Genomic DNA, 72,089 nt, shown 5'->3' with positions numbered 1-72,089 from the left:
GATGTGTTTCTTGACCAGCCTCTCAAAGCATTTCATGACTACCGAGGTGAGGGCCACCGGACGGTAGTCATTCAGACAAGCTGGGGAGGCATCTTTAGGTACAAGTACAATGACAGATCTTTTGAAGCAGGCAGGGACCATGGAGTTGGCCAGGGAGAGGTTTAATATTGTAGTGAGCACCGGAGCTAGCTGCGTAGCGCAAGACTTAAGTACTCACCCCGAGATGCCATCTGGGCCTACAGCTTTCTCGTGTTCACCCGTGTCAGTGCCCTCCTCACATCGTGCTCAGACAATGAGAATGTGAGCACATCCCCATCGATGGACCTATGTTTATATGTCTCATAAACAGAGGTTCAGCACATACACCTGTGGCACTCCACTGGTCATAGAGTTCCAGCCAAAATAATCCCCTTCCAGCACAACCCTCTGTCCTTAGTTCTGAATCCAAATGATCAAGTCACCTTGGATCCTATCATACTCTTCTGATTGAGGCTGTGCAGGGGGGGGGGGGGGGGGGGGGGGGGGGGTGGTGGGTGAGAACAAATGAGGATTCAAAATTACATTGGTACCAATGATATAGGTTGGGAGCTGGGAGCTGAACATCCAGGGATATTCAATATTCTGGAGGGATAGACAGAAAGGAAAAGGAGGTGGGGTAGCGTTGTTGGTTAGAGAGGAGATTAACGCAATAGAAAGAAAAGACGTTAGCTTGGAGGATGTGGAATCGATACGGGTAGAGCTGCGAAACACTGAGGTGCAGAAAATGCTAGTGGGAGTTGTGCACAGGCCACAGACATTGTTAATTCAGAAACAAGGGTTCTGAACCTAAAGAAAGGTAACTTTGAGGGTATGATATGTGAATTGGCCAAGATAGACTGGCAAAGGGTTTCCGGTGGATATGCAATGGAAGGCATTTAAAGACTGCATGGATGAACTACAACGGTTGTTCATCCCAATTTGGCAAAAGAATAAATCAAGGAAGGTAGTACATCCGTGGATAACAAGGGAAATCAGGGATATTATCAAAACAAAATATGAAGCATACAAGGTACACAAAATTGCTGGAGGAACTCAGCGGGTGCAGCAGCATCTATGGAGCGAAGGAAATAGGCGACGTTTCGGGCCGAAACCCTTCTTCAGACTGATGGGGGGTGGGGAAAGAAAGAAGGAAAAAGGGAAGAGGAGGAGCCCGAGGGCGGGCGGATGGGAGGGTGGGAGGAGACAGCTAGAGGGTGAAGGAAGGGGAGGGGACAGCACAGGCTAGCCAAATTGGGGGAATTCAATGTTGATGCCATAGGGGCGCAAGGACCCCAGACGGAATATGAGGTGCTGTTCCTCCAATTTCCGCTGTTGCTCACTCTGGCAATGGAGGAGACCCAGGACAGAGAGGTCGGATTGGGAATGGGAGGGGGAGTTGAAGTGCTGAGCCACCGGGAGGTCATGTAGGTTAAGGCGGACCGAGCGGAGGTGTTCGGCGAAACGGTCGCCCAACCTACGCTTGGTCTCACCGATGTAAATTAGCTGACATCTAGAGCAGCGGATGCAGTAGATGAGGTTGGAGGAGATACAGGTGAACCTTTGTCGCACCTGGAACGACTGCTTGGGACCTTGAATGGAGTCGAGGGGGGAGGTGAAGGGGCAGGTGTTGCATTTCTTGCGGTTGCAACGGAAAGTGCCCGGGGAGGGGGTGGTGCGGGAGGGAAGGGAAGAATTGACGAGGGAGTTGCGGAGGGAGCGGTCTTTGCGGAAGGCAGACATGGGGGGAGATGGGAAGATGTGGCGAGTGGTGGGGTCACGTTGGAGGTGGCGGAAATGGCGGAGGATTATGTGTTGTATTTGCCGGCTGGTGGGGTGAAAGGTGAGGACCAGAGGGACTCTGCCCTTGTTGCGTGTGCGGGGATGGGGAGAGAGAGCAGTGTTGCGGGGTATGGATGAGACCCTGGTGTGAGCCTCATCTATGGTGGCGGAGGGGAATCCCCGTTCCCTGAAGAACGAGGACATTTCCGATGCCCTGGTATGAAATGTCTCATCCTGGGAACAGATGCGGCGTAGGCGGAGGAATTGGGAGTAAGGGATGGAGTCTTTACAGGGGGCAGGGTGGGAAGACGTGTAGTCCAGATAGCCATGTGAGTCAGTGGGTTTATAATGTATGTCGGTCAGGAGTCTGTCCCCTGCGATGGAGATGGTGAGGTCAAGGAATGGTAGGGAAGTGTCGGAAATCGTCCAGGTGTATTGGAGTGCCGGATGGAAGTTGGTGGTGAAGTGGATGAAGTCAGTCAGTTGTGTGTGGGTGCAGGAGGTGGCACCAAAGCAGTCGTCAATGTAGCGGAGGTAGAGGTCGGGGATGGGGCCCTGGTACGCATTGAACAAGGATTGTTCAACGTACCCGACAAAGAGGCAGGCGTAGCTGGGGCCCATGCGTGTGCCCATAGCTACGCCTTGTGTTTGGAGGAAATGGGAGGAGTCAAATGTAAAGTTATTGAGGGTGAGGACCAACTCCGCTAAGCGGAGGAGAGTGTCAGTGGCTGGGTAAAGGTTGCTCCTCTGGTCGAGGAAGAACCGGAGGGCTTTGAGGCCATCCTGGTGGGGGATGGAGGTGTAGAGTGACCGGACATCCATGGTGAAGATGAGGGGGTGAGGGCCCAGAGAGTGGAATGCGTGGAGGCGGCGGAGAGTGTCTGAGGTGTCTAGAACATAGGTGGGGAGGGATTTGACCAAGGGGGATAGGATGGTGTCAAGGTATGTGGAGATGAGTTCGGTGGGGCACGAGCACGCAGAGACAATGGGTCTGCCGGGAGAGCCGGGTTTGTGGATTTTAGGGAGAAGGTAAAAACGGGCCGTGCGGGGCTGGGGAACGATGAGTTTGGAGGCTTGGTCAGGTAGGGCGTGGGAATTGATGAAGTCGGTGATGGTGCTAGAAATGGTGGCCTGGTGCTCGTCAGTGGGGTCATGGTCCAAGGGTAAGTAGGAGGAGGTGTCCGAGAGTTGGCGCGTGGCCTCAGCTTTGTAGAGATCGACGCGCCAGACTACCACGGCACCTCCCTTGTCGGCTGGTTTGATGACCCAGTCTGGGTTTTTGCGGAGAGATTCGATGGCAGTGCGTTCAGAGGGGGAAAGATTGGAGTGAGACAGGGGAGTGGAGAAGTTGAGGCGGTTGACGTCGCGGCGGCAGTTCTGAATGAAGAGTTCCAGAGCCGGGACTTTCTGAGGGGGGTTCCACGAGGAGGGGGTGCGTTGGAGACGGGAAAAGGGGTCATCATTAGGGGGCGAGGACTCCTTCCCATGGAAGTGCGCTGTGAGGCGGAGACGACGGTAGAAGCTCTCCAAGTCATGGTGGGCGCGGAACTCATTGAGATGGGGACGGAGGGGGACAAAGGTGAGACCTCTGCTGAGGACAGACCGTTGGGTGGGGGAGAGGGGGAGGTCGGGGGGGATGGTGAACACCCGGCAGGGGTGGGAGTTGGGGCCAGAGGAAGGCAGGTGGGTAGACTGGGTACGGGGTTGTGGGTGTTGGAGGGGTGGTGGGTGGTCAGGGGGTGGGGGGGAGAGAGGGCTGTGAGGTGGGTGGGGAAGAGCGGGTGTGACATGGTTGGGGGGGGATGGGGGAGGGTCAGTGGAGCAGCCACTGAGGTTAGCACGGCTGGGCAGACGGGCGCTAGGACCCGGTGGAATTAAATCGAGGAGAGTGGGAGTGAGCAGCGTGAGGGCTGCAGGCCCGGTGCAGAGTCCAGGCTCCAGGTAAGGCGACGGCTGTGGGTTGCTGGAGGGGGGTGGAGTGGCGCGGGTCAACGGACCCGATGGTCGGAGTCCAGCGGCGCGGGTCACCGGACCCGATGGTCGGAGTCCAGTGGTGGTTGAGTCGGGGTCCGCGGGCGATGCGAGGGTGGTCCCGGTGGGCGGATGGTCGGCGGGTCGGCGGCGAGATGAATCGGGTGCGTAGCGGCGGCCATGTTGAGATAGCCCCGGTCCGGTGGCGTTGTCGGGTAGTTGGGGTCGGGTGGCGATGTCGGAGGAATCGGCGAGGGGGAGCGAGTCCAAGTTACCGTAGAGGCTGCGAGGCTGGGCGTCATCGGTCGGCAGGTGAGGGTCGGTGGCGGCATCGATGTAGAGGTCGGTGAAGGCGGCGTCCCGGTCAGTGTGGAAGTCGCTCCTCGAGGCCAAGATGGCGTCGCGGGACTCAGGCAGGCGATGCGGGCCAGGGTTGGGGCCCGGAGTCTGCGGGCGGTCGAGTCGCGGAGTGTAGGCGTCGGGAGCGGCCTGGAGTCGGGATAATTTAAGGTCCTTGGTGGAGTTAAGGTAGGCCAGGAATTTTTTATTTAAGAGGTGGATCTTCCGGCGGATGAAATACAGCTGGGGTCCGTTGCAGGTCTGGGTTAGTGAGGCCTGAAGTCCAGGGAGTGTCGATGTGAGGTCCTGTTGGTGCCGGCGCATCGCGACCAGGGTGGATCTCAGTGCCCGGTTGGAGAATTGCTGGGTATGCCGGTGGATAGCCAGTCGGTACCGATGGTCCGGTTGGGGTCCGAACTGGGAGGTGGGGAACTGGAGCTGGAAGCCGTGGGGTATGAGATGATGGCGCAGACAGGACCCGAGGAAGCAGATGTGGCTGTGGTATCTGCCCTCCAACTGTATACTCCACTATGAAGCATACAAATTAGCCAGAAAAAGCAGCCTACCAGAGGACTGGTAGAAATTCAGTCCAGCAGAGGAGGACAAAGGACTTAATTAAGAAAGGGAAAATAGATTATGAAAGAAAACTGGCTTTTATAGATATGTGAAGAGAAAAAGATTAGTTAAAACAAATGTAGGTCCCTTGCAGTCAGAAACAGGTGAATTTATCATGGGGAACAAGGACATGGCAGACCAATTGAATAACTACTTTGGTTCTGACTTCACTAAGGAAGACATAAATAATCTGCCGGAAATAGCAGGGGACCGGGGGTCAAATGAGATGGAGGAACTGAGTGAAATCCAGGTTAGTAGGGAAGTGGTGTTAGGTAAATTGAATGGATTAAAGGCCGATAAATCCCCAGGGCCAGATAGGCTGCATCCCAGAGTGCTTAAGGAAGTAGCCCCAGAAATAGTGGATGCATTCGTGATAATTTTTCAAAACTCTTTAGATTCTGGAGTAGTTCCTGAGGATTGTAGGGTAGCTAATGTAACCCCACTTTTTAAAAAGGGAGGGAGAGAGAAAATGGGGAAATACAGACCAGTTAGTCTAACATCGGTAGTGGGGAAACTGCTAGAGTCAGTTATTAAAGATGGGATAGCAGCACATTTGGAAAGTGGTGAAATCATTGGACAAAGTCAGCATGGATTTATGATAGGTAAATCATGTCTGACAAATCTTATAGAATTTTTCGAGGATGTAACTAGTAGAGTGGATAAGGGAGAACCAGTGGATGTGTTATATCTGGACTTTCAGAAGGCTTTCGACAAGTTCCCACATAAGAGATTAGTATGCAAACTTAAAGCACATGGTATTGGGGGTTCAGTATTGATGTGGATAGAGAACTGGCTGGCAGACAGGAAGCAAAGAGTAGGAGTAAACGGGTCCTTTTCGCAATGGCAGGCAGTGACTAGTGGGGTGCCGCAAGGCTCAGTGCTGGGGCCCCAGCTATTTACAATATATATTAATGATTTGGACGAGGGAATTGAATGCAACATCTCCAAGTTTGCCGATGGCACGAAGCTGGGGGGCATTGTTAGCTGTGAGGAGGATGCTAGGAGGCTGCAAGGTGACTTGGATAGGTTGGGTGAGTGGGCAAATACATGGCAGATGCAGTATAATGTGGATAAATGTGAAGTTATCCACTTTGTAGGCAAGAACAGGAAAATTGACTATATGGTTATCTGAATGGTGGCCGATTCGGAAAAGGGGAGATGCAACGAGACCTGGGAGTCATGGTATACCAGACATTAAAAGTAGGCATGCAGGTGCAGCAGGCAGTGAAGATGTTAGCATTTATTGCAAAAGGATTTGAGTATAGAAGCAGGGGGCTTCTACTGCATTGGTACAGGGCTTTGGTGAGACCACATGTGGAGTATTGTGTACAGTTTTGGTCTCCTAATCTGAGGAAAGACATTATTGCCATAGAGGGAGTATATAGAAGGTTCACCAGGCTGATTTCTGGGATGGCAGGACTTTCATATGAAGAAAGACTGGATAGACTTGGCTTGTAGTCGCTGGAATTTAGAAGATTGAGGGGGGGATCTTATAGAAACTTACAAAATTCTTAAGGGGTTGGACAGGCTAGATGCAGGAAGATTGTTCCCAATGTTGGGGAAGTCCAGAACAAGGGGTCACAGTTTAAGGATAAGGGGGAAGGCTTTTAGGACCAAGATGAGAAAAAAAAATTCACACAGTGAGTGGTGAATCTGTGGAATTCTCTGCCACAGAAGGTAGTTGAGGCCAGTTCATTGGCTATATTTAAGAGGGAGTTAGATGTGCCCCTTGTGGCTAAAGGGATCAAGGGGTATGGAGAGAAGGCAGGTACAGGATACTGAGTTGGATGATCAGCCAGGATCATATTAAATGGCGGTGCAGGCTCGAAGGGCCGAATGGCCTACTCCTGCACCTATTTTCTATGTTTCTATGTTTCTATGTAACTTTGTCGGCACCTTATGTGAACCTTTCTGTAGTCTAAAATCACCACCTACACAACCACCTCAATGAATTGACTGCATTTCAAGATTCAGCTTCAGTCTACTGAAGCCAATAACTTGCAGCACATCAAATAATATCTATCGCATGGAAATTTTTTAAAGACACAGCATGAGCATATTATTAAACTATATTTGACACAGAGCCCCCAAGGAGAAGAAATGACTAAAGATTTAGCCAAGCAGGTAGCTTCTAAGAAATATCTTGAAGGAGAGTTGTCGAAATGAAGGGCACAAATTACAGAATTTGAAACCCAGGTTGAATTCTCCAAGATTAATCTGACAGTGGTTTCTGTGAGGATGATGTGAGAGCAAGAGGATGGCTGAAAATACGTGCATTTTAGGTAATAGGCCCCCACACTGTGCGGTATCTCTCAAGTGTACCTGGGGACTCAATCTCAGTTCAATATGAAAAGCATAACTATTCACGATGAAGCATAGATGAAGCAAGGACAGTTCACAGATGTAATGCAGTCTTGCTGCATTCAGGACCTTTACTCATCAACATGAGTACGTTCCAAGGCATTGCTGGAGATAGCTGAGGAAGTGCATGATAGGTGAGCATTTTTCCTTTGTGTCTGGCAGTGCATGAAGTGATTTAATGACCTAGGTCAGAAAAAGTGAACACCAATTCCTGATACAATTACACTGCATATTTTAAGAACCATCGCATCCCTTTCTTCTACTCAACTTTCAACAGTATGCACTTTGTCAACCTTTCATTTCTGAATCACAATTCAGTGCAATGTATCTTTTTTACACCACACCCATAGACGGCACAGTGGCGCAGCGGTAGAGTGGCTGCCTTTTAGTGCCAGAGACCCAGGTTCGATCCTGACTACAAGAGTTGTTACGTGGGTTTCCCCAGGATCTCCGGTTCCCTCCCACGCTCCAAAGATGTACAGGTTTGTAGGATAATTGGCTTGGTATAATTGAAAATTGTCCCTCGTGTGTCTAGGATAATGTTAGTGTGCGGGGATCGCTGGCCAGTGCGGACTCAGTTGGGCCGAGGGGCCTGTTTACACGCTGTATCTTTATTCACTGTTCACTCTCTGCTTGCGATTTTTTTTCTATGGCCTTTGTGTGTTGGAGTTTTTCTGGTCATGGAGAAAGGCAATTCCTCAGGCCACTTCACACTGTCACAAGATATCCAGGCTTGCACTGACATAAAAGTTCAACTCTCTCATGTCCATTCAGACCTCCATCTCATGACTCATGAATTACGACAATAAATGTGGAAAGTCTTCATGTGAGTATAATGATCATCGCGATCTAATCATTGGACACAGACACAGAAACCTCAGAATAACATTGGTAAGAAGAAGTATAGAGATGTTTCATTTAGAGGACAGATTATACAATTGTTGGTGGGATTCATAGAGTTCTTCGCACAGTGGGTTGTGTACATGTGGAACGAGTTGCCAACTGAAGTGGTAGAGGTAGGGACAACTATGATATTTAAAAGAGACACATAGATATGAAAGTATGGAGAAGTATTGGACAGGAACATATAAATGGGGCTCGCTCAATTAGGCAACTTGATTGGCATGGATGGGATGGGCCGAATGGCCTGTTTCTTTGCTGTGCAGCTTTGTGACTCATTATCAAGAACAGCTCATCAGCATCACAAATAACTGAGGTGTCCAAGTAAATTTGAAAACAGGAGCGTAAAACTGAATGCTGCAAAGCTAACAACAAATCCTTGAATTGGGAGCTGGATTTGGAGATTAGGAAATGTAATTAAAAGGTATTAGGTAAACAAATAATGATTAATTTGTAAAATATGAACACATGCTTTACAACTAATATATATATATATATATATATATATATATATATATATATATATATATATAAACTAAAAGTCTCATCTTGACTATTTCCTGTCTGCGCTGTATATTGATTTTAGAAAAAACGCTACCTTATATCGCTATGATTTTTGGCCATCTTACACTGCTGAGGCAGCCCTAAGGATTTTTATGATCGATGAAAAAGAAAAAAGTTATGAGTGTTTTAAAATTTTGGAGATCAGCTGATTGGTCCTCTCTCCTGTCAATCGCCATAACGCCCCTTCCGGGGGTCAGGAGTATTAAGCCCAAATGGTATGGAATTGCATTTGAATTTGGTGGCCTGCACTCTGCTTGAAATGGTATGAAATTGCATTTGAATTTGGTGGCCTGCACTCTGCTTGAAATGGTATGAAATTGCATTTGAATTTGGTGGCCTGCACTCTGCTTGAAATTGAATGAAATTGCATTTGAATTTGGTGGCCTGCACTCTGCTTGAAATGGTATGAAATAGCATTTGAATTTGGTGGACTGCACTCTGCTTGAAATGGTATGAAATTGCATTTCAATTTGATGGCCTACACTCTGCTTGAAATTGAATTTGGTGGCCTGCACTCTGCTTGAAATGGAATTTCAAGGAATAGCCGTGAGTGAAATGCCAGCCCACTAGTTCTGTTGCGCTAGTATGGGTGTTGCGGGATGAAGGTACTGGTTTCCAGAGGCTAGTATAGACATTGTGGGCTGAATGGATTATTGGGCTGGCAGCTCAGTCACTGAGGCCTGGCAGTACAGTCACTCGGACCTGGCAGGCCGGCAGCTGAGAAACTGCCAGAAATTCTGCCCAAAACAGGTGACAGACTGTGAGAGAGAAGGGGGAGAGGGTGGACTGAATGGATTTTTGGGCTGGCAGTTCAGTCACTTATGGCTGGTGAGCTGGCAGTTCACTTACTCACGGCTGGTGGGCTGGCAGTGTAGTCACTCACGCCTGGTATGCTGACAGTTCAATCAGTCACCCCTCCTCCCTTCACCCCCCACTCTGCTCCTTGTCATTCACACACACACACAGACTCATTCACACACACACACACACACACACACACACACACACACACACACACACACACACACACACACACACACACACACACACACACACACACACACACACACACACACACACACACACACTAATTCGCACACACACAGACTCATTCATACACACACACACACACACACACACACACACACACACACACACACACACTCACTCAAACACACACACACAGACTTACTCTCACACACAACAGACTCATTCACACACACACACACACACACAGACTCACTCAAACACACACACACCCACACAGACTCACTCTCACACACAACAGACTAATTCACACACAAACACACACACACTCATTTGCACACACACAGACTCATTCACACACACACACTCACTCAAACACACACACACAGACTCACTTTCACACACAACAGACTCATTCACACACATACACACACACAGACTCACTCTCACACACAACAGACTCATTCACACACACACACAGAGACTCATTCACACAGACACAGACACAGACACACACACACACACACACACACACACACACACACACACACACATTCACACATACACACACACACATTCACACATACACACACACAGACTAATTCACACACACAGACTCATTCACACACACACATACACACACACAGACTCATTCACACACACACAGACACACATACACACACACACACACACACACACACACACACACACACACACACACACACACAGACTCATTCACACACACACACACACACACACACACACACACACACACACACACACACACACACACAGACTCATTCACACACACGCACGCACGCACGCACGCACGCACGCACGCACACACACACACAGACAGACTCATTCACACACACACACACACACACACACACACACACACACACACACACACACACACACAGACTCATTCACACGCACGCACGCACGCACGCACGCACGCACGCACGCACGCACGCACGCACGCACACACACACACACACACACACACACACACACACACACACACACACACACACACTCATTCACTCACACACTCACCCAATACTAAAATGCCAAGTAACTTCAGAACGTGTTGAATATACAATGTGTAAAACGAATGTTTAAAGCCTCCTGTAGAGGATGCTGGTGCTGAAGCAAAAACGTGCTTTAAATAACATCCAACAAACACACTCACCATAGACAGAGCAGTCAGCTCTCTTGAATTATTCAATGGCGCCTGCACTCGGCGCCATCTTGACGTCACCCTCTCGCTTCTTGCCACGAACCGGAAATGGCACACTCAGCGCCAGCATGCTGCTAACCGGAAATGACGTCATCGGTGCCATCTTGCAACTAAGCAAAAATCACAGAATGAGCGCCAATTTTGAAATTAAACACAGTCCTGATCTAATAAAATGTTTATTCATGCTTTATCGATCCAAAAACTGTTGCAAGCAAGCCCTTTAAAAGCCAAGCCAATTGGAGAAAAACACTTTGCAAGCCAACAAAACACGTTTGCTGAAAGCCCTTTAAAAAGCAACCCAATTGGGCAAAAACACTTTGCAAGCCAACAAAACACATTTGCTGAAAGCCCTTTAAAAAGCCAAGCCAATTGGGCAAACACTTTGCAAACAACAAACACATTTGCTGAAAACCATGTCCCGGGGACTCACCGTGGAGTAGACGTGCGTTCAGTGTTATTCGCAACTCAGAGAGCCATGACCCTCTAGCTTCCTCCATCTGGCAGAGACTGAGTGAGCCATGACACTTCCGGGTTTTATAGTCCCTCCCCCCTGCCGCCAGCGGGGGCAGCAGAGAGAATGGCGAATGTTTTAAAAACATTAATATTTCTCTGATTTTTCATCGATGGGAGAAATCCTCCAGACCAGTCTGGCGGACGGGGGCTCTGAGCGAGGTGGCCAAAAATGACGGTCGTAAGTTGCGGCGTTCTCTCGGAAATCACATCAAAGTAAGTCAAAAGCGGTCAAGATCAGACTTTTAGTAATATATACGAGACCAAGTGCAGATCCGTTGGGTCTGTTTCCCCAATGCGCGTTTGCGGGGGGGGGGGGGGGGGGGGGGGGCTGCGGCATCACACTCACACTAACCACCCCCCAAACATACAGATGGGAGCGAGGGGGGATTGTGGTGAGGGTGGGGGAGGATGAGAGTGCGGAAGAGGGGCAGAGGGGTAGGGGGAGTGGTGGAAGAGGCAGAGATGGTAGGGAAGAGAGGTGGGGGGAGAGAGGGGTGGGGGGTGGCATGGGGGGGGAGGATGGGGTGAGGAGAGAGGGAGAGGGGAGAGAGGGGGGGAAGGGAGGAGGAGAGAGGGGTGGGGGAGGGCATGAGAGAGGGTGTGGGGAGGGGGGAAAGAGGGTGGTGGAGAGCGGAGAGAGGGGGAAGAGTGGGGAGGGAGAGGGAAGGGAGGAGGGGGGGGAGAGAGAGGGGGTGAGGGAGGGAGATGGGGAGGGGATGGGGGGTGGGGGGAGATAAGTGGAAGAATGGGGAGGGAGGAGGTGGTGTAGGGGGGAGTGGTGGAAGTGGGAGAGAGGGAGGGGGAGAGGGGTAGGTGGAGTGGTGGAAGAGGCAGAGGGGTAGGGGAAGGGGTGGGGGATAGAGGGGAGTGAGGGGGAAGGGAGAGGGAGAGAGAGGGGTGGGGAGGGGAAAGGGGAGAGAAGGGGAAGGGTGGGGAGGGAGAGGGGTAGAGGGGGTGGTGGAAGAGGAACAGGGGTAGGGGGCGGGGAGAGATAGAGGGGGGTGGAGGATAGAGAGGAGAAATAGTGGGGAGGGAGAGTGGAAGGGGGAGGGGTAGGGACAGTCCATCTGTTCCCCATACCCTATCACCCCCAATCCACTTTCTCTATTCCCACACACGTGATGACGCGCTTCGACACAGGCTGCGGGGGTGGGGGGGAGGGGCTGGGACTGGGGCTGCTGTGAAGGCATATGTAAATGGATCCATTCCGATTGGACATCTGTGAGCATTGGGCATTGTGACATCACACGATGGAACGTTCACCAACATTCTATGGCTGAGGGCTGTTTTTTAAAAAATTAAAGGTGTGGGGGGGGGGGGGGGGGGGGGAGAAGGATAGAAGGATTTTATAAAAAATGTGTACATAAACACGACGAAATTTAATCAGGAGTGGATACTTGGAATGAAAAGTGAAATCTCTACCAAAATTGAAAAAACTGGGTGTATCTGCGTCTGGTGTTGGCATGGCAACGAATCAAAGGCTGGCAACCACAAGTCAGGCAGAAACACAGCCGGCTGGCAGCCAGCCGGTCAGCCGGCCACAGAGTTTTATATTATAGATAGATAGATATAAATGTATATATATCCCTTTAACACTTGATTAAACCCAACAAGAACAATCATCCAGCAATGGCTATCAAGGGAAGTTAAAAATAACATTAAATCAAAGGAAAAGGTTTATAATATTGTCAAGAAAATCAGTAAGCCAGAGCATTGGAAATGTCAGATTTTTGCAAAGAAGAACCAAGTCATTGACGAGGAAAAGGAAATACCAGAGGAGCTGAGAAACATAATCAAAGAATGCAAGTCCATCTATCAATATATGTAAAAATAGAAAAATATTAGCAAATGTTAATATTGCAGATCAATACAGGATAAAATGTAACAGGTAAATACTAAAACGGGAGAGAAATGAGACAAATATTTAGTGCTTGTCTGCCAGAACTCCACACAATAAGCAGGTCAAGAGTCAAGACAATAACATTAGAATCAAAGGGAACATATTCCCAGGACAGGTTTCAAAAGAGTTAGTTCTGGATAGAATGGATGCAATTGATAACATCTTGCAATCTATATTACTAAAAGTCTGATCTTGACTGGATATTCTAGAAAAAACGCTGCCACTTACGGCTGTGCTTTTTGGCCATCTTACTCAGTCCCCATCCGCTGTGCAGGACAAGAGGATTTTTCCCATCGATGAAAAATAAAAGATTTATAATAGTCCCATCCCACGGTGCGAGTCCACCCACGAGTTATCCCGAGTTAAAGAAATAATCAAGCTCGTGATTTTTTACGAGATTCCAAGTTTATGTTCAACGAGTTCCCACGTGTATGTCTAAGTTTGCCGTTTACTTCTCATTTCTGCGATGTACCAAGTTCCTCTCCCGAGTTACTCTTGAGCCAACAACGACTACCGACGTGTGGAAAAATCATCACATGATAAAAATGATGTCATGCAGTTTTTTATTTCACTATAAAAAGCCTCCCATGTTTAAATTTCTTAGGGTTACGGAATCAAGGGATATGAGGAGAAAGCAGAAACGGGGTACTGATATTGGATGATCAGCCATGATAGTATTGAATGGCAATGCTGGCTCAAAGGGCTGAATGGCCTACTCCTGCACCTATTTGCTATGTGTTTATACCTTTTAAATGTTTTGACATGCGTTTCAGAATTCCAGCATCTGTCTTTTCCAATATCCCTTTCCCTGTATTTCTCTTGGGCTTTTCCTCTCTTTCCCCAACTCCTATCTCCTCCTTCTGCCAGTCCATCTGAGTGTAGATATGAAGTCCTTCTTGGCTGTCTATCTGTATGTGTGGACTTTCCATTAAAAGTCATCCATGATCATTATCTCACAATCCTTCAGGTGTTTTTGCCACTCATTTCTCATCAAGTCATGGATTCATACAACACAGAAACAATCTCCTCCGCCCACCATGTCCATTCCAACCATAGCCTTCCTGACCGTTATTCGAGTTCTGGCCCATATACTTTGTAAACCTGCCTCCGTCGTGTTCTCAGATTACGACTACAGACTGGGTTGAGAAAAAAATCATCAGATGCCCTCTATTCCGCCTGTTGCTCACGTTCAATCTATGCTCTTAGATGAGTTCAATTCATCTGGTTATTGTCTATCCTCATTCATTTCATTATACGTTCACTTGAGCAGCGTGTGTCACTGCTTCAGGGACCTGGGTTCGATTCTAACCTCCGGTACTTTTTTATGGAGTTTCCCCCAAGTGCTCCCTTTCGCTCCCCGCACGCTGCTTTGTTGCATGAATGCTCCCCGCAACACCTGCTGTGTTGTATGAACCCATGACTCAATGAGAAATGAATGGCAAAAACACCTGAAGGACTGTCACCTTCCCCCGATGTGTCGGTGAGTGGTCGAATGGGGCTCAGGTAGGAAATTGATGTGAATGCGGGCAGAAATTAGATTGAGGTAAATGAGTGTTTGACGGCTGGCTCAGTTGGCCGAAGAGCCTGTTTCCACCCAAACCTCTGAAGCAGTAATGTGAAAGACACATAAACAAGGGAAGTGACCTGCCCTTGGAAATGTGGAAATATTGCTTGTTGGTCGCTCTATTCCAAAGGCCAAGGTGAGATTCCCCCAGGTGTCTCCAGCATCAAGGGATCATTCCTGACAGGCAGACTTGGCCAACCTTTTTTTTCTCACCTTTTTTTTCTCTGTCCAGCTACCGAGTTAAGAGTACCCACGAGTTAATACGATAAACGCACGGGCTACTACGGTATTACAACGAGTTTAAAAGTATCCAAATTTTCCTTCAAGAGGATATTTGACGTGGAAATCTTTCAACATTTTCACGAGTTACCACGATTCCCGAGTACCTGCCATTAGTGTTACGAGTCGTTAAGTTACGTCCATGAGCTCCGACGTTCCCGCTACGTTCATTCTACGTGAGTACCACGAGTTTGATTTGTTTTTAACTCGGGATAACTTGTGGGTGGACTCGCACCGTGGGACAGGGGTTTTAGTGTTTACAAAATGTTGAGATTCTTTCTCCTGAAGGCTACGCCCCTTCCGGAGGGACTATAAAACCCGGAAGTGTTGAGTGCCTCAGTCAGTCTCTGCAAGATGGGGGAGCGAGAGGGTCACGTCTCTCAGTCTGAGCTGTGAATAACACTGAACACATGTCAACTAAACTGTGAGTATGGCTTTACTGACCATGAGTGCCCTTAATGTGGTTTAAAAATGAAAATGTGGTTGGTTTGAAATAAAGCACAGCAAATGGTTGATGGTGGTTGATTTGAAATAAAGCACAGCAAATGGTTGTTGGTGGTGGTTGGTTTGAAATATATCACAGCAAATTGTTGTTTGTTGTGGTTGGTTTGAGATTAAGCACAGCAAATGGTTATTGGTGGTGGTTAGTTTGAAATGGCATATGATTCAAAGGCATATGATCAGACCTGTTTCTTTACTCCCTCAATTCTCCAAAATACTAGAAAAAATGTTCAACAATAGACTAGACATATTTGTAGAAAAGCATAAACTAATCACTGAAAGTCAATATGGATTCAGATCAAACAGATCAACATCACTTGCAATAATGGAATCAATTGAAGATATCACAAACGCTATTGACAATAAACTATATGCAGCTGGGATATTTATTGATATAAAGAAAGCATTTGATACGATCAATCATGATATTTTATTAAAAAAATTAGAAAGGTATGGCATCAGAGGTCTAGTACTGGATTGGATAAAAAGCTATTTAAGTAACAGGCAACAGTTTGTGAAGCTGGGCAGCTACAGTTCTACATGTTTGGACATTGCTTGTGGTGTCCCCCAGGGGTCAGTGTTGGGTCCAAAACTATTCATCATGTATATAAACAACATTTGTAATGTGTCCAATGCTTTGAGGCTGGTCTTGTTTGCAGACGACACAAATGTTTTTTGTTCTGGGGAGAATTTAAAACAACTACTGGACAGAATAACAAAAGAAATGGGCAAACTGAAAACATGGTTTGACAGGAACAAAATATCATTAAACTTGAGCAAAACCAAAATAATGTTATTTGGTAATTGCAGAACAAATACACAAGCAAATATAAAGATAAATGGGGTTGAAATTGAACGAGTTCATGAAAATAAATTTCTTGGGGTTATAATGGATGATAGAATCAGCTGGAAATCACACATTAAACATGTACAATCCAAACTGTCAAAAAGCATTTCTGTATTACACAAAGTTAAGCAGGTTCTGGATCACAAATCACTCCGCATTCTCTACTGTTCACTAATCTTACCCTATTTAAATTACTGTGCAGAAGTCTGGGGCAATAACTATAAAAGTTTGCTACATTCATTAACTATTCTGCAAAAAAGAGCAATATGTATTATTCTCAATGTCAGGTATCTGGGTCACACTAATCCATTATTCTTACAGTCAAAATTATTAAAATTAGAAGATTTGGTTGCATTTAAAACAGCACAGATAATGTTTAGGGCCAAAAATAAAAACTTACCTGGAAATATACAAAAATTATTCAATGAGCGAGTGGGGGGTTATAATTTAAGAAGAATATTTAATTTTAGAAAAACTTTTTGTATTTCGGTCTGTGAAGTAGGATTGTGGAACAGTTTGAATGTGGAGTTAAAGCAATGTCCAAACATGAACCAGTTCAAAATGACATACAAAAAACTTTTTTTTACAAGGTTCAGGGATGAAGGGGATGGTTGACAAACAGGGGTTAATGTTTATTTATTATTTTATTTATTATTTATTTATGTTTTTTGGTTACTTCATACATATTATTTGTATGTGTATATCAGTTGTATGTATATATATATATGTCTGTATGCATCTCTAAAAATTGTCTGGGGTATTATTATTATTAATCAATTAATTATTAAATATGGAAGAAGGGTTTAGGGAGAAGGGGTGAGATTAAATAAGTTATTCTTCTTCTCACTCCTTTTCGAGCTTGTAAAGAAAAAGTGTTGGACATTTAAATTTTGCTTTATGCTTTTCATTGCTTTGCAAATATTGCCTGGAATGTCCAATTGTTTGACTATTTCGATTTTGTTGTTGTTATTTATTCCTATTTATGTCTTTACTTGTTTGGAACAAATAAACAAATCAAATCAAATCAAAGTCTAAACTTGACCACTTCCTGTTTGCACTGTATATTCATTTTAGAAAAAACGCTGCCACTTATGGCTGTGATTTTTAGCCACCTCCACTCATCAGGTGCAGAGGATTTTTCCCATCAATAAAAAAAATAAAAGAGTTATTAGTGTTTAAAAAATGTTGAGATTCTTTCTCCTGTCAATCACGCCATGAAGGGCACGCCCCTTCAGGTGGGAGGGGGGATTATAAAACCCGGAAATGTGGGTGTGGCTCAGTCTCTGCAAGATGGGGGAAGAGAGAGGTCACGACTGTCTGAGCTGTGAACCAACTGCACACACTGAATGTCTACTGAACTGTGAGTGTGTTTTTTATGTGGTGTTTTATGTGGTTTTGTAGTGGTTTCACTCTGCTTAAAGTGGTATGAAACTGCACTTGAATGTTGTGGCCTACTACCATACTTGAAACTGCACTTGAATTAGGTGGCCTTGCACCTTGCTTGAAGTGGTATGAAACTGCATTTGAATTTGGTGGCCTTGCACCCTGCTTGAAGTGGTAAGAAACTGCACTTGAATTTTGTGGCCTTGCACCCTGCTTGAAGTGGCATGAAACTGTACTTGAATTTGGTGGCCTTGCACCCTGCTTGAAATGGCATGAAACTGCACTTGTAATTGGTGGCGATGCACCCTGCTTGAAGTGGCATAAAACTGCATTTGAATTTGGTGACTTTGCACCCTGGTTGAAGTGTCATGAAACTGCACTTGTGTTTGGTGGCCTTGCAGTCTGCCTGAAGTGACATGAAACTGCACTTGAGTTTGGTGGCCTTGCATCCTGCTTGAAGTGGTAGGAAACTGCACGTGTTTGGTGGCCTTGCACCCGGTTTGAAATGGATATGAAACTGCATTTGAATTTGGTGGCCTTGCACCCTGCTTGAAGTGGCATGACATAGCACTTGAATTTAGTGGCCCTGCACCCTGCTTGAAGTGGTATGAAACTACACTTTAATTTGGTGGCCTTGCACCCTGCTTGAAGTGGTATGAAACTGCACTTGAATTTGGTGGCCTTGCACCCTGCTTGAAGTGGCATGAAACTGCACTTGAATTTGGTGGCCTTGCACCCTGCTTGAAGTGGCATGAAACTGCACTTGAATTTGGTGGCCTTGCACCCTGCTTGAAGTGGTACGAAACTGACTTGAATTTGGTGGCCTTTCATCCTGCTTGAAATGGTAAGAAATTGCATTTGAATTTGGTGGCCTTGCACCCTGTTTGAAATGGAATTTCCAGGAATATCCGTGAGTCAACTCCCAGCCCATCAGCCGTGAGTGAGCTGCCAGCACATCAGGGTTGAGTGACTGAGCTGGCACCCCAAGAATCCATTTGGCCCACAATGTCCATACTAGACCTCAGGAAACCAGTCACTTCAGCCCACAACAGCCATACTAGTGCTCTAGACCCCCCCCCCCCTCCCTCACTGGCCACCAATACTGGAATTGGTGGAGAGGTGAAATATTGCGTTGGGGGACCAGCCCTCCCTTGTGAACATGGGACCCAACGGGTCCCACTTAGTCTAGTATATTATAGATTCTAAAATAGTTCCTAGAGACTGGAAGGTAGTAAAAATGACAGCGCCATTTAAGAAAGTAATGAGAGGGAAGGCAGGTATCAATTTAAGAGAAACTGCTGGAATCTATGGTTTAGAAAGTTGTAATGAAGCACCTGGGAAATAATAAATAATAAGCACTGAGCAGAATTGTAAATGGATTATGAAAAGAAGAAAAGCCTATTGAAGTTTGCAGGGAGGATTCAGGGAATGTAAAGTAGCTGAGTAAATGGGCTGGGATCTGACATAGTGTGGAAAAATGTGAGATCTGTTAATGAGAGAAAAAAGTAGAAAAACAGAGTATTTTGGATTTTGAAGACACAGTGTTGCATCACCAGTACTTACGCAGATGCATAATATTGGCAAATTTAGCAAGTTCGTTCGCTCGTGTGTCAGACGACGTATAGCTCGCTTTTGGCTTCTGTCGTCATCCAACATGTTGACAGAATTGGTCGCCCGATGCGTCACAGAGTGCATTGTGTCGCCGTTTCGGGGATTGCCATGAGGAGGCTTCTGTCATGATCCCCATTTAGGAAGTGGCAAATAATGAATGGCACAGAGTGAATTTGCTCAACAGATGCATCCGCCTTGAACAACATAATACCTTTGAGATATTCTTTTCACAAAGCAGGAATTAACTAAATTTCACAAATGTATATCTTTACATGATTAGCATTTTTGTTTACCAAGAGCTCAATTTGTAAATGTGTGACAATATGCTCATATAAAGCTTTCACGCAACTACAACCTCCAAACTATTTGCAGTAGCATAAAACTTTTCCCATTGTGAGGAGTAAAGATACCCAAGTAATGAACATTTAAAGTGAAAACTTATTAATTATGTGAACACAAACTGAAATATTGGTGATACTGTAACACAGTGATTTTGTCAAAGGACTAGGTATCTGGAGAGTAAATATGAAAAATTGAAAAAGTTTAAATGTAATTAACTAAATAAATCTGAAGCATAGATATGTAACTTATATCACAAACAGTCCGCTGGGCTTATTAATATCCATCATTATAGGAGATTGTCAGCATTGCAAGGTTGGATTGAGAATCCGGATCCAGTCATAGCTGCCTTCCAAATTAACCTGGAAGGTAACTTAATTCTACCAAAAAACATAATGAAAATATACAAGAAAAATATAGGAAATTAGATAAAAAGGCTGGACCTCAAGGGTAGTGATCTCCGATTCTTCCAGGTGCCACATTCTAGCGAGTGTAGGAATAGGAAAATAGGACAGATTAATGCATAGCTGAGGAGTTGGTGCAGAGGACAAGGTTTCAGAATTTTAGATCATTGGTATCCCTGCTGAGGCGGAGGTGACGTACTAGAGGGTTAGGTTGCACCTCTACTGGCTGGAATTCCTCGCGTTCCTTATGGACAAATCTGAGCTTCACACTATGCATGTTTTCTATATCTATATATTTAACTAAATATAATGGCACGTAGTCTCTTTGTCATTTTAAGTGCAAACCCTTCAAAATGAGCAGAACAGTTCTAAACTCCACATCCTTTGCTGAAAATATGCTCCTTTTCCCTTGCTCTCTCCATCTTTTAATATAGTTTAACAAACAAGATCTTCCCCACAAATCTTAAGTGACATGCAACCTTCTTGAGGATATTTATTGCTTTCATGGAAAGCTGGCCAGACATTTCATTATTTTTCATTCCTCTGATAGACAATACATTTCCTTTTCCAGAAACTTTTCATCACGACTTCTGTGGTTTGCTTTCGCATTGATGAATATACATACACAGAGAATTGAGAGATATAAATAATGCACAGGCTGAAGAATTTAGTTTAATTTGGCATTATATAGATAGATAGATAAATCTTTATTGTCATTGTACAAGACAACGAAATTCTGTTTGGCACAGACATCGTGGGCTGAGGGGCCTGTTCCTGCTACATACTGTAATTTGCTTAGTGCTACAGTGTATGTTCTACCTGTAACTGATCCTCATGTACATGGCTGAAAATGTATTCTCCAAAATGCTCTTCTCCTGCCGAACAAGGAGGGCTACTTTAAGTTGCTACATTTATGACACTTCCAGGAATGCTCATCTTCGTTTCTGCTTCTCTGCTTTTGCACAAGATACGCTGGATCTGCTCCACTCATTTGCTACAGACAGGAACTCAATAATCCACCAAGGGTCCTTCAGGTACATTAGGGATGTAATGTCAGGCCCTGTGCGCACACATTGTCAGTTTATTTATCATTGCAGCAGCAGGTCAAGGTACACTGTAGAAATATCATGTAAGCTTGACACTTTTATAGAATTGAATTGGAGGTAAGTTGAAAACTTGAATCCCTACAGCATCAAAACTATATGGTACATTTTTCCAAGCCTATAATTGGAAGAATTGCCAATGAAGCTGCTGTTACTATTTCACTCTGATTTTGGCTGTAAGATTGTGCACGCAGCAGATAATTCTGGTTCTGAATGTATTGTATTTGACTGTTCCGCATTTCATAAGCCCCCAATTTTATGATGTACTCAGTCTTCTGTTTCAATCTCCCACTCAAAGTGCCACTTTGTGTAGAGGTAAGGTTCAGCTGATATCAAACATTTAACTGCTTAGATTCTGTTTCTCAATGCCAGAAAATTGCAGGTTCTCTTGCCACAGGCAAGGTCCCTGATGACTGGAGAGTAACTTGGACGTAAACGTAGACACGTCGGTTAATAAGACTGAAGATTACATCATAATTGCTGGCATCACGGACTGTGAAGAAGGCTGTCAAATTATACAGTGCGATATACATCAGCTATGGAAATGGGTGGAGAAGTGGCAAATGGTGTTTAATCTGAGCAAGTGTGAGGTCAAAATATTTTCGAGAGATATAGTGAGGAAACAGGCATTTCGGCCCGTGATCGCCCGGCCAATGATCACCCCGTACACCAACGCTATCCTACACCCAAGGGACAATTTATAATTTTACAGAAGCCAATTAAACTACAAACCTGTACGTCTTTGAAGTGTTTAAGAAGGAACTGCAGATGCTGGAAAATCAAAGGTAGACAAAAGTGCTGGAGAAACTCAGCGGCTGCAGCAGCATTTATGGAGCGAAGGAAAGTCTTTGAAGTGTAGTATGAAACCAGAGCACCTGGAGAAAAGCCACATGGTCACAGGTAGAACGTACACACTCTGTACAGACAACACCAATAATCAGGATCAAATTCTGGTTTCTGATGCTGTAAGACTGCAACTCTACCACTGTACCATTCCCATTGTACATTCCCCAAAAGAATATAAACAATTAATGGCAAGACCATTAACAACATTGATGTATAGAACGTTCTTGAGGACTATGTCCATAACTCCCTGAAAGTGGTAAAGAAGGCATACTGTATGCTTAACTTCATTGGTCGAGGTATTGATCACAACAGTCAGGAAGTTATGATGCAGCTTTATAGGACCTTGGTTACGCCGCATTTGGAGTATTGCTTGCAATTCTGGTTTCCCCAATATAGGAAGGATATGGAGACTAAGGAAAGGATGAAGAGGAGGTTTACCAGAATGATGCCTGGATTAGGCTTATTAACCTATGTCCACCCGCGCCAAGTTATGACAAGCAACGACCCTGTCGGTGACAACTGAATAGAACTGAAGACTATTCAGTCACCAGTACCTGTTGCTTGTTGACGTAGGTAGTCGCCAATAGAATTCACTGAAGTTAGCACCCGGCGACAACCAACGTCAACCTGCATCATTCTGGCGACAACCTACGACAGGAGAAGACAAGCTACATCAAGCCCACAATCACTGAAAAGTTTTGAACATTTCAAAATCCAGTGCCGACCAGAAAAATGTTATGACTCTTTAGGCGACTTGAGGAGACTACTCACGACCATACGGGCATCACCCTGCGAGCATGTGAAAGCAGCCTAGTCGCCTGTAGTTGCTGAAAAAAATCACCTGTGGGACACGGGCTTAAAGGTTAATAAATAAGTAAAACCATTGGTTTTAGGTGAGTGTGGGCTGGGGATTGATAAAACAAAGGGAATTTCACGAGTAAGAATGAGAATAAAATAAGTTGCAAAATGATGTACGGCATAACCAGCTGGTCAGGCTGTGGTGCTGTGCTCTTTTCATTATGTTCAAATATTCTAACTGCCCCCATTGACCCATCACACTGATGCCACCTACAGCTTATCCCCACAGCAATCCTGTCTAAGACAACTCAGGTTTGAGTACACCAATGACGTATGCTCTTTCCAGGCTTATCGCCAACTACTTCCTGAAGCTGCTACAGCAGTATACTAGTAGCATTTTTTTTAATCTTATCCATCCATCATGTTAGCCAGTTTCCTTTATTTCTGTTCACTTGCACCTCATGTCATTTTTGCATATCACTAATCAAAAGCATGTCAGGTTATGTGTCACCATCACAACCTCAAAGCAACAAGTCTGACCCAGCTCAGAATGGTTGGTTCTCCTTGCCACCCACCCTTTCTGATTGATTTTCTCCACCACTACATTTCTTCTTTTTCATAAAATTCCGCTTTCAACAGTTCCAGATAAACCACGCCTTCTGTGTCCTCATTTTTTGTTGATACTTTAATACTTAATCAAGTTTTTGCAACAACTGTCCATTTCCACTTAATTTGGAAGATGTACGTTGGTACACCTGACAATAAATTAAACTCAAAGTCAAACGCAGATGAAGGTTCACTGCAGCATAACTTCACTGACTTATTCTAGTCTTCTCAATTATGTAACCTTTTGTCTTCTTGATGCTCAAACACGTATCACTTCTCACCTTCCCAACTTCAATTGTCACGAGAGATTCAATTTTCAAGTGTGTTTTATTGTCATATGTCCAGGTCGCCGAAATGTTTCAAAATGTTGAAAATCCAGCGGCGACCAGAAAAAGTACGACTCTTTGGCCGACTACTCACGAGCATACAGGCGTCACCATGTCGCCTGGCATACAGGCGACATGTCGCTGAAAACAATCGCGTAAGTGGGACAGGCCCTTAACTTCCCTTCGCTTACAACTAACAAGTCCAACACAAGGGCTCCTCCTGGACTACATCATTGTGAGGAGTTGGGATTTGAAGACATTTGCGGGACTCAAGTCATGAAGATGCTGATTTCTGCTGGACTGATCATCAGCTCATGAAACCCAGAGATTCCTATACAAACCAAATAATTTAAGGAAATCTTCTTGGGTATGGCGTACACAGCCTAAAGTTGTAGATCAAGTGGCATAAAAAACTACATCTATTTGTTTGTGCACATTGGGTTGATTGCATTAGTCGAAACAGGGTGGACTACGTGAAGGTTGCAATTTCCCACCCCATTCAAGGAAGTAGAGCACCCACTTGCTCCATGATCCCAGGAAACATATGAAAGTGAAGCAAGTGGTGGTTAGGGAACTTTGCACTCTCCCTTTTGAAGATCCTGAAAGCTGCCATCCACAAGCTAGGCAATGAATCCTCAGTTTTCATTGGTATATGTTGTCAGGGTTGGTTTAACAAAAATAAATCAAGAACTTCCACATCCAGAAAAGTAAAGCCTTTTGTGACTGGCGAAACAATACTAACTGTTTACAAATATGCCCAAACATGCACACGCATATAAGATCAAATAAATCCATAACCACTGATGGAATGAACAGGTGAAGGTTAATGGAAAACAAATAGATGTTTTGAACTAAGGCTTAGGCAAACATAGTGCAACCAGTAAATCATGAGGCCACCTGCAAGTTCACAAAGATCAACTTTTGTATTCCCAGAGACATCCAAGACTAGCTCAGTGTCTCATAGAACAAATGACTCAAGCTATTGTGGCACAAAGGAGAATAGTTTGGCACATTGTCACCTGTTGTTCGTAGATGAGGGTAGAAACACAAGATTATTTTATTGTATGAGTGCATGCTTCGACTGTTAGAGAAAGACTTCACCTTCTGGGGGAGAGAGAGAGAGAGAGCCTGGACCATGGTGCGTGCAGATGTCAGGATTCGTTCTTAAGGCTAGCCATCGCAGGCAGGAGTCTTGAGTGCGCTGAGAGGCGTGAAACCTGTTGCTTTATTAATACTTTTTCTCTATTTTGTTTTAATAAATATAGTAGTTTGTACTCTCCTAAATTTGCTTTCTCCATTCATTGATCCGAATCCTTGAAACTTATTTATACTTTGTAACAGGCGCAACATATGCAGGAGTAACTCAGCGGGACGGGTTGCAGCTCTGGAGAGAAGGAATAGGTGATGTTTCGAGTCAAGACCCTTCTTCACACTGAGAATCAGAGGAAAGGGAATCGAGATATGAAGGGTACAAAGGACATGTAAGGTATGAAAAGAACAGATCAAAGCAAATGATGATCAAGAAAATGTACAATGGTTCATTGTTGATGAGGGGAAGGTGACAACGAGGCATCCAAACAGTAAAATTAATCAGGACAGTGAAACGAGTCAGAACTAGAGTGAGGGAGGGATAGCGAGAGAGGAAAAGCAAGGGTTACTTGAAGTTAGAGAACTCAATATTCGTACTGCTGGGTGTAAGATGCACAGGCAAAATATGAGTTACTGTTCCTCCAATTTGCATTTGGCCTCACTCTGACAGTGGAGGAGGCCCAGGTCAGAAAGGTCAGTGTGGAGATGTGAGGAGTGTTTAGCAACCAGGAGTTAAAGTGTTTAGCAACCAGGAGATTGCGTAGGCCCAGGCGGTCCATGTTATATGACTTTATGACTATGAGTCATCAATCTTCTTAGTTGCTTCTTCAAAAAACTCAATCAGATTTGTGAGATCTCCCACGTACATAACAATGCTGACTATCCCTAATCAGCCTCTGTCTAGATATATATATATATATATATATATATCTTATCACTCAGATTACTCTCCAGTAATTTGTCTACTACAGATGTTGGGCTCGCTGGTCTATACTTCCCAGGATTTTCCTTGCAACCTTCCTTAAAGAGATACACAACATTAGCCACCCTCCAGTCTTCCATTACCTCACCCATATTGAATGATGATTAGTATATCACAGTGATATCAATTTATTTCCTAGCTTCCACAGTGTCCTCGGGAAATCTGATCAGGCCCAGGAAATGTATCCACCTTCATATGGCTTAAGATGTTCCAACACCTCCTCAACTGTAATACTAACTGTCATAAAAATACTTTCACTAACTATCCTAAGTTCATCAACCTACCCGTGTAGCACTAATAAACCTATCTGACAGGATATTGGTTCCACTCCAGTTCAGGTGCAACCCATTCTTCTTTTACAGGTCACCCTTGGCCCAGAAGAGATCCCTGTGGTCCAAAAATCTGATATCTGCCCCATGCGTCAAGTCCATAGCTGTGCATTAATCTGTCCAATCTTCCTATTCCTACCCTCACTGGCACATGACACAGAAAGTAATTTGAAGATCACTATGCTGGAGGTCCTGCTTTTCAATATTTGCCTAATTCCCTGTAATTAATTTGTGGGACCTCATCCCATTTCCTACCTATGTCATTTGTGCCATCATGCACAACAGTCCAATGATGTGAACTTGAGTATCAAGTTGTGTGACTGGATCCAATCCATATTCAGATTCTGTTGGACTTGCATTAGGTAGCTAGGCTCCTGTTTACTGTCATAGATTTTCCACCCTATAATAATGATCAGACTTTGAACAATTCCACAGGATCCAGTCATGAATGTTGATGCACAATTAAAAAGCAGCTGGCAGTAAGACGAGGGTTTAAGAATTTTCCCATTAACAATTATAGTCAGATTAGCACATCAGTATCTGTGACAAAGCTGAAGTTGATGCAATTGTCTTCAGCCAGAAGTGCTGATGAGATAATCCAATTGCACTCATCCTGATAGTTTCATTGTCACAAAAGCGAATTTGATTTATTTCATGTAATAATAGAATTGGGTGAGAGACTGGCTACTGGAAATGGTGCAAGATCCTGGTAGCATTTTAATTGTGTGACTGAAGATCTGCTCTCCATAACTGGTCATGCCTGTGGTACAGCTGTTCAGATAATTCCCGAGTTTCTAGAATATAACACAGGTACATTCTTTCACACAAAAGCAATACAGAATGCAGTCACATCAACCTAGGCTGTAACTGAAATGCATGTTGCTGCTCGTTGCAGAGACTGTGCAATGGGGGCAGAGGGAATGAATATTTATACGTAAAGAACAAATCCCTGGAGGTCTGAAGAAGGGTCCCGACCCGAAACGTCACCCATCATTTTTCGCCAGAGATGCTGCCTGACCTGCTGAGTTACTCCAGCAGTTTGTGTCTATCTTTGGTATAAACCAGCATCTACAGTTCTTTAGCTTCTACTGCTGTAGGAACTTATCGGGTCAAACAACTTATTTTTGTCAGGACTGCTTGATCCACACTGGGTCAAATGCCTCACCATGGTTGGATCAAGGTCTGAAGCTGAGTGGTGTTTGCAAAACCCAAACCAAAACTGAACATCAGTCATCTCTTGATTCCGCTATTTACTAGCCTATCCTCTCAATTATTAGTAATAAAATAGTCACAGTCCCAACACACAAGTCTTTGCAGCATACAACATCTGCCGCTGCAGCACCCACATCATCGATCAGTGCTATCCTTCCTTGCAGACCTCTCTACCCTCTTTAGCCAATTCCTTTAGCCAAATTCAGGTGCTTCAGATTTATGTGTTCTTTATGGACTTTATTTGATGTCTTCTGAAACTACCTGAACCAAATATATAGTCCTTTGCAGGTCATATTTAACTGGGTAACCACTGACTTGAGTAGCAACATCAATTTGTCAGATACAGTCTACCCTTTACATACTGGCTCTGTTTGGTGGACTGGGAATTTGCAAAGGTGTTCTTTCTGAACTGGGCTGGGACTGATGAAGCAGCTCTCAAAGGTAGCTGACCTACCGTAGAGAGAGCAGCTTATGTCGTGGTTTAGAGACTCAAAGTTGGATAAGATGACACAGACACGGAGAATTCTTCAAGAAGGCGAAAGCCTTTATTTTGCAAACATCGGCTGGAACATTCAGAGATGACACCACCTGTCCGTTCTCTAATTGCTCTCCAATTCACAGAAACAAGCAGTTTTTAATTACATTTTTCAGCCCTATCTCTGCTACATTATCTTGCATGCTGTACTCCTCTCGCATCAATCTATCTTCGATTCTAATATTCTCTGTCTCGCCACCATTAACTTCCGACCTTGGTTCAGTTTTCTTAAACTTTACATTTCCCCTCATATCTCTCCATCATTCGCCACCCTTAGATTTCAAACTGTTACTTCTAATCTCTCAGCTATGTCTATTTTGCCACCATTATGTTTTAGCTAAAGCCAAGGTTACACACACCATATTATACTGTTATATATTAGTTTATGTTTACACACAAAGATACAAATGTATTTATTAAGAATACAAAGGTGCAAAAGTAGAAATAAGTAACTTGTTTAGTGCCTTGATTACTAGATAAATGATTTAATTAAGTTCCGCTAAATGGCTAACAATCACGTGAGGCTAAGTATAATAAGCTGAAGTCTGATCACATAAAATAGCTGACATCTGCTGGCTATGATAAATGTTTTAATTAAGTGTTCTTCTATATAACTTCCATATAACTTCCTCCTTTGAGATTCTTCCAAGTCTCAACAGACAAAGAAAACCACACACACACACCCCATGTCCAATCGCTCATAGAGCCCTAAAATGCAAGGTATTTTAATTAACTTAGTGTAATGCCGTGCAGTGTTCTTTCTTTGGCTCCCTGGGAGACTGGGTCAAAAACCCACCGTTTTTACGTGAGGCAGGAAAAAAAGATCCAGCTCCCCTTACACACTTTGTTTTGCATTTTCCTAACACTTCTTCTCCATCGTAGTAGTATTCTATCACCGAGGTCCATTTTCCTTGAGGGTCAGATTCGTCTTCACCCGTTATCATTGGCAGTTGCTTCACAGTAGCTTTCACCAGGAGAGACAGGGGAAAACACAGCACAACATGATTGCCACTGCAAGTAGTGCGACCCCAATGGTCAACCAATTTTAATCAGCCATGCTCCCTAACCCCCCAATATGCTCTCCAGCCACCCAAACAATTGATGTCTGAACCCTGCGTTTCGTTTAACCTCACTCCTTAGGTTTTTTAGCTTATCCATGGCTTTAGTGAAAGACCCCTCCGGGCTAGTATTATTAGGTATGAAGGTGCAGCATTGTTCCCCAAACAAGACACATACACCCCCTCACTCTGACCTTATTTACTCCAGTTTCATAGTCACTAATGTCTCCGAAAACCTCACATTATCTTGTTAGAGCTCTGCTCTTCCCTTACTTCTTTGTCCTCCTTTCACTTACCTCAGGGCTATTATCGAGTCATACCTGCGTGCAGCCCTCATGTAAGGATTGAGATGGTACCAGGTAAATCAACCTCCTACATGAACAGCGGTGGGTGGTTCGGAAAGCTCATACATACACCTTGTCTCCAGGTTTAAAGGGTCCTTCCTCCTGGTCTACCTCCAACTGCTATTGCTTTTCCTGTGCATAAATAGACTTGTATATAATAACTGTTGCATATACTGCTTAAATTCTACCACTAACTGTTCCAAACTCCATTGTGCCACCGGCATGGGTCGGCCAGTAAGCATCTCATGTGGTGTTAGGTGGGTTACACGGTTAGTTTGCATGCAACATCTCTTCAGTGCCAATGGCAGGGCATCGATCCAATTCAAATTTGTAGTTACACAAATCTTATTTATCTTAGCCTTCAATGTTCCATTTATTCTTTCCACCATGCCCTGTGACTGGAGGGTAGCTAATGTAACCCCACTTTTTAAAAAGGGAGGGAGAGAGAAAACGGGGAATTACAGACCAGTTAGTCTAACATCGGTAGTGGGGAAACTGCTAGAGTCAGTTATTAAAGATGGGATAGCAGCACATTTGGAAAGTGATGAAATCATTGGACAAAGTCAGCATGGATTTACGAAAGGTAAATCATGTCTGACGAATCTTATAGAATTTTTCGAGGATGTAACTAGCAGAGTGGATAGGGGAGAACCAGTGGATGTGTTATATCTGGAATTTCAGAAGGCTTTCGACAAGGTCCCACATAAGAGATTAGTATACAAACTTAAAGCACACGGTATTGGGGGTTCAGTATTGATGTGGATAGAGAACTGGCTGGCAAACAGGAAGCAAAGAGTAGGAGTAAACGGGTCCTTTTCACAATGGCAGGCAGGGACTAGTGGGGTACTGCAAGGCTCAGTGCTGGGACCCCAGCTATTTACAATATATATTAATGATTTGGACGAGGGAATTGAATGCAACATTTCCAAGTTTGCGGATGACACAAAGCTGGGGGGCAGTGTTAGCTGTGAGGAGGATGCTAGGAGGCTGCAAGGTGACTTGGATACGCTGGGTGAGTGGGCAAATGTATGGCAGATGCAGTATAATGTGGATAAATGTGAAGTTATCCACTTTGGTGGGAAAAACAGGAAAGCAGACTATTATCTAAATGGTGGCCGATTAGGAAAAGGGGAGATGCAACGAGACCAGGGTGTCATGGTACACCAGTCATTGAAAGTAGGCATGCAGGTGCAGCAGGCAGTGAAGAAAGCGAATGGTATGTTAGCATTCATAGCAAAAGGATTTGAGAGTATAGGAGCACGGAGGTTCTACTGCAGTTGTACAGGGTCTTGGTGAGACCACACCTGGAGTATTGCGTACAGTTTTGGTCTCCAAATCTGAGGAAGGACATTATTGCCAGAGAGGGAGTGCAGAGAAGGTTCACCCGACTGATTCCTGGGATGTCAGGACTTTCATATGAAGAAAGACTGGATAGACTAGGCTTATACTCGCTAGAATTTAGGAGATCGAGGGAGGATCTTATAGAAACTTACAAAATTCTTAAGGGGTTGGACAGGCTAGATGCAGGAAGATTGTTCCCGATGTTGGGGAAGTCCAGGACAAGGGGTCACAGCTTAAGGATAGAGGGGAAATCCTTTAAGACCGAGATGAGAAAAACATTTTTCACACAGAGAGTGGTGAATCTCTGCAACTCTCTGCCACAGAAGGTAGTTGAGGCCAGTTCATTGGCTATATTTAGGAGGGAGTTAGATGTGGCCCTTGTGGCTAAAGGGATCAGGGGGTATGGAGAGAAGGTAGGTACGGGATACTGAGTTGGATGAACAGCCATGATCATATTGAATGGCGGTGCAGGCTCGAAGTGCCGAATGGCCTACTCCTGCACCTATTTTCTATGTATCTATGTATGTGAGTGCAGGTGTTACACACCCAAATCTGTGTTTTACTCTAAGGGCCTGTAGCAGCAGCTTGACTACTCTCTGAATGAAAACAATCCGTTGTCAAAATTGATTTATGTAGGTCTACCAAACCTCGGGATTACCCCATTCACCGGAAACTTTACTACAGTCCCCGCACCTAAATTGATCCAAACTTACCCTAGGCGCAATAACAGCTGATCATCCTCCAGATGCTGTTCCGGCTGCTTTGTCTGCACTTTGATTTCCCTTCTTATGTGCTTGGCATTTAATGATAGCTAGTGCCCTTGGCTTCATCATTGCCCTTATCAGGTCTGTACTTTACTGCTAACTTTGCATGGGGTCTCCGTTGCTTTTCTCAAAGCCTTTCTGTTTCTCTACTGCTTCAAACATGTGACAGACCCCATGTACATATGCTGAGTCGGTATAAACTTCAGCTTTCTCACCTTCCCTTATGTCACATGCTGCTCTTAAAGCCTTAATTTCTGCCAACTGAGCTGAGCAAGATTGCAGGCAAGCTTCCAATTTAATTACCTTAAGTTCTAATTCATCCTGAAGCGCCACTGCAAACCCTGCATACTTGCTATTATGATCCCTTTAACAAGAAACATCCACAAGCAAAACCTTTTTGTCCCCTTCATTCAAAGGCTCTGACTGTAAAACATTTCTCAGACTTGTGTGTCCTTTTTCCTTCATTATTTTCCTTAATGGCATCACAATTTCAACATACTTTCCAATCTAGTCTGAACTATATCTTGCCATTCCCAAGATTATCCATCTGTCCTACTATCTGAGGTTTGGGAGCTTTAATTATCGCTTCAATTTGATCCTGCGCGATAGCTTTTACTTCTTTAGATATTACTCATCCTAAATATTCTACCTGCTGCTGTTAAAACAGCAACTTCTTCCTGGATACATTATGACCTCCTATGCCATCTTTTCCAAGAGAATTAAAATGTCTCGCTCACATTGCTTCTCACTTGTGGAACAAATCAACAAATCATCCACATACTGTATCAAATATTTTCTAAGGGTACACCTTCCAAACCTACCTCTAACATCTGATTAAAAACATGGGGCGAGTATTTAAATCCCTGCCGCATCCTAGCCTAGGTGTATTTAATACCTCTTCTTAATGTTCTTACCCTAGCTATGTTCACCACTATCTTAATATAATTATTATTATTTCCTGATCACCATACCTGTTCACACCCCCAACACACCTTATCCATTACCTGTCGCCTTACTAGCCTTTCTTGACCTCCTACTTTAGGTCCCTCCCTCGCTTGGGGACCCCAATCCTGTCTGGGCTTATATCCAGATTTATTTCACTCCTGATAGGGCATTTTGAGGAAACGCTCCCCTAAAGACATTTATTATTGGCATGGAACATCTGGCCCCGCTTGGCTGTCATAGGACTCACTGTGTGTTGGTGCATCACTTATTTCAGTCTTTTCAATCAGGTCTGTTGTTATTGACAACATTGTCTTTCCTTTTCCACGTTCTTTCTTTTTGAGCTCTTCAAGTTACATTTGCATCATTTTTCTCTGCACCTCTTCCTGCTGGTCTGCAAGTCTTTTTCCTATCTTTGCGATATTTCTCGACCGCATGGACCAAATCATCGCAGAATCGGTGGGACATAGATGACAATCCCACCACCTCCTCCAATCTAGACTTGACTTGAGGAGGAATGACATCCACCACAGAGGTTCAGAATATAGTGTTCATTAACTGGTTGCCTTCTATTTCTTGTTCAGTTTCGAGTCTCCTCCTTTACAGCTGGTTCTCCAGATAGGCTGCTCGATTATTTGCCTCTCCCAGTGGATCTCCCCTTTATTCCTTGGGGTCCACCTTAAGTGGGTAACATTGTCTGAGGGCCTGCCATACCCTCTGCCTGACTGTGCCAAACAGCATGCCATTGTTTATTGCATTATTCACAGCATTTTTATATCAGCCGTCTTCAGGAGTTCTGGCAGTTTAGTGGTTCCTATCACTTTCACCAACAGTGCCTTCAAATCTCCCATAGCCAATAAACGTCCCTCGTTCTCCTCCTCCAAAGCCCTAACCCAAGGATGTAATTAGTAGAGTGGATAAGGGAGAACCAGTGGATGTGGTATATCTGGACTTTCAGAAGGCTTTCGACAAGGTCCCACATAAGAGATTAGTATACAAACTTAAAGCACACGGTATTGGGGGTTCAGTATTGATGTGGATAGAGAACTGGCTAGCAAACAGGAAGCAAAGAGTAGGAGTATACGGGTCCTTTTCAGAATGGCAGGGAGTGAAGAGTGGTGTACCGCAAGGCTCAGTGCTGGGATCCCAGCTATTTACAATATATATTAATGATTTGGACAAGGGAATTGAATGTAACATCTCCAAGTTTGCGGATGACACAAAGCTGGGGGGCAGTGTTAGCTGTGAGGAGGATGCTAGGAGGCTGCAAGGTGACTTGGATAGGCTGGGTGAGTGGGCAAATGCATGGCAGATGCAGTATAATGTGGATAAATGTGAGGTTATCCACTTTGGTGGCAAAAACAGGAAAGTAGACTATTATCTAAATGGTGGCCGATTAGGAAAAGGGGAGATGCAACGAGACCTGGGTGTCATGGTACATCAGTCATTGAAAGTAGGCATGCAGGTGCAGCAGGCAGTGAAAAAAGCTAATGGTATGTTAGCATTCATAGCAAAAGGATTTGAGTATAGGAGCAGGGAGGTTCTACTGCAGTTGTACAGGGTATTGGTGAGACCACACCTGGAATATTGTGTACAGTTTTGGTCTCCAGATCTGAGGAAAGACATTCTTGCCTTAGAGGGAGTACAGAGAAGGTTCACCAGACTGATTTCTGGCATGTCAGGACTTTCATATGAAGAAAGACTGGATAGACTCGGCTTGTACTCGCTAGAATTTAGAAGATTGAGGGAGGATCTTATAGAAACTTACAAAATTATTAGGGGGTTGGACAGGCTAGATGCAGGAAGATTGTTCCCGATGTTGGGGAAGTCCAGGACAAGGGGTCACAGTTTAAGGATAAAGGGGAAATCCTTTAGAACCGCATTTTTCATGCAGAGAGTGATGAGTCTCTGGAACTCTCTGCCACAGTAGTTGAGGCCAGTTCATTGGCTATATTTAAGAAGGAGTTAGATGTGGCCCTGGTGGCTAAAGGGATTAGAGGGTATGGCGAGAAGGCAGGTACAGGATACTGAGTTGGATGATCAGCCATGATCATAGAAACATAGAAAATAGGTGCAGGAGTAGGCCATATTGAATGGCAGCGCAGGCTCGAAGGGCCGAATGGCCTAATCCAGCACCTATTTTCTATGTTTCTATGTTTCTATGTAATCCATTTCCTGCCCCATCAGGAATATTGGGTTAGGTATTTTTTAGCCTTCTCAGTTGATGCGTGCCCCAAAGGATAATCTGTGTCTGTCCTGCTCTTTTCTTTTTAAAGCAGTCTCATCAAGTTATCCCTCTGCTTCCCACTTTAATCCTTTCTGGTATGCCTTCTTTCTTATTCTAAACTCAATTTCTTACTTCTCCGATATTCTAGCCTCCTTTGCAAATTAATTCACCTTCCTTTTAAAATCTTCCACTGACTCCTCCTGATTTATTACTTTCACACCTGTCAGTTCCTACTTCTGTTGCTCGCCTCCTTTCTCCCTAAACTGCCTAAGTGCATCTAATTCCTTTCCTCTCCGCTTTTCCCACCTTTCCAACTTATCTGTGGGCATATAATTCATAATTAACACTTTCCATCTTGTCACACATTTATCTTGAAAGTGCCTTCCTTGGGCCACTTCCTCATAACTTTTTCTGAAAATCTCAGCATACAATCATAACCCTTCTCCAACCATAATGTTTATCTAAACAAACCATAAAAGTGGGTTGTGTTTCAGCAATTAACTTATTTCCAATTATTTCAATCCATTCTCACCACTATTTTCAATTTACAATTCCTAGTACTAGTAACAATTTTCTAAATTAACTTACTGAAAAGAAATATAAAAGAAACATCAGGAAAAGCAAGCAACCTACATTTTCCAACTTTCCCCTTTTAAGTTGAGAGGACACAAAGCATTAATCGTTGCCTTACAGCTGTAACCTGCCCCACTGTTTACAATTTCTTAAAGGGACACACACACCTACCCTTACAACATGTGGTTTACAACAAACAAAGGACTTATCACATATATGAACTTCTGCATTCATTCAACTGTTTTTTACACACAAATCACATTAGTTCCATTCTTACTTCAAAGAAATTTTGCAATTTTCTACACAGATTAAAGTTTCAAAATTAACATTTTGATAATTCTTATCTCCCTTTTTTAAAGTTAAAGTAGGATGGTCTAATCCCCTATCAGTCAGGTTTCTGAGCGCTGTGATTGGACATTGATTCAGATCATGATTAGTCAGACTCACTGTCACTCAAATTCTAACCACACCCCACTAAGATCACAACCAATCAAACTCCTAGTAACTCAACATCTGACCACACCCCACTCCCATCAATCTCCAGACAAAGGGAGCACATTTCGTCTTGATCTCGCAGCAGAGAGAATGCTGAGAGACCAAGCAGCAGAGTGAATGCAGCAAGTTTATCTCCACAAACAGTTAAGAAACTCAGTCCTCACACCTTCTCCATCCTTGTAGTCACTATATTACCTTACATTATTCTTATTGCTATTCTACTTTCTGCTATTCCACAACATTTTATCACTGTGTATACTGTTTCCGTTACCCACTTACCTTAAATCCGTATTTTGCCCATACGACCCTCGGTCACCCAAGGCGGTATCCACAAAATACTTTATTCTGCCCGTACAAACCCCTGACCTCTCAGGTTGGTGTCCACAGAATACCTGCCTCGTCCTTGCAACCCCTGACCTCTCAGGGTGGTATCCACAAGGTTTTAATACCTGCCTCGTCCTTGCAACCCCTGACCTCTCAGGGTGGTATCCACGAGTTCTAAATAAACTCCTAATAATATCATATAATGCAATGCTGTACTTACTTATCACAAATATTATTACTCACCACACAGCGCAGCCTTCTCGGACAATCCTCCGGGCCACCTTTTAGAAGAATTTAGAGACAGATTCTTGGGTCTGAGAGACTTTCTAACTACATAGGCACTTCTGTGTCCCCAATGGCTTCCCATGTTCAACAGGTTATTAGTCCAAATGAAGCGGAAAACTGCATAATTTTGATGGGTGGCAATCCTTTTCCTGTTGTCCCTAGGAGCCACAGAGGGGCTGGGAAGCGCCCTGGGCTGTTTGTCTTTTAATTAACGGTCTCTTCCTGACCCTGCTCGCTGCGTCAATTTTGTCGTGGTTTATAGACTCACAGTTGGATAAGATGACACAGACACGGAGGATTCTTCAAGAAGACGAAAGCCTTTATTTGCAAACATCGGCTGGAACATTCAGAGATTACACCACCTGTCCGTTCTCGAATTGCTCTCCGATTCACAGAAACAGGCAGCTTTTTATTACAGTTTTTTAGCCCTATCTCTGCCACATTATCTTGCATGCTGTACTCCACTTGCATCAATCTATCTTTGATTCTAATATTCTCTGTCTCGCCACCATTAACTTCCGACCTTGGTTCAGTCTTATTAAACTTTACATTTCCCCTCATATCTCTCCATCATTCGCCACCCTTAAATTTCAAACTGTTACTTCTAATCTCTCAGCTATGTCTACTTTGCCACCATTATGTTTTAGCTAAAGCCAAGGTTACACACACCATATTATACTGTTACATATTAGTTTATGTTTACACACAAAGATACAAATGTATTTATTAAGAATACAAAGGTGCAAAAGTAGAAATAAGTAACTTGTTTAGTGCCTTGATTACTAGATAAGTGCTGCTAAATGGCTAACAATCACGTGAGGCTAAGTAAAATAAGCTGATATCTGATTACGTAAAATAGCTGACATCTGCTAGCTATGATAAATGTTTTAATTAAGTGTTCTTCTATATAACTTCCATACTTACTGGGTACTGGACTGAAACTGATGGAATGACACTCACTTTGTGCTGGCATTGGGCATGCTGCATTTATCAGTGTGTTAACATTTAAATCATTTAAAAGTGTTTATAAATGCGTAAATGTTTCCATGTTTTGTTTTTAAGCAGCTTTTAATTATTTCTGAATCAGCAACATTCAGAAGATTCGGAAAACTGAAAGCTTCCACAGATGGTACATCTGATGACATGTTTGCTGAACAATCTATGTTTTCAGAGAAGTTTATTAGGCAACGCTTTCTGGCCTGTCCATGTATCGCAATTACATTGCATAGATCTTTGTCACCAAAATGGTCTCATCTACAAGATTATGTGTTTGGTTGTTGGCCTAATAAGTTTGTGAACTCTGTTGGGTGGGGGCTGTGGGAGAAAAGCCAGGGCATTAATCCTCCTGTCTCTACTGAACTCACTAACATTGATTGCAGTCAATTCCTCAATATCAGTTGCATTCATTTAAATTTTCATTCACTGACAGTGGCCATTCCTTATAAGGTTGTTAAATCCACCATTTGAGGTGTTTCAGCAGCTTATATTCAAACCTGATGCATTACCCTTTATTGTTGATCCCAGATCTTTGGGCAGCATCAGTGTGCCAAAAGGAAGGCGTAGGCTTCTCCACTTCCCTCTTCTCTGCTCCCTCAACCTCTATTGCCCCAACCACAGAAAAAGTCATTCAAATGGCCTTGCAGAACGCACTCAAGTAATGCTGCTTCTGCTTGGCCCTCCAAAGAGTCCCTTTGTCTGACAATGCTGCTGAATCTGCTTAAACCTCAAGATCCTCGCACTTAGAGTCATAGCACTTACAGCACTAAAACAGTCCCTTTAACCCAATTTGCCCATGCTAACCAAGATACTCCATCTGTACTATTCCCACCTGCCCACATTTGGCCTGTATCCCTTTAATCTTTACTATCCATGCACTCTATATCCAAATGTATTTTAACTGTTGTTTAAATGTTGTTTAAATACTTCTGTAGGGATATGATGCTATGCTGAGTAAAAGATGAAGCAGCTGATTCAGCCAGTATGCAGATTAAGGAGCAGGACATGTTGATTCGCGGATCTCAGCATCTTCCAGCTGCTCCTCCAAAAGTTGCTCGTCCACTCCTCCTCCAAGAGCTACTTTAGAGAGACGCTTGCTCAGTCAAAAGGCCCACTTTGCAGCTGAGATCCACACCGCTGGAGTAGGTTCCTACTGGATGTGAAGCAGGGCTTCCACAGAATATTTGTTTTATTTTGAAACCTTAATTTACTCTAGAAATTGATCAATACACAAATGCAAAATTATTAGCTCTGGTTAGCAAACATATCATTCCTTATAAATCATGATTCACATAAAACCTAAGCTGGCGGCCAGAAAGTAAATTAACATCATGGTATGACATTAAACAACGTAAGGAATGTTAACAATGTAATTATAACTACATATGAGTCATGGAATAATAACAATCTGGTAATTATATAACAAACAAGCAAATTGATTTGAACCTCAATAAAAGGAATATAAGTATAAATTCAAATTGTTGCAATGGCAATTATATTTAACATAATCATATAATTACGGTTTCAGAAACTTGGCACTAACAATCATTCCGCATCCACTTCTGCCAAAAAGGGATATGTTAGAGGAGTGATATATTTCTGAATGTCTTATCCAAACAAAATCATGAAAAGGCATATGTCGTAGTGCAGGACATTAAGAAGCAGCATAGTGGGCAAGATGATGAATATCAATGGACAGCAGCAGCTAGTTTGTTACTGCCCACAGATTTCCACAAACATCATTATTTGGTCAGAATGGCCGAAAGTGATGCCAGTATTTCTGCTGCTCAATGATATCATGAAAACTAGTACATGGAGTATTGTGTGCAATTCTGGTTACCCCATTACAGGAAAGATGTGGAGGCTTTGGAGAGGGTGCAGGGGAGGTTTACCAGAATGCTGCTTGGATTAGAGGGCTTCAACTGCAGGAAGAAGTTGGATAGACTTGGATTATTTTCTCTGGAACGTCGGTGGTTGAAGGCAGATTTGATAGAATTATATAAAACTACTAGACTAAGTGGCACCCGTTGGGTTTCATGTTCACATGGGAGGGCTGGTCCCCAACACAATATTTCACCTCTCCACCAATTCCAATATTGGTGGCCAGTGGGAGGGGGGGGGGGGGGGGGTTCTGGAGCGCTAGTATGGCTGTTGTCGGCTGAAGGGACTGGTTTCCAGAGGGCTAATATGGAAATTGTGGGCCAAATGGATTCTTGGGGTGGAAGCTCAGTCACTCAAGCCTGATCTGCTGGCAGCTTACTCACGACTGGTGGGCTGGCAGTTATCTCACGGCTATTCCTTGAAATTCCATTTAATGACAAGGCCACCAAATTCAAATGCAGTTTCCTACCATTTCAAGCAGGGTGCAAGGCCACCAAATTCAAGTGCAGTTTCTTACCACTTCAAGCAGGGTGCAAGGCCACCAAATTCAAGTGCAGTTTCCTACCACTTCAAGCAGAGTGCAAGGCCACCAAACACAAGTGCAGTTTCATGCCACTTCAAACATGGTGCAAAGCCACCAAATCCAAGTGCAGTTTCATGCCATTTCAAGCAGGGTGCAAGGCCACCAAATTCAAGTGCAGTTTCATGCCACTTCAAGCAGGGTGCAAGGCCACCAAATTAAAGTGCAGTTTCATGACACTTGAAGCAGGGTGCAAGACCACCAAATTCAAGTGCAGTTTCATACCATTTCAAGCAGGGTGCAAGGCCACCAAATTCAAATGCAGTTTCATACCATTTCATACAGTGCGCAAGGCCACCAAATTCAAATGCAGTTTCATACCATTTCATGCAGGGTGCAAGGCCACCACATACAAATGCAGTTTGATACCCTTTCAAGCAGGGTGAAACCACCATAAAACCACACGAAACACTACACTCACAGTTCAGTAGACATTCAGTGTGTTCAGTTGATTCACAGCTCAGACAGAGTCATGACCTCTCCCTGCCCCATCTTGCAGAGACTGAGCCACACCCACACTTCCGGGCTTAATAATCCCCCCCCCCCCCCCCCCCCCCACCAGATGGGGCATGGCCTTCATGGCGTGATTGACAGGGAGAGATTCTTAACATTTTTTAAGCATTAATAACACTTTTATTTTTAATTGATGGGAAGAATCCTTTGCACCTGATGAGCGGAGGGGGAATTAGTAAGCTGGCTAAAAATCGCAGCCGTAAGTGGTAGCGCTTTATCTAAAATCAATATACAGTGCAAACAGGAAGTTGTCAAGTTAAGAATTTTAATCATTTGCCATTTTAAACCAAGCACCACCAACAACCATTTGCTGTGCTTTATCTCAAACCAACCACCACCAACAACCATTTGCTGTGCTTTATTTCAAACCAACCACCACCAAAAACCATTTGCTGTGCTTTACTTCAAACCAACCACCACCAAAAACCATTTGCTGTGTTTTATTTTACTTCGGAGTCACGTGAGTGACTACGTGAAGACCCCGCCAGCACGCATGCGTGACATAGCTACTCACGCAGTGCAACAGCGACGAACGGGAGTAGGAGCTCTCCCGCAACAAGTTTAAAAACGGGACCTCCAGGTAAGTAAACTTACTCTGAGGTCGTGTTTTTTCGAACCGTTGTTCTGGTTTACTTACACAGGATCATGAACAAGGGAAAACAACCAAGGAAGGTCGTACCCCATTCGACTGCAACGGTTCCATCAGTGGGGGGCGACCGGCGGCACCTGGACCGCACACGCTGCGGTCCACAGTGACCGACAACATTTCCGAGCCGAACCCAGAATCGCTAGCACAGCTCGAACAACCGCAGTGGGCTGGAGGTAAGGCAAAACGGAAGTCGGACCGGCCGGTTTACACAGACGAGTCCGGTGCGGAAGACTCACCGCCCGAAAGCAGCAAAGGTGGCCGTTTGAGCCGAATGGAAAGGCTCATGGAGCAAATGCTCCAGCGAGACTTGCTCCGGGAGATGGGGCAAGCTCGCCAAGGGAGTACAAGCACTCCCGCTCCAGTGCACTATCAAGCACTGGCCATCGCATCTCCCTCAGCAGAGGGGAGCGTAGGCGACCAGGACTGGGCTGGTCAAGAACAGTGGTCACTGGCTGAAGAAACCGGGAGTATGCTTGGGGTACAGGATCAGGAAGAGCTGCTGGGAGTGGTGAACCGCTACGCGGCAACACCGCAAGCGGGACGGCCGTTACAGCCTAAACTGGCGGCCAGCATTGACTACCTGTCCTTTAAACCACTGCAAGAACAGGTAGTCAAAGGTAGAGTTGGACCTCTACACGCCTCCTGAAAATTGCATTTCGCTCAATGTGCCTGCCGTTAATAGTCAAATCTGGGGGTACATTGGGCAAGGTATCAGAACCCAAGAATTAAAACTGCAAAAGATATTGAAGCTCCTGACGTCGGCTATCACGCTCGTTCCGTGGACGGGGTAGATATGACAACAAACCAACAAGACACCCTGGCTCTAGTGTGCAACACACAGTATGAGATTAACAACCTCCGGAAGGAGGCCATCTGACCTGCCCTCAACCCAAAATTCGCAGGACTGTGTAGAACGCCGACCTCAGAACCACAGATCCTGCTATTTGGCAAGGACTTGCCAAAGCAAGTCAAAGATTTGGACGAAGAATCCAAGGCATTTGGCCTCATGAGGGCAGGACCCGGAACGAGCAAAACCACGCAACCCAGACGGCAGTACCCCATCGCATCCACCAGTAGGCGTCTACTTCATGGTACTGGTGAAATCATACCATCCCCGGAAGTCTTTTTTAGGACAGGGCCCAGAGCGGGCCCCATGGAAAATGTGCCACCCCCCAACAGCACCACCCCGACAGACAAGGAAACAGAAACCGAAGAAATGAATACACCACCAATAACAATGGAGGTAGGTGGGTCTGGTTCCTACCAGTACATAAAAGGTGGGTGGATTGTGCTAACAGGGGGGGAGACTACACCTGTTTATGGAAGCATGGAGGACTATCACACTTGATAGTTATATACTTAATAGTATTCAAGGATATAAAATTGAATTCATTCAAGAAAACATGCCACCAGTTCAGCATGCTCCCCAAAGGGGTTTTACCCTCTCACTAAAATAAAACGTGAGGGACAAGCAGAACTGGTGAGGTTACATACAAAGGGTATCATAGAGAAATCTAAACATGAACCTTTGGTATTTGTATCAAATATATTTACTAAAACCAAAAAAGATGGTGGATGTCGCATCATCATTGACTTAACCACATTGAATACTTTCGTTAGGTATATACACTTCAAAATGGAAACATTTGTGACTGCCAAACAATTGATTTCCAAAGGATACTTTATGGCGAGCATCGACTTAAAAGATGCATACTATTTAAGTACCCATTCATAAGGATCATCGTAGATACCTACAATTTACCTGGATGGGGCAACTAAGGCAGTACAAATCGTTGCCTAATGATCTAACATCAGCCCCAAGACTGTTTACCAAGATATTAAACCCAGCCTTGGCAATATTAAGAAAACAAAAACATATTGTCATGGCATATCTTGATGATATTTTGATAATAGGCAAAACCATGGAATTAGCTAATTCAGCAGTATTAGCTACTAAACATTTATTTGAAACCTTGGGATTTGTCATACATCCAGATAAATCTAAGTTGATGCGATCCACAACTATGGACTATCTGGGATTCACAATTAACTCAGTCCACATGCCTGTAACGTTGCCAAAAGAAAAATCAGCAGAATTGGCACAAACCTGTAACAAATTAATGGTTAACAATCAACCAACCATTCGACAAGTGGCAAGAGTAATTGGGAAATTAGTAGCAGCATTTCCAGCTACCCAGTTTGGACCTTTGCATTATCAAAACTTACAAAGATCAAAGGTGCAAGCGTTAAAACAACATGCAGGTCACTTTGACCGAACCATGACATTGCCCATTGAAGCAATATCAGAGTTACAATGGTGGAAAGAGAACATTTGGCATAGTTCCAGTCCCATCATTATCAATGACCCAACATTAACAATACAAACAGATGCCAGTGCTCAAGGCTGGGGAGCAACTAACACCATATCCAGTACAGGTGGTAGATGGACTAATCTAGAATCATCACTACTACAGACACTGGGCATAAACTATTTGGAAATGTTGGGTGCGTTCTATGGTTTAAAAGCATATTGTTCAAATATGCACCATTTGGATGTTCGTTTGCAGACTGTCAATAGACAGTGGTGGCCTATATTAACCATATGGGCAGGATAAAATCGATATCATGTGATAATTTGGTCAACACAATCTGGCAATGGTGTGTCGACAAACATATTTGGCTATCAGCAACTTACCTGCCAGGTAAGCTAAATACAGTGGCAGACACCAGGTCACGCAAGTTCAATGATAACACCGAATGGATGTTAAACCCCAAAGTATTTGCTGAAATTACAAAGCAATATGGAACACCAGATATCGATCTCTTTGCATCCTGACTGAATCACCAGGTACCGATGTATGTCGCTTGGGAACCAGACCTTGAGGCAGCGGCGATGAATGCATTCGCGCTGAACTGGGGGAACTATTTTTTCTATGCTTTCCCCCCCTTCTGCCTCATCAGTCGGGTACTATGCAAAATACAGATGGATTCTGCTTCAGGCATTTTGGTAGTACCCGACTGGCCTACACAGCCATGGTTCCCAGTGGTCCTTGACAGGGTCGTTGAAACACCCATGACCATTCCCAGCGGACCAGATCCACTGATTCACCCTGTATCAGGCGAAAGTCACCCATGCCATGACAGAATAAACCTACTGGGTTGCAGATTCTAAAAAGACCTTTGCTGGATCTGGGATTGTCAAATAGGACCATGGACACGATGACGGCATCTCACCGACTTTCCACCAAGAAACAACACCTCTCGAGTATAAGAAAATGGGAAACATACTGCTCGAGAACAGGGACAACCTACAGATCAACCACCATAACAAATGTACTGGAGTTCCTGGCCAGCCTTCACCACGATGAAGGTCTGAGCTATAGCGCTATCAATTGTGCTAGAAGTGCACTGTCAGCCTACCTAAGACAGGCACCAGGACAACAGGCCATAGGGTCTTATCCGCTGGTGGCCAAATTAATGAGAGGGATCTTCAATTCAAACCCCCCTAGACCTAGGTACACCAAGATCTGGGATGTCAGCGTTGTCCTGACATACCTAAGGGGATGGCCACCAGCCAGATCCCTCACTCTGGAACAGTTAACCCTGAAAACGGCCATGCTGATGGCTTTAATCTCAGCACCAAGGGTCCAGTCCCTTTATCTACTCAGACTGGACAATATGGTCGTAACATCAGACCAAATAACATTCACCATTCAGGAGCTGGTAAAACAGAGCAGACCAGGAACTTCAGGACTCATTATGGAATTCCGGGCGTACCCACCTGACCCCCGTTTATGTGTCATGACTCACCTTCTACTATACATCAACACAACCAAAGATTCCCGAGGGAGAGAAAAAGCACTATCGATCAGCCACAAAAAGCCACATGGTCGGGTGTCGAGTGAAACCATCTCTAGATGGCTCAAACAGGTACTGGGAGCTGCTGGAGTGGATACTGATATTTACACATCTCACTCCACTAGAGCAGCATCCACGTCGGCGGCTAAAAGAATGGACGTGCCATTAGACCACATCCTGGCAACAGCGGGGTGGTCCATGGAAAGAACATTTCAAACGTTCAACAACAAGCCATCAGCAAAACCTGTTTTATTTGCAGAGAGAATTTTGGACTCTGCAAATATATAATTTAAGCCGGGGGAGCATTATTTTCTTTGTTATTGTTTTCAAATAAATACCATTATTGTTTTATAAACAGATAGTTTGATTACGATAACATACTTCCTCCCTTGGATGAATTCGGCAGCGAGTGAAGTATGAACTGTTACACGGTTTGAAATCACAGAGCTTTAAAATCTTCACGTAGTCACTCACGTGACTCGGAAGTAAAATAGTAAGATTAAACGAGAACTTACCAGTTTGAAGTTTGATCTTTATTTTATGAGGAGTTACGATGAGGGATTACGTGCCCTCCGCTCCCACACTCAATTATAGAGATCAATGGTAACTTAGTTCTCCTTATCTTTACTATGTTTATTTCAATTATTGCGTTGTTTCTGTGATTCCACACCGCTGCTTTGAAGTATGTCGCACATGCGTGCTGGCGGGGTCTTCACGTAATCCCTCATCGTAACTCCTCATAAAATAAAGATCAAACTTCAAACTGATAAGTTCTCATTTAATCTCACTATTTTATTTTATTTTTTTTAATATTTAATTTTATTATTAGCAATTGTACAAGGATAAAACATTCGGCATCTAAAATTATACAATTATTGTACAGCTTCATTTTTAACCTTATAACCTAAACTATGAAAATGAATAAAGAAAAAAGGATAGAAAAAGAAAACAAGAGAGGAAAAAAGTAGAAAGTGAAAAGACCCCTAAACTACCAAAGTTGTGTGGCAGAAAGATATAGAAAAAAGAAAAAAGAAAAAGAAAGGTGGATATATACCTTGCCCCTCGTCCCACCCGCCCACCTCACACAACCCAGCGTCGGATTTAAATTTAAATTTGTGTTGCACCATGCTATTGTTGTAAGAATTCGGTGAAGTGCTGTGCTTATTTCAAACCAATCACCACCAACAACCATTTGCTGTGCTTTATTTCAAACCAACCACCACCAACCATTTGCTGTGCTTTATTTCAAACCAACCACATTTTCATTTTCAAACCTCATTAATGGCACTCATGGTCAGTAAAAACACACTCACAGTTTAGTAGACATGTGTTCAGTGTTATTCACAGCAGACTGAGAGACGTGACCCTCAAGCTCCCCCATCTTGCAGAGACTGAGGCACTCAACACTTCTGGGTTTTATAGTCCATCCGGAAGGGGCGTGGCCTTCAGGAAAGAGAATCTCAACATTTTGTAAACACTAAAACCCCTGTCCCACGGTGCGTGTCCACCCACAAGTTATCACGAGTTATATCAAATCAAACTCGTGGTAATCACGTAGAATGAACGTAGCGGGAATGTCGGAGCTCGTGGACGTAACTTAGCGACTCGTAATGCTAATGGCAGGTACTCAGGAAACGTGTTAACTCGTGAAAATTTCAACATGTTGAAAGATTTCCACGAGTCGAATAGTGAATGCATTCCTGTTTGAATAAGTGTAGGAAGGCACAAAAAGCTGGAGTAGCTCAGTGGGTCATGCAGCATCGCTGAAAAAAAGAGTCTCGACCCGAAGCGTTGCCTATTCTTTTTCTCTGGAGATGCTGTCTGACCAGCTGAGTTACTCCAGCTTTTTGTGTCCATCTCTTGTTTGAATAAGATTATTTGATAATGAAATCATCCACACCAACTCTTAAAAATAAATCGCCTTTATGTGAAAAATAAAGCAAATGCAAAACTTTGCCAACACAAAGGGGAATATCCTTTGGGGTCGGTCTACCATCCGCAGTCACGGATAAAACAGGTGTGAGGCGAGATCCCCGAAATACAGTCTGCCGAGCGATGAATAAACAGGGGTGAGAAATGTACTAACCGTCAGCCTATATATTGAAAAATCCCAAAACTCCGGTTCAGTGAGTTAAAAAAAGTACAATAGACAAGAAACCTTTACAAATAGCGAAGCTTCGCGTATGGCAGCGCACACACCTGGTGAAAATGTCCTAAAGGGCTGAAACCATCACATCAATTTCCCACCTGAGCCCCATTCAACCACTTACCGACACATCGGGGGAAGGTGACAGTCCTTCAGGTGTTTTTGCCATTCATTTCTCATCGAGTCATGGGTTCATGCAACACAGCAGGTGGTGCGGGGAGCATCCATACAACAAAGCAGCGTGTGGGGAGCGAAAGGGAGCACCTGGGGGAAACTCCATAAATAAGATGAAATTGTGGGACATTTGGATAGCAGTAACAGGATCGGTCCGAGTCAGCATGGATTTATGAAGGGGAAATCATGCTTGACTAAACTTATGGAATGTTTTGGGGATGTAATGTAACTAGGAAAATGGACAAGGGAGAGCCAGTGGATGCATTGTAACTGGACTTTCAGTAAGTCTTGATAAGGTCCCACATAGGAGATTAGTTGACAAAATTAGAGCACATAGTATTGGGGGTAGGGTATAAACATGGATAGAAATTTGATTAGCACGCAGGAAACAAAGAGTAGGGATTAACGGGTCCCTTTCAGAATGGCAGGCAGTGACTAGTGGGGTACCGCAAGGCTCGGTGCTGGGACCACAGCTATTTACAATATACATTAATGATTTAGATGAGGAGATTAAAAGTAACATTAGCAAATTTGCAGATGACACAAAGCTAGGTGGCAGTGTGAACTGTAAGGATGCAGGGTGACTTGGACAGGTTGGGTGAGTGGGCAGATGCATGGCAGATGCAGTTTATTATGGATAAATGTGAGGTTATCCACTTTGGTGGCAAGAACAGGAAGGCAGATTATTATCTGAATGGTGTCAAATTAGGAAAAGGGGAAGTACAACGAGATCTGGGTGTCCTTGTACATAATTCACCAAAAGTAAGCATGCAGGTACAGCAGGCAGTGAAGAATATTAATGGCATGTTGGCCTTCATAACAAGAGGAGTTGAATATAGGAGCAAAGAGGTCCTTCAGCAGTTGTACAGGCCCCTGGTGAAACCTCAACTGGAGTATTGTGTGCAGTTTTGGCCTCCAAATTTGAGGAAGGATATTCTGACTATTGAGGGAGTGCAGCGTAGGTTTACGTGGTTAAATCCTGGGATGGCGGGTCTGTCATATGTCGAAAGAATGGAGCTACCGGGCTTGTATACACTGGAATTTAGAAGGATGAGAGGGTATCTTATTGAAACTTATAAGATTATTAAGGGGTTGGACACGCTAGAGGCAGGAAACATGTTCCCGTTGTTGGGGGAGTCCAGACCCAGGGGCCACAGTTTCAGAATAAGAATTAGAACGGAGATGAGGACAAACTTTTTCATCCAGAGGGTTGTTAATCTGTGGAATTCTCTGCCTCAGAAGGCAGTGGAAGCCGATTCTCTGGATGCTTTCAAGAAAGAGTTATTCTAAGCTCTTAAAGATAGCGGAGTCAAGGGATATGGGGAGAAGGCAGGAACGGAGTACTGATTGCGGATGAGCAGCTATGATCACAGTGAATAATGGCGCTGGCTCGAAGGGCTGAATGGCCTGCTCCTGCACCTATTGTCTATTGCCTATTGTTTATTGTCTATAACCGTGAGTTCAGCCTACTGCATTTGTTGGTGTGCTCACTGCCACTGATGCCCAACATCATAAACCACGAGATGGGCAAGGTGCTATTTTGACCAGTGATGGAAATTGGGGGGGGGGGGGTGCGGTACGCAGGGGTACGGCGTTCCCCTTGTTTTCAATAATTTCCAGCTTGGGTTTAATGAGTACTGCAGAAAGATTTGTGCCGTTTCTCACTTTATTCAACTCAGACGAAAACGACTTGTTAACTGCCACTGTTAGCACTTGTTAACAGCCAGTAGTTAACAGTAGTTATACAATGTATCATCAATACATCGATCCACATTCCACTGTAAATGAAATTCTGTTTTAACACCGCGTTCCTTTGAATAAAATTCAAGGGAGGTTTTCTTAAACTCACTGTCAGGGCTACCGGACCGCGAGCACAGGCTCAGGTAAAATCACGTTATTTTATTATTCCACGTTATTTTATTTGCCTTCCTGCCCCCGTGCCTCCCTGCCTTCATGCCTCCCTGCCTCCGTGCCTCTCTGCCTCCGTGCCTCCCTGCCTCCGTGCCTCCCTGCCTCCGTGCCTCTCTCCCCTCTCCGCCGCTCTCCCCTCTCCCCTCTCCTCCACTCTCCCCACTCCCCTCGCTCCCCCCGCTATCCGCGCTCCCCGTGCTCCCCGCTCCCCACACTCTCTGTGCTCTGCCTGCTCTGCCCGCTCTCGAAAACTCGATGATGTATTTTGGGAGGTATTTTGGAGAAAGGAGATGAATAAAATGTGCACAATTTTAAAAATCAGGATTCAGATATACAAACCTTCAAAAGCAAATTATATGCTACATTTTCAAATGGGAAATAATGCTTAAGAACCTAATAGAAAACTTGTATAAATCGTTGGTTGTGCCATAGTTATAATATTGTGTTCTGGAACGATATGTCCTTCAGCTAACAAAAGTAATGAATAATGAGTCTGCTAGTCAATTAGTTAATGGTGCAGTAATGCTTGTCAGTCACCGTTTAATGGTATTCAATATAATAGTTAAGAGGGAGAAGGATGAATCAGAAAACGAGGCTCTAAATTTAAGTAAACTTTGGGAAAGTGAGGGAGAAGAGTAGACTATGCAGAGCATTGACAGACAATGTGAAATGTTCCAAGATCTTCTTGGTAATAGACCTGTACATTTTGAATTTAATTGAAATTATTTGTCATTCAAATGGCCCTGACGGCATCCCCGGGCGCGTCCTCAGGGCCTGTGCTGTGCAGCTGACAGACGTCTGGACTGACATCTTCAACCTGTCACTTGCCCAAGCAGTTGTCCCCACGTGCCTTAAAACCACCTCCATCGTGCCGGTGCCAAAACATTCCACTGCGGCAAGCCTCAACGACTTCCGCCCAGTGCACTTACTCCCATCATCACCAAGTGCTTTGAGATGCTGGTCCTGGCACACCTCACAGGCTGCCTACCCCCCACATTGGATCCCTATCAGATTGCCTACCGCAAGAACAGTAGTACGGAGGATACCATCTCAATGGCACTTCACTCCGCCCTCTCCCACCTCGACAACAGAGACACTTACGTGAGAATGCTGTTCATCGATTACAGCTCAGCATTCAACACCATCATACCCTCTAAACTGATCACCAAACTCGACCCCTCCCTCTGCAACTGGATACTGGACTTTCTAACCAACAAACCCCAGTCTGTTAGGTTAGACAAGCACACCTCTTCAACCCTCACCCTGAACACCGGCGTTCCACAGGGCTGTGTGCTGAGCCCCCTCCTCTACTCCCTCTTCACCTATGACTGCACACCTGTACATGGTACTAACACCATCATCAAGAATGCAGATGATACAACGGTGATTGGCCTCATCAGCAACAACGATGAGTCGGCCTATAGGGAGGAGGTCCAGCTCCTAGCAGCATGGTGCGCTGACACCAACCTGGCCCTTAACTCCAAGAAGACCAAGGAGCTCATTGTAGACTTCAGGAAGTCTAGGGGTGGCACGCACACCTCCATCCACATCAATGGGACGGAGGTGGAACGTGTTTCCAGCTTCAGGTTCCTGGGGGTCAACATCTCCGATGACCTCTCTTGGACCCACAATAGCTCAACTCTGGTCAAGAAGGCTCAACAGCGTCTCTTCTTCCTGAGGAGACTGAAGAAGGTCCATCTGTCTCCTCAGATTCTGGTGAACCTCTACGGCTGCACCATCGAGAGCATCCTTACCAACTGTATCACAGTATGGTATGGCAACTGCTCTGTCTCCGACCGGAAAGCACTGCAGAGGGTGGTGAAAATTGCCCAACGCATCACCGGTTCCTCGCTCCCCTCCATTGAGTCTGTCCAAAGCAAGCGTTGTCTGCGAAGGGTGCTCAGCATCGCCAAGGACTGCTCTCACCCCAACCATGGACTGTTTACCTTCATACCATCCGGGAGGCGCTACAGGTCTCTCCGTTGCCGGACCAGCAGGTCCAGGAACAGCTTCTTCCCTGCGGCTGTCACACTACTCAACAATGTACCTCGGTGACTGCCAATCACCCCCCCCCCCCCCAACCGGACACTCCTCCCACAGGAAAAACACTATGACTGTATGCATGTAAATAGATTTATATATTGAAATCATATTCTATGTTGCTCTTCCAGGGAGATGCTAACTGCATTTCGTTGTCTCTGTACTGTACACTGACAATGACAATTAAAGTTGAATCTGAATCTGAATCTGATTTGATGGACCAATACCTCCAATTTACTTGAGTAGATGTGTTCCTTTTCCTTGAAATTTTACATTTTTAAGCTTTACATTTTTAAATTTTTATTTTTATTTAACTTATTTGTATTAGTTTTTAACCTTTTACAATCAGTTCTTGACCAAATTTAGAATTAAAAGCCAAAGATTAAATCTTTAGTTGCCGACTTTTTCATTTTCTTGATAAGAGACTCCTTGGCAATTGTAATGATTAAGAACTTTAGTGCTAGAATGTGGCCCTGGAGCCCAGTTGCATTGGCATTATCTGATTTTAAATATTCAGGCTACAGATAGAAGTCATTTTTGTTTTAAGCAGTTAAAATTAGTATTCGCATCATGGAGTCATAGAGTCATACAGTCCTAGCTTGCCCAATCTCTTCCAACAGCTACCGGCAACATCTGCACAAATCTTCTTTGCACTCTTTCCAGCTTAATGGCATCTTGTGACCAAAACTGAACACAATGCACCAAGTGCAGACTCATCAACATCTTGCATATTTGCGATATAACATACCAACTTCTATCGTTACCTGATTGACGCAGAAAATTGTGCTAAAGAGCCTTCTTCATTACTTTCAGTGAGTTATATTCTTGTATTCCTCTGTCCCTCTGCATTACAACACTCCCAAGACCCTGCCATTCACTGTGAAGCATCTGTCCTGCTTTGATTTCCTAAAAATGGAACACCTCTGAATTAAAATCAATTTGCCATTTAAGCCCAGTTGCCTAGCTGATCAAGATCCTGCTGTAATCAATAATAACCATCTTCACTGTCTAAGATACCACCTATTTTAGTGTCATCTACAACTGACTGATCATCTCCTGTACAGCAGTGGGCCCAGCACTGACCCAGTAAGACACACCACTATTCACATATCTCCAGTACAAAAAAACAATCTTACACCATCACCCTCTGCTTCCCACCATTAACCTAATTTTGTGTTAGGTTTGCTAGTTCTCCATCAATCCCATGTGATCTATACTCCTCATAGCTGTCTACTATACAGATCCTTATCAATTACTATTTTGAAGTCCATATAGATTGTGTCTATTGTCTGACCCTCATCACAATTTTCACTAAATTCTTCAAAAATATACAATCAAATTTGTGAGACACAACCTCCACATATAAATTTTTTTTTTACTATCCCTAATTAACCCCTTTCTTTCCAGCTGCAAGTGTATCTTATCACTCAAAGTCCTCTCTGGTAACTTCCCACATAAGTTACGTTTAATGTTCTATAGTTCCCAGGTTTGTATTTTCATCCCTTTTAAATAAAGGACCCACAATACCTCAACTCTGATCAAGAAGGCTCACCAGCGTCTCTTCTTCCTGAGGAGACTGAAGAAGGTCCATCTGTCTCCTCAGATCCTGGTGAACTTCTACCGCTGCACCATCGAGAGCATCCTTACCAACTGCATCACAGTATGGTATGGCAACTGCCCTGTCTCCGACCGGAAGGCATTGCAGAGGGTGGTGAAAATTGCCCAACGCATCACCGGTTCCTCGCTCCCCTCCATTGAGTCTGTCCAAAGCAAGCGTTGTCTGCGGAGGGCGCTCAGCATCGCCAAGGACTGCTCTCACCCCAACCATGGACTGTTTACCCTCCTACCATCTGGGAGGCGCTACAGGTCTCTCCGTTGCCGAACCAGCAGGTCCAGGAACAGTTTCTTCCCGGCGGCTGTCACTCTACTCAACAACGTACCTCGGTGACTGCCAATCACCACCCCCCCCTGACACTTATTATTATTTATTCAAATCATTTGCTATGTCGCTCTTCCAGGGAGATGCTAAATGCATTTCGTTGTCTCTGTACTGTACACTGACAATGACAATTAAAATTGAATCTGAATCTGAATCTGAATCTGAATCTAAAGGCCACCCTCAAGTATTAGCCACCCTCCAGTCTTCCAGCATCTCACCTGTGTCCAGTGATGATTCATATATCTCAGCCAGAGCGCCTGTGATTTTTTTCTCCAGCTTTCCACAGCAAGATCTTGATCTTGGATAGATCTGATAACGTATGGGAGATTTATGTATCTTCATATATCTTGAGACATCCAGCCCCTCCTCCACTGTAATATAAACTGTCTTCAAGATATCACGACTAACTGCGACAAATTACTGGTTTTCATGTCTTTCTCCTAGGTAAAAGCAGTGAAGAAATATTAATTAAAACGATTTATTGATGATTAATTTTCTCAGTTATTTACAGCATTGTCTTCCAATTACCTAAAATAGCCTCAGAATGCCCAAGGAGGGGTGTGCAGCATAATGTAAGTTACTGGATTTAACTGCAATTCATGCTCCCTCTCATTATGGTCAGTTTTGTTTATTTTGATGTGGATCTGAATATGGACCACGTCCCACAATGGTCATAAGCAAGTCTGGTTAATATTGTGAATTCTGCAAGAATCTCTAATTTCCTGGATGTGAGGCTCTGGTACAATAAAAGTTGGCAATATTTTGAGATATTTGATCTGATTTTGCTGAATTAACTAATTATTAATTTATGAGAAAAAATGGATGAGACCTTGGAAGTTAAAATGAATAAATACGGTACTATCCAATTCTGGCAAATGATTCCCTTCAGCTCCTAAGCAGAGCTCAAATTGGTTCAGCTTGTTTCAAAGCAATTGGCATTAATTTAAAAAAAATACACGAAGCTTAGCCAAAGTTCCACTTTTGATAATCTGAGAATTCATCTGTATATATCAATTAATAATTTGAATTTAAAACTTTGGTTCCAAGAGCCTTGAAAAATCAAGGAGACACAAGAGACTCAAATGGTGGAATCTTGAAAAAATACCAAACTGTTGGAGGAGCGCAGTGGGTCAGGCAGCATCTGTGGAGAGAATGGACAAATGATATTTCCTGCAATATTGTCTTTCTATTTCCCTCCCTGTATGCTGCCTGTCCCACTGAGATCCTGCACAATAATACAATATATTTTGATACCTGAGGTATATTTCTATGATTTTAATTAATCAAGAATATCCCAGTAACTTAGATTGTGTGCAAATACCTCATTATTGTTTTAAAGGGGGCGAGGAGGTGGAGAGGGTGCCTAGTTTTAAATTTCTGGGGATCAACATCAGTGAGGATCTTAAATGGTCTGTGAACTCTGCTGTAGTTGTAAAAAAGGCGCAACAGAGACTTTACTTCCTCAGAACACTGAGGAAGGCCCATCTGTCTGCTAAACTGCTGGAGTCTTTCTACTGCTGTTCGGTAGAAAGCATACTGACTTACTGCATAACTGCCTGGTTTGGGAACTGTTCAGCAGCTGACAGAGCAGCTCTCCAGAGGGCGATAAAAACTGCCCAGGGTATCATTGGACTCCCCCTGCCCCCTCTGGAGGACATTTACCACTCCAGATGCCGCAGCAGGACCTGTAATATCGTGAAAGACATTACACATCCTTGTCACCACCTTTTCACACTCCTGCCCTCAGGAAAAAGGTACAGGTCGCTAAAGTCACGCACTGCCAGACTCAAGAACAGCTTTTACCCATCAGCAATCTTGGAACTGAACTCTGTCTCGGGAGCGGGTTATGGGGAAGGAGGGGGGGTCGGAGAGAGTGTTCATTTATGTAAATGTGAATCCATGGGTGGGTTTGGGGAGGGAGGGAGTGTAAAAAGTATGAGTATGTGAATGTTTGAAGTTCATTTAAATGGAGAGACACAGTAATCTCGTTGTATGTGACACATGCAATGACAATAAAGCATTCTGATTCTGAAATATGTAATTGGGCACTAAATCTTTCCCTGGCCTCGTGAATGAGATGAATGTAATATTTAATCAAATAATTTAAATCACAAACAGAGAACTTACATCATCAAATGGAACTTTTATGAAATCGCTTTGACTTGAATTCCTATACGTGGATATATTCAACCAACAGATACAAGGCTGATATTAAACTCGTTAGAGTTAAGAATGGTTAACAATGACTTTCTCTGAGAAAAGTTCAAGCCCATTGGCTTTGATAACTTGACCTCTGCCTGGGACACTGCAACATGGAGAAACAATCACAGATCTTGAGATAAAAAGAATAAGCACAAGAACAACCCCTTTGCCCCACAATGCCACAATGCCACTTATCTACCTACACATAACCTATATCCTTCCTTTCCTTGCATATCCATATGCCTATCTAAAAGTATTTTAAAGGTAACCAACGTATCTTCTTCAACCGCTACCTCTCACAAAGCGTCCCAGGCACTCACCACCTTTCTGTCCTGGGCCTCCTCCATGGCCAGAGTGAGTCCCATCCCAAATTGGAGGAGCAGCACCTGTTATTTACAACTACACCAGTGGTATGAACATTGACTTCCCCAATTTCAGGTAGTTCTTGCTTTCTCCCTCCTTCCCCTCCCCTTCCCAGCTCTCCTACAGCCCACTGTCTCCACCTCTCCCCCCCCCCCCCACATCAGTTTGAAGAAGGGTCTCCCGAAACATCGCCATTCCTTCGCTCCATAGATGCTACCTCACCCGCTGAGTTTCTCCAACATTTTTGTCTACCTTCGATTTTTCCAGCATCTGCAGTTCTTTCTAAAACCTTCTGTGTAAAAAAAACTTGCCCCACATATCTTCGTTAAACTTTGCCCCTCGTACTTTAAAGATATGCCCTCTAGTCTGGTCTGCATGATGTTCTGTTCTTTTGAAGATCAGCTGAAAGCTGAAGATTGACTTTGAATGAATCTTGTGTGGTTTAGGTTTATTATTCAAGATTCAAGTTTCAAGATTCAAGAGAGTTTATTGGCATGTGTCCCAGATAGGACAATTACATTCTTGCTTTGCTATGTGTATGAGGTATGGTGAAAGGTTTTGTTCTGCATGCTCTCCAAACATTTCAGATATACCATAAATAAATACATTCAAGTCAAACTAAACTACAATAGATGGAGAAAAAGGATACAGATTACAGTATATAGTTCTCAGCATAGTAGTGCATCTTAGTGCATCAGTTCCACAGGCAAAGTCCAATGTCCACAATCGGGTAGAGGTGAATTGGACAGTACCCTAGCTTATGTAAGGACCGTTAAGAAACTTGATAACAACAGGGAAGAAGCTGTTCCTGAATCTGACGGTGCACAACTTCAAGCTTCTGTACCTTCTGCTGGATGGGAGCAGGGAGAAGAACTAATGACCAGGGTGGGACAAGTCTTTGATAATCTTGTCTGATTTTCTGAGGTAGCATGAAATGTAGATGGAGTTAATGGTGGGACGTCTAGTCTGTGTGATGGACTGGGCTACATCTGCAACTCTCTGCAATTTCTTGTGGTCTTGGGCAGAGCTGTTCCCAAACCAAGCTGTGATTCAACCCAAGACTATTGTTTTATGGTGCGTCTGTAGAAATTTGTAAACTGTCGTGAATGTGCAAACATATTCAGTTGGAAGTAATGAGGAAGGGTTAGTTAGCAGTCTTGTTGTACGTGCCCCCTTGGGCAAGAGTGACCATAATATGGTTGAGTTCTTCATTAGGATGGAGAGTGACATTGTTAATTCAGGAACAATGGTTCTGAACTTAAAGAAAGGTAACTTTGAGGGTATGAGACGTGAATTGGCCAAGATTGACTGGCAATTAATTCTAAAAGGGTTGACGGTGGATATGCAATGGAAGGCATTTAAAGACTGCATGGATGAACTACAAAAATTGTTCATCCCAGTTTGGCAAAAGAATAAATCAGGGAAGGTAGTGCATCCGTGGATAACAAGGGAAATCAGGAATAGTATCAAAGCGAAGGATGATGCGTACAAATTAGCCAGAAAAAGCAGCATACCAGAGGACTGGGAGAAATTCAGAGACCAGCAGAGGAGGACAAAGGGCTTAACTAGGTAAGGAAAAATAGATTATGAAAGAAAACTGGCAGGGAACATAAAAACTGACTGCAAAAGTTTTTATAGATATGTGAAAAGAAAGAGATTAGTTAAATCAAATGTAGGTCCCTTGCAGTCAGAAACAGGTGAGTTGATCATGGGGAACAAGGATATGGCGGACCAATTGAATAACTACTTTGGTTCCGTCTTCACTAAGGAAGACATAAATAATCTGCCGGATATAGCAGGGGACCACAGGTCAAAGGAGTTGGAGGAATTGAGTGAAATCCAGGTTAGTCGGGAAGTGGTGTTGGGTAAATTGAATGGATTAAAGGCCGATAAATCCCCAGGGCCAGATAGGCTGCATCCCAGAGTACTTAAGGAAGTAGCTCCAGAAATAGTGGATGCATTAGTAATAATCTTTCAAAACTCTTTAGATTCTGGAGTAGTTCCTGAGGATTGGCGGGTAGCAAACGTAACCCCACTTTTTAAGAAGGGAGGGAGAGAGAAAATGGGGAATTACAGACCAGTTAGTCTAACATCGGTAGTGGGGAAACTGCTAGAGTCAGTTATTAAAGATGGGATAGCAGCACATTTGGAAAGTGGTGAAATCATTGGACAAAGTCAGCATGGATTTACGAAAGGTAAATCATGTCTGACGAATCTTATAGAATTTTTCGAGGAAGTAACTAGTAGCGTGGATAGGGGAGAACCAGTGGATGTGGTGTATCTAGACTTCCAGAAGGCTTTCGACAAGGTCCCACATAAGAGATTAGTATATAAACTTAAAGCACATGGCATTGGGGGTTCAGTATTGATGTGGATAGAGAACTGGTGGCAAACAGGAAGCAAAGAGCAGGAGTAAACGGGTCCTTTTCACAATGGCGGGCAGTGACTAGTGGGGTACCGCAAGGCTCAGTGCTGAGACCCCAGCTATTTACAATATATATTAATGATCTGGATGAGGGAATTGAAGGCAATATCTCCAAGTTTGCGGATGACACTAAGCTGGGGGGCAGTGTTAGCTGTGAGGAGGATGCTAGGAGACTGCAAGGTGACTTGGATAGGCTGGGTGAGTGGGCAAATGTTTGGCAGATGCAGTATAATGTGGATAAATGTGAGGTTATCCATTTTGGTGGCAAAAACAGGGAAGCAGACTATTATCTAAATGGTGGCCACTTAGGAAAAGGAGAGATGCAGCGAGACCTGGATGTCATGGTACACCAGTCATTGAAAGTAGGCATGCAGGTGCAGCAGGCAGTGAAGAAAGCGAATGGTATGTTAACTTTCATAGCAAAAGGATTTGAGTATAGGAGCAGGGAGGTTCTACTGCAGTTGTACAGGGTCTTGGTGAGACCACACCTGGAGTATTGCGTACAGTTTTGGTCTCCAAATCTGAGGAAGGACATTATTGCCATAGAGGGAGTGCAGAGAAGGTTCACCAGACTGATTCCTGGGATGTCAGGACTGTCTTATGAAGAAAGACTGATAGACTTGGCTTTATACTCTCTAGAATTTAGGAGATTGAGAGGGGATCTTATAGAAACTTACAAAATTCTTAAGGGGTTGGACAGGCTAGATGCAGGAAGATTGTTCCCGATGTTGGGGAAGTCCAGGACAAGGGGTCACAGCTTAATGATAAGGGGGAAATCCTTTAAAACCGAGATGAGAAAAACTTTTTTCACACAGAGAGTGGTGAATCTCTGGAACTCTCTGCCACAGAGGGTAGTTGAGGCCAGTTCATTGGCTATATTTAAGAGGGAGTTAGATGTGGCCCTTGTGGCTAAGGGGATCAGAGGGTATGGAGAGAAGGCAGGTACGGGATACTGAGTTGGATGATCAGCCATGATCATATTGAATGGCGGTGCAGGCTCGAAGGGCCGAATGGCCTACTCCTGCACCTAATTTCTATGTTTCTATGTTTCTATGTAAAGCAACATGCATGTGGAGATGTATGGTTAACCTACACAGAAGCAAGAGCGGCACGGTGGCACAGCTGGTAGAGTTGCTGCCTTACAGCACCCGCAGCACCGGAGTCAATCCAAACTATGGGTGCTGTCTGTACGGAGTTTGTATGTTCTCCCCATGACTGCATGGATTTTCTCTGAGATCTTCGGTTTCCTCCCACACTCAAAAGATGTACAGGTCTGTAGTTTAATGGTCCCTAGTGTAGTGTTAATGTGTGGGGATCGCTGGTTGGTGTGGACTCGGTGGGCTGAAGGGCCTGTTTCTGCGCTGTATCTCTAAACTAAACTAAACAGAAAGGGTCTCAGGAATGCATAGAATTTAAAAAAATATGACCTGCACAGTCTTTCTTACAGTTTGGCTTTCTTCCCAACCAATTGTTCAAGCGCTTTTGATTGCAACATGCGCCTTAATTTAGTTCAACAAAGAAACTGACAAGTTACTAAAGAACCTGACAAGTTACTACATGTTGTGTAGGCAAGATAGACAATTGTTTAAATTATCAAGGCACTTACACACCCACACTGAAACTAAAAAGATATTGGTATCTTTGAAGCAAGTCAATAATCAGAGTAACAATTAGATGTTTTTTTTTCAAAAAGTAAGAGCAGAGCAAATGAGGAACAGAGAAAAAGGAACAAAAGATGAATGCATTTTGTTAGTGACACCAACTTGGACTGCAGCGCAGCATCAGTGCCAATTTAGAAGCTCGTTTAAAAGAGAGCCTTTTCATTGCTAAACCTTCTGTAAAACAGAGGACCTGTCAATACCCTAGAAATTAAAAAAGAGAAAGGAAATGTAAAGAGAAACAAAAATAGCACTTTTTCACAAGCTTTCAGATGCTCCAAAACACTTAACAGCCTGTGAAGTAATTTTGAAATAAACTCTGCTAAAACATGAAAAGAATTGGAGCCAACAAGTGCACAGAAAATAGGAATGCAAGAATGATCAGATAATCAGTCGGGTGATTTTCGGTGAGATTGAATGAAGATAAATATTGATCAGAAGCCCGCTGTTCTTATTTGAACGTGTGCCATACAATTGCTTACATTCACCTGAGGAAATAGATGGTACCTCAGTTTAACTTTCCACGCAAAATCACCCAAGATACCTGCACTCTCTCAGTATACTAGAGAATATTCACCTTAGAGTTTTGTGGTCAGGTCAGTAGAGTGTTCTGAGGTGAGAGGCTTTGTTGATTTTTTGGGGGATTACAGGTATTACTAGCAAGGCCAGCATTTTGTTGCCTTTGCAAGATGATAGTGAGGCACAGACTTGAACCACTGCAGCTCTTGTGTGAAGTCATATCTGACAATCCAAATGAACACAAATGAGGAATATTGCTGAGGTGTTGTTTTCTATTTCAACAGTTGTTTTCTATTTCAGCAAAAGCTTAGACCCTGAGTCCATGTCTGCATGCTTTTCCTGGATCTGATGGAAGGGTAAGAAATTTTAACATCTTGTCACCATTGTAATCATCATTGGTGATCATATGAAGTTGGGGTGGGAGATTGCAACCTTCACGTGATCAGACGAATGCAATTAACCTGTCGTGCACAAATGGAAGATCAAACAGAACAAGTTGTCTTACAACATTGGGCTGTGCATGCCATACACAAGAAGAAGAAAATCATATGAAGCTAAGTGTGGTTGTCCTCTTGATGGGTTCTTTCTGTGATATGTCCCTCCAGGTGGATGCCTGTGTATGACATCTTTTAATGCGGGGAGTCTCGTGCACGGACAACCACCACACAGACCTTAACAGAGACTGACCCGGGCGGGTCCAACAATGTGGACTCCACGATAGTTGGGAATCTCTCCTTGCTGCAGCCTTCTTCCACCTTCTCAGCTGTTGTGGTGCTCCACCTGCTGGCCAGCCACCATCCTCCGCCTGTTTCACCATTGAGATCAACTTCTTGGGGGGCTCATGACAGCTTCTTTGTCACGAGCCTCCCCCTTGACTTGCCCGCCATGAATGACCCTGCCAGCAGCCTAACTCCAGATAGCTTAACTCTCTAGATGTTAGGCACACACGGGTATCTGCACCACAACAAGGTGGTAACCCTCTCCAAAGTATCTCATCACCACTACCCTCTTGATGTCTTGTGCTGAGATACTGGTGCAGTGGCTCGACATTTGATGATGGTGGGGGGGTGGGGAGAAAATCAACAACCTGGAGAGGTCACGTCTACCTGAATTTGTAACAATGCAGGTAGCTTTGTTTTCCAGTATTTAAAGTTGCCATGAAGAGCTGACATTCTTGGAGCCTTTCTTTATTTAATGCTTATGTAATTTTGGCAGCTCTAGCAAAGAACTAAGGAGCCTGGCACAAGATAAATGAGTAGCAACTTCAGCTATGAGCATTTCCTTCATTTTCTCCTTGATCAATAAGGTTATGATTCAACCGAATGTACAATCAATCTGTTTATGTTATTCTCCTTCAGTCTGGGAATTTCTCAATTCATTCTCTAACTCCCTCGGGTCTTTGTAAATACCACATATTTTATCTTTACTGACCTTTGTATCTCTCTCTGATCGATTGGGACATTCAAAAACACAGCCTTTATTGTAGATCATCATCCTTTCTGTACAACTTTGGTGAGACTTCTTTGTAAACATAGTCGCTTCTTCTATAGTCACTCCTGGCACCTTGTTATCATGCGCAGCTCCACGTCAACCACAATAGCACTTATTTAGGGCGTCTGATGTACCCTAGTCTTTTTTAGTTTAGTTTTGAGATACAGTGCGGAAACAGACCCTTCGGCCCACCGAGTCTGCACCGACCAGCGATCCCTGCACAGCAACAATATCCTACACACACTAGGGACAAATTAACATTCATACCAAGCCAATTAACTTACAAACATGTAAGTCTTTAGAGTGTGGGAGGAAACCAAAGATCTCGGAAAAAATCCATGCAGATCATGGGGAGAACATACAAACTTCGTACAGACAAGCACCCGTGGTCAGGATCGAACCTGGATCTCTGGCGCTGTAAGGCAATAGCTCTACTGCAACAACACTGTCCCTATTGAATTCCTTTTGAAACTAAAGATAGACACAAAATGCTGCAGTAACTCAGCGGGCCAGGCAGCATCTCTGGAGAGAAGGAATGGGTGATGTTTCGGGCCGAGACCCTTGTTCAGACCCGAAACGTCACCAGTTCCTTCTCTCCAGAGATGCTGCCTACATTTTGTTACTCCAGCATTTTGTGTCAATCCTTTGTTTAAACCAGCATCTGCAGTTCCTTTATACTCCTTTTGAAACTACATGGCCAGCAAGATGCTGCCAACTAAATATTTCTCCAGCATTGCAATAGATCACATTTTGTTGAGGATCCAAATGTTCACATATCTTAATATCTCCGTTTAACTGTACTTGATATGGATACATTCCTGTGACCCACATTCAGTCTGCCAAAATAATCGTTAGTTTCCAGTCACTTACCTCCTTAATTCACTCACCCCCACTTCCACTGTGATCTTCTTTCGACCTTTGTCTTACCCTAATCAACTCATTAAGAATACTATATATTTTGACATGGGGTCTTACAGATTCCAAGTTCATTAATAATCTATAATTTGAGATCATAACTATGCTTATTTTCCTCCAACAGCTAGTCTTGGTAATGATTCTGCTGTTGCAATTTACACTTCCAGCAGACAAATCTTTCATTTAATTATTTGTCTTATTACCACCTACTTTTGTCCTGCAGCTTCATTCCATTTATTTAATCTTTGCTGCCCATCATCCTACCGAGTACTTTCACTGTTGTTCTTTCCTCCATCCCTGGCTGGGAAGTTAATTAAAAAAAATTATAATTCAAATATGTCCAGTTCTGATAAGCTGCCACAATACTCAAACATTAACTCCATTTCTCTCACCAGAGATTCTTCCTGACCTGCTGAAAAGTTACAACATCTCTTGCATTAATTTAGATTTCCAGCCTTTGCGGTATTTTATTTGTATTGTGATTTTCTAGTTTAAGCTTCCTTTCCTATGAACAGGATAGTTGCTCCAATCAATGCAATAGCCATGGATAGAGAAAGAGGATTAGCATTTCAAATCAAAGTGCTGGAGTAACGCAGCAGGTCAGTCAGCATCTCTGAAGGATATGGATAGGTGATGTTTTGGGTCAGGACCTTTCTTCAGTCTGCAGAAGGGTCCCAACCCTAAATGTCACCTATTCATGCCCTCCATGGATGCTGACGGACCTGCTGATTTAATCCAACAGTTTGTGTTCTATGCAAGGTTCCAGCATCTGCAATTCATTGTGTCTCTCATATTTCAAGTTGACGACCTTTCATAAGAACATATATTATGAGAACTGGTCTGATGGGATTATTAGGTCTGTCTATTTGTACCCCATATCTGGTAGGTCTGGCAAAGACCCTTGAGAGAGGAAGGAAGCATCAAAAGCATTACAACTGGTCAAATTATGTTCAACTGAATAAGAACACACCAATTAAACAAACTCCTAATTATTTCCAGTTTTTTTTAAACTACATCCATACACTCAAATGGCTCTGGAAGGACATTCTCTGCATTATTAGTCCATCTCTTTGAACTACTAATCCAGCAACATTGGCACTCAAGCTCATACCTGTGTGCTTCAGAACAGTCTCAGTCTGAAGAAGGGTCTCGACCTGAAACGTCACCCATTCCTTCTCTATATATATTCCTTCTGTACCTAGATTGACCTGCTCTTTGTTCCAGCCTCTGTTGCTGCTCTTCAGCCCCAGCTGCTGCCATTCTGTAAGCAGGCAAGTAACTAATGGCCTTGCAGTCATTTATTTCAATGTAGGAAGTTACAGTATTTCCCAGAGTTTCCCTCAAATTTTCGTTAAATTTAATCAATTTAATGAACTTGGGTGTTGGCCATGCTTGCCAATTTGCCTGCTCAATACAACTGTCTGAAGAAGGGTCTCGACCCAAAACATCACCCATTCCTTTTCTCGAGTGATGCTGCCTGTCCCGCTGAGTTACTCCAGCTTTTTGTGTTTGCTCCAGCTTTGGTTTAAACCAGCATCTGCTGTTCTTTCTTACATGTTGAACAATACTGTTGACTGGTTAGTTATTAAATAAACTATTAACTATTTAGCATGTGAGCAAGCTTAGAATAAATAATGCATATGTGGAAGGAAGCCTTTCCGTTTGCAGTACCTTTATCTCAAAGGATGTAGGAATCCAATAATTCTGGAGCATTTGTGTAGCTGAGCAGTGTTTTGCCATATGTCCAAAGTGGAAATGTTCTCCAAGAGCTTTTCACTTTCCATTAGTCTGATCATCAACCTAAAATGTCAGCTCTGTTTCTCTCTCGTCAGCCACTACCCGACTAACATTATTTTCTAGCTTTAATTCTACAATTCTTTGTTTTGCAAGCCAGTCACACGGCATGGAAACAGGCCCTTCGACCCAACTCTCCCATGCTGACCAAGATGCCCCATCTAAGCTGGTCCCATTTGCCCATACCTGGTCCATTTCCCTCTTCAACTTTCCTACCCATGTACCTGTTCTCTGATAACTTGTGAAAACTACTATATTTCAGGTGCAAAGCAAACCATTTCATGGCAGAATGCATAACAGCTCAGCCAGTTCCCATCCTCAAACAAATTCCAACTTGGGTAAACTTTTCCACTGGAGTTATTGTCTTGTAGGAACCCTGGATGGATATGCAACTGTGCCCCAGCCTCAATACCCACGAGCCACCAAATGTCCCTGAAACCAATCAAATATCCTCCCTGGCAGATGTCACTTACCTCAGTGGTGAACAGAATTTAATTCAAAATCTTTTGTCCATTTCAACTAAAAAATTGAAGCCCAGAAGACTGCCCAATTATCTGCTGTTCAACAAAAAAGCAGACATATCTAAACTAGGAAACTATCATTCCATCCGCCTCCTTTCAATCATCAGCAGAGTTATGAAAAGTCCTGTAAATGTTGTAAAGACCAACAATGTTATTAACTGGACAGCCAGCATTAATCTGCTCACTGTTACTAATTTTGCTTTTTGCTAGGTCTACTGTACTCCAGACATCAGCAATGCCTTGGTCCAAATGTGCCCCAAAAGCTGAATTGTAAAATCTACCCTCATTATCATGGCAGCCTTTGGGTGTCTGTGGCATCAAGGAAACTCGGTAGGAAAGGTCAATGGGAATCTATGGGGAAACATTAACCCAGCAAAATGGAAGCTGTCTTGGCTGAACTATCTTCAGCTGCTTCATTAATAACTTTGAGTCACCATTAAATCAAAAGTGTAAATTTAGCTGATGATTATGTAATGTTCAGTTCCTGATGCACAGCTTCTCATGTAATGAAGCAATCTGCTTCTACAGCCCACAAAACCAGGACAATAGAGTTAGAACGTCACAGAGACATTCATCATGGAAACAGACCCTTCTGTTCGCGTAATCCATGCCAACCAAAGTGCCCCATCTAAGTTGGTCCCATTTATTTGCATTTGTCCCATATCCCTTTCCTATCCAAATGTGTTTTACAAGTTGATCTTTAATGCATCGTATTGAATGAATGAATACGTTTATTGGCCGAGTATTCACATACAAGGAATTTGCTTTGGTGCTCTGCCCACAAGTGACAACATGACATACAGTGACAGTTACGAATGACGCATAAAACACGAAACATTAATAATAAAACACCATTGATCAAACATGTGAACCAAACAAAATACCAGAGCAAAAGGAGGCTACAGATTTTTGGCTGTTGAGTAGAGCTACTACTCATGGAAAAAAGCTGTTTTTATGTCTGGCTGTGGCAGCTTTGATAGTCTGGAGTCACCTTCCAGAGGGAAGTGATTCAAAGAGTTTGTGGCCAGGGTGAGAGGGGTCAGAGATGATCTTACCTGCTCACTTCCTGGCCCTTGCAGTGTACAGTTCATCAATGGAGGGAAGGTTGCAGCCAATAACACAATCCCCACATAGTCAAGTCAAGTAACATTTATTTATATAGCACATTTAAAAAACACCTCTCGTTGGCCAAAGTGCTTTACATTTGTTATAAGAATAGTATAAACAAACAAACTACATACATATATACATATAGCCCTCGCTCAGAAGACGTCAAGAAAGGCTTGGGAGTATAGATACGTTTTTAGTCTTAACGTAAAGGAGTTGATGGAGGGGGCAGTCCTGATGGGTAGGGGGATGCTGTTCCACAGTCTAGGAGCTGCAACCGCAAAGGCGCGGTCGCCCCTGAGCTTATTACATAGGTCTCCTGGCGGTCTAGGTGCTGGAGGATGAAGTGCAGGCTAAGGTTAACTGTATCATCCACAGATCTATTGGCCCGATATGTAAACTGCGGACCAGCAGGTTGTTCATGATATTTTTTTATCTTGGCCAGCACAAAGTGTAAAAATAATGACTACAGAGGTCAGTGCGACAGGCCTGTAGTCATTAAGACCAGTAATTCCACATACCCAGCACTCTGTGTAAAATTATTATGCCTCAGATTCCTATTAGATCTTTCCCCTCTCAATCCCCCTCCCCAGCCTCTCCCTATATTCCAGGCTACATCCACGTAAATCTTCTCTGCACTTTTTCCAGCTTGATGGCATCTTTGATAAATGACTGAATATGAAGCTCTGAGCGCAGCCTCATCAATGTCTTGTGCAACAGTAACGTAAAATCCCAGTTTGCATCTCCTCTAACATCATCAACTGCATTCAATACACCTGATGTGGCCTCCTTTACATCTGCAAGACCAAGCATAGACTAGGCAGCTATTTTGGGGACAAGGCTGGCTGCATCTCCCAGTGCTATCCATTTTAATTCCCTTCCCAATTCCGTAGTGATCTTTCTGCTCAGGGCCTCCTCCCTTACCAGAGTGAGGCCACAGCCAACTAGAAGAATGGCATCTCATGTTCTGCTTGAACGGCATATCATGTTGCTTACAACCCAGTGATATGAACACTGAATTTTCCAATTTTAGGTAACTAATGAACAATCACACTCCCCCCCACCTTTCTACCCCCTTTCTTCCCTGTGCCCCACCAGGATACACACCCATTTCTCTCCCCCCCCCCCCCCTTTCCCCTCCTATATCCCTTCATCTGGCTTCACATTTCATTATTTTTCTCCCTTTACCTCTCAACCTTCTGCCCTTTCATCTCTGACCTTTGTCCAACTGTGTGAATCAAACCCCCCTCATTTGTATGCAACTATCACTTGCCGGACTTTGTCCCACCACCACCTCTGTGAAGTGTGAAATGCTGCCTCTTCATGCTCTCCAGAGATGCTGCTAGGCCCAATGTGGGGCGAGTCCAGAACCAGGGGCCACAGTCTTAAAATAAAGGGGAGGTCATTTAAGACAGAGGTGAGAAAAAATCTTTTAAACCAAAGTTGTGAATTTATGGAATTCCCTGCCACAGAGGGCAGTGGAGGCCAAGTCACTGGATAGATTTAAGAGAGAGTTAGATAGAGCTCTAGGGGCTGGTGGTATCAAGGGATATGGGGAGAAGGCAGGCACGGGTTATTGATTGGGGACGATCAGCCATGATCACAATGAATGGCGGTGCTGGCTTGAAGGGCTGAATGGCCTCCTCCTGCACCTATTTTCTATGTTTCTATGTTTCTATGTAAGCAAGCAAGAAGCTGGGTAAACAGGACAAACACGGAACTATAGATGCTGGAATCTTGAGTAAAACATAACATTTTGGAGTGTTTTTGTGTTTCTTTCGGTCTGACGAAAGGTCATGACATGTAAGAGTCTGAAGATGGGTCCTGACTGTGGTGCTGCCTGACAAACTGTATGAGGTGGAAGATTGCAAGCTTCACGTGGTCCGCCCTGTTTCGACGAATGCAATCAACCCGGTGTGCACAATCAAATAAGATCAAATAGAACAAGTTGTCCTACAACTTTAGGCTGTGCACGCCATACGCAAGAAGAAGAAGACAAACGGCATCATTCCAGCAGTTTGTGTTTTATTCAGAGGTTAGGTATTCTGTGCTGAGTGAATCCTCAATTCCTGAAATCTTTTCCAATGTGTGTGTGTATCTCTATATCTATAAAACTCTGATCTTAGATGTGGATGTGTGTTGTGTGTGTGGGTGTGTGTGTGTGTGTGTGTGTGTGTGTGCGTGCGTGCGTGCAGTACCAAGAAATTGTGTCCCCCCCCCATGTTTTGATAGCGATTTCCGTCCTGTTTACAGAGGCCCATTAACTTGCAAACCTACCGCCTTTAATCCCATGTGGTATCAAACTGAAGCATCTGGTGGAAACCCACGCAGTCACAGGGAGAAGGAAGGGGGAGGGGGAGAGAGAGGAGGCAGAGAGCGAGAGAGGCAGAGACAGGCAGAGAGAGAGGGGGGCAGAGACAGAGATAGAGGAGGGGGGAGAGAGGGGGGGAGAGAGGGTGGGAGAGAGAGGGTGGGAGAGAGGGGGGGGAGAGATGGGGAGAGAGGGGGGGGCGAGAGAGGGGGGTGAGAGAGGATGGAGAGAGTGGGGGGGGAGAGAGAGGGGGGAGAGTGGGGGGAGAGAGAGAGAAGGGGGAGAGAGAGGGGGGGAGAGAGGGGGGGAGAGAGGGGGGGTGAAGCCCGGGCCGAGCCGAGGACCGAGCAGCCGAGCGAGCCAAGCAGTCGAGTGAGCCAGCCGAAGAACTGAGCCAGCCAGCTGAGCGAGCCGGCGGAGTCTTATGGATAACCGGGGGGGGGAGGGGGGGAGGGGGGTGATGTCACTCGAAGCACGTGGAAGAAGGGCTCCAAGCGAGCTGAGTCTTTTGAATAACTGGGGGGGGGTGGTTGGGAGGGTTACGTCACACGCAGCGCGTGGAAGAAAGGCGTACAGAGCAGACTCTTTGTGACGTCATCAGCGAAAGACAGTGGTCTGTAAATTCAACGTTTTTTCAGATATTTGAACATTTTCAGTAATAACTCGAGAAATAAAGCTTGAAATGTTTAGATAAGGCGATTTTGGACTATGGGGTAAAATCTCTACCGGAATATGTAAAAAATTTACCGTTACCGTGTCGTTTTTCGTGAAGATGTGACAACACCCAAACAAACACACACACACACACACACACACACACACACACACACACAAGGCTACAGCCGTGGGCCCTGTGGACGATAACATCAGGAGCTGACCTGGTTGGTGACCGACTTCAAACTCCAGCAACAGCAGCTTCATCCCCCGAATTGTGGGGCTTCAATCGGCCCGTTCGTGAGGTTTCGTCGCCCGGTGCGGCTTAAAACCGGCTGCAGGCTCTTCCATCGCCTGGTGGGGGATTCAACATCAGGAGCCCCAATCGCCTCAACGCAGTAATTTGATCGCGGGGCAGCCAATTTTAAGCCTCTCCGGGTGATGAAAGGCCCCGTGAATGGGCCGATTCAAGCTCTGCTTTATGATCTTTGCTCCACCAGGACGTGTCCCTCCTCCAATCACCGAGCTCTATCCTCAGTCCCACCCCCTATTTCTGCCTCTGACCGATACCTCCCTCCTCCAATCATCACGCTGAATCATCATGTTCCGCCCCCCCCTCTCCCACTGCCTGCTGACCAACGTCTCTCTCATCCAATCAGCGCCCTCGACCATCAGTCTCACTCCCATTGTCTCGCGGAAAGCGGAGATTTTTTAATAGATTTTTTTTCACCAAATTTCAAAATCCAGATTACAAAACATGGGGGGGGGGGGGATCATCCCCCACCTCTCAAAACATGAGGGGGACGTGTTCCCCCTGGCCCCTTCGAGATTTCCACCCATGTCTATAAATTGCTCCTAATGTGTAGCGAGTGGATGCGAAGGTGGGATAATATGGGCCTAGGGTGGATAGGTGACCAATGGTGGGCGTGGACTCGGTGGGCTGAAAGGCGTGTTTTCATGCTGTGTCACTGAACCCTCTCTCTGAACTGAATGGTGCTGCAGCCATTTTTTTGTGTGATATGTTAACGGCTTGGACGTAAATGTAGGAGGAATGATTACAAAGTTTGCAGGTGGCACGAAAGCTAGGAGATAGTGAGGAGATCGCCTAAGGTTGCAGCAGAATCCAAATCATTTGGAAAGTTGGGCAGTATGTTGGCAGATGGGAGTTAATCAAGGCAAGTACAAGATTGTGCAGATTAGAAAGTCAAATAAGGTTAAGAATAAATGGAAAGCCAATAAGGAATATTGATGATCAGAGAAAACTTGAGGTTCAAGCCCAAAGTTCCCGCAAGTGGAAAAACACGTAGCTTGGGTATTTAGGAAGGCATGTGGCATAATTATTTTCATAAAGTGGGGCATAGAAAATAAAAGTTGGAAAGTTATGTTGTATCGTTACAAAAGACTAGTTAGATGGCACATGCAGTCGTGTTTGCAGTCCTGGTCACCACACAACAGGAAGTATGTGGATGCACTGGAAGGAGTGCAGACGATGTTTGCCAGGGTGTTACTTGGATTGGAGGACTTTAGCTATGGGGTGAGATCGGATAGGCTGGGTTTGTTTCACCCTTTGGTGAAATATGCTGAGGGGTGACCTGATAGAGGTATATTAACAAGGCACGGGTAAGCTCAATTGGATTTTGCCAGTGGTAGTGGTATCAAAAAGAAGGGGACATGTGTTTAGGTAAGAGGAAGAAGTTTTAGAGAGGATTGATGGGGGATTTATTTTTAACCTAAAGAGTGGTTGACATATGGAATGTACTGCCAGAGGAGGCGGTGGAACATAGAACAGTTCAGCACAGGAACAGATCATTTGGCCCACGATGTCAATGTCAAATATGATGCCTACATAAACCAATCCTTTTTGCATGGAGATTCTCCATATACCCCCATTACTTGGGTATTCATGTGTCCTTCTAAAAGCCTCTTTAACAACACAGTCATATCTACTTTCACCACCATCCCTGGCAGTGCATTCTAGGCACCTATCACTTGAGGGAGTCAGGCAAAATGACTGCGCTTAAGGGATTTAAATTGGAAGGCATAGAAGGAGACACCAGGAACTGCAGTCGCTGGTTCTCAAAACAGACACAAAGTGCCGAAGTAACTCAACAGGTTAGGCAGCATCTCTGCAGAACATGCATAGGTGATGTTTCAGGTCAAAACTCTTCTTCAGACTATAGTGGTAGGGAAATAGGATTTGTGGGGATAAGCAGAAAGCTCAGCATGGACCCGGACTGTGCTGTACAACTCTATGACTCCATAGACAGAAGTCAGCACAAGATGGAGTATGCACTGATTTCTTGGATAAATGCTGCTCCAACAACACACATGCTTTAAACCATCATGACAAGGCAGCCTTCTTACCTGCTGCTACTTTCATGAACATATCTCCCTCTACTGCTTTTACGCTGCGACTACAGTCTTTGCTGTCTGTAAAACACACCCAGCAACGTGTCAAGGCTTCTTTAAGGTATCACTCAAGAAGGGTATTGACCTAGAAATGGCTCAAACGTATGGAGGAGTGAGAGCTGGAGGATTCAAACACAAGAGAGGGAACTATAAATATAAAAGCATCGGTGGTAGACATAAAATACTGGAGTAACTCAACGGGACAGGCATTCCTAGAGAGAAGGAATGGGTGACGTTTCGGGTAGAGATCCTTCTTCAGACTGATGTCAGGGCAGTGGGTGGGACAGAGATAGAATGTAGTTGGAGACAGTAAGACTAGTAGTAGAACTGGGAGGTGGAGGGGATGGAGAGAGAGGGAAAGCAAGGGCTACTTAAAGTTAAAGAAGTCAATGTTCATTCGGCTGGGGTGTAAACTACCCAAGCGAAATATGAGGTGCTGTTCCTCCAATTTGCGCTGGGCCTCACTCTGACAATGGAGGAGGCCCAGGACAGAAAGATCAGATTGGGAATGCGAGGGGAAGTAAAGTACTGAGCAACTGGAAGATCAAGTAGGTTAAGGCGGACTGAGCGGAGGTGTTCAGCGACACGAACGCCGAGCCTGCGCTTGGTCTCGCTGATGTACAGGAGTTGACATCTGGAACAGCGGATACAGTAGTTGAGGTCGGAGGAGGTGCAAGTAAACCTCTTGACTCACCTGAAAAGACTGTCAGGATCCTTGGATTGAGTCATGGGGGGA

The 72,089-nt window shown here is 44.2% G+C and overlaps 1 long non-coding RNA gene across 1 annotated transcript; it reads right to left on the bottom strand.

Moving 5' to 3' along the window:
* Positions 1-16,644: 16,644 nt before the first annotated feature.
* On the bottom strand, positions 16,645-32,562 carry LOC116971100. Its single transcript, XR_004411401.1, has 3 exons — positions 32,381-32,562; positions 20,563-20,567; positions 16,645-16,657 (listed from the first exon to the last, which is right to left on the bottom strand). It is a non-coding gene; the product is annotated as an uncharacterized LOC116971100 (long non-coding RNA).
* Positions 32,563-72,089: the final 39,527 nt, after the last annotated feature.

The sequence above is a fragment of the Amblyraja radiata genome, chromosome 3, assembly GCF_010909765.2.
Source record: "Amblyraja radiata isolate CabotCenter1 chromosome 3, sAmbRad1.1.pri, whole genome shotgun sequence".
In the NCBI taxonomy this organism is placed as follows: domain Eukaryota; kingdom Metazoa; phylum Chordata; class Chondrichthyes; order Rajiformes; family Rajidae; genus Amblyraja; species Amblyraja radiata.
The sequence above is the reverse complement of the archived record's forward strand: the minus strand, read 5'-3'. Positions and strand labels throughout refer to the sequence as shown.